Source organism: Erigeron canadensis, chromosome 3 (assembly GCF_010389155.1).
Source record: "Erigeron canadensis isolate Cc75 chromosome 3, C_canadensis_v1, whole genome shotgun sequence".
NCBI lineage: Eukaryota > Viridiplantae > Streptophyta > Magnoliopsida > Asterales > Asteraceae > Erigeron > Erigeron canadensis.
The window spans coordinates 42,321,659-42,379,280 of NC_057763.1; the positions used below are offsets into that span (position 1 = coordinate 42,321,659).

General features: G+C 33.4%; 8 protein-coding genes and 1 pseudogene across 8 annotated transcripts; 4 read left to right on the plus strand and 5 right to left on the minus strand.

Moving 5' to 3' along the window:
• Nucleotides 1–1,062: 1,062 nt before the first annotated feature.
• LOC122593298 (WRKY transcription factor 22-like) lies at nt 1,063–3,371 on the plus strand. Its single transcript, XM_043765690.1, has 3 exons — nt 1,063–1,663; nt 1,988–2,098; nt 2,549–3,371. Exons 1-3 carry the CDS (start codon nt 1,140–1,142, stop codon nt 2,949–2,951), a joined length of 1,038 nt encoding a protein of 345 aa, XP_043621625.1. The 5' UTR covers nt 1,063–1,139; the 3' UTR covers nt 2,952–3,371.
• A 5,772-nt stretch (nt 3,372–9,143) lies between these two features.
• On the minus strand, nt 9,144–11,989 carry LOC122590601 (pentatricopeptide repeat-containing protein At5g28460-like). Its single transcript, XM_043762790.1, has 2 exons — nt 9,651–11,989; nt 9,144–9,463 (listed from the first exon to the last, which is right to left on the minus strand). Exon 1 carries the CDS (start codon nt 11,945–11,947, stop codon nt 9,677–9,679), a length of 2,271 nt encoding a protein of 756 aa, XP_043618725.1. The 5' UTR covers nt 11,948–11,989; the 3' UTR covers nt 9,144–9,463; nt 9,651–9,676.
• Nucleotides 11,990–13,046: 1,057 nt separating this feature from the next.
• Nucleotides 13,047–17,146, plus strand: LOC122593251 (39S ribosomal protein L46, mitochondrial). The gene is made up of 6 exons (XM_043765637.1): nt 13,047–13,314; nt 13,921–13,986; nt 14,501–14,575; nt 15,419–15,548; nt 15,621–15,746; nt 16,740–17,146. Exons 1-6 carry the CDS (start codon nt 13,112–13,114, stop codon nt 16,878–16,880), a joined length of 741 nt encoding a protein of 246 aa, XP_043621572.1. The 5' UTR covers nt 13,047–13,111; the 3' UTR covers nt 16,881–17,146.
• A 393-nt stretch (nt 17,147–17,539) lies between these two features.
• LOC122593534 (putative GPI-anchored protein pfl2) lies at nt 17,540–26,422 on the minus strand. Its single transcript, XM_043765956.1, has 19 exons — nt 26,157–26,422; nt 25,445–25,523; nt 24,819–24,881; nt 23,905–23,970; nt 23,720–23,802; nt 23,244–23,295; nt 23,079–23,150; nt 22,472–22,539; nt 22,345–22,393; nt 22,174–22,258; nt 21,969–22,070; nt 21,789–21,840; nt 20,711–20,762; nt 20,482–20,598; nt 20,085–20,393; nt 19,694–19,936; nt 19,238–19,546; nt 18,833–19,150; nt 17,540–18,690 (listed from the first exon to the last, which is right to left on the minus strand). Exons 1-19 carry the CDS (start codon nt 26,294–26,296, stop codon nt 17,719–17,721), a joined length of 3,231 nt encoding a protein of 1,076 aa, XP_043621891.1. The 5' UTR covers nt 26,297–26,422; the 3' UTR covers nt 17,540–17,718.
• A 2,502-nt stretch (nt 26,423–28,924) lies between these two features.
• On the minus strand, nt 28,925–36,217 carry LOC122592164 (annotated as a pseudogene).
• An 8,488-nt stretch (nt 36,218–44,705) lies between these two features.
• Nucleotides 44,706–48,565, plus strand: LOC122592898 (desiccation protectant protein Lea14 homolog). The gene is made up of 2 exons (XM_043765223.1): nt 44,706–45,028; nt 48,161–48,565. The coding sequence occupies exons 1-2, from the start codon at nt 44,823–44,825 to the stop codon at nt 48,414–48,416; spliced, it is 462 nt and encodes a 153-aa protein (XP_043621158.1). The 5' UTR covers nt 44,706–44,822; the 3' UTR covers nt 48,417–48,565.
• Nucleotides 48,566–49,465: 900 nt separating this feature from the next.
• Nucleotides 49,466–50,886, minus strand: LOC122590622 (desiccation protectant protein Lea14 homolog). Its single transcript, XM_043762805.1, has 2 exons — nt 50,681–50,886; nt 49,466–49,718 (listed from the first exon to the last, which is right to left on the minus strand). The coding sequence occupies exons 1-2, from the start codon at nt 50,884–50,886 to the stop codon at nt 49,466–49,468; spliced, it is 459 nt and encodes a 152-aa protein (XP_043618740.1).
• Nucleotides 50,887–52,145: 1,259 nt separating this feature from the next.
• LOC122593649 (desiccation protectant protein Lea14 homolog) lies at nt 52,146–53,017 on the minus strand. Its single transcript, XM_043766079.1, has 2 exons — nt 52,693–53,017; nt 52,146–52,548 (listed from the first exon to the last, which is right to left on the minus strand). Exons 1-2 carry the CDS (start codon nt 52,896–52,898, stop codon nt 52,296–52,298), a joined length of 459 nt encoding a protein of 152 aa, XP_043622014.1. The 5' UTR covers nt 52,899–53,017; the 3' UTR covers nt 52,146–52,295.
• A 2,686-nt stretch (nt 53,018–55,703) lies between these two features.
• On the plus strand, nt 55,704–56,662 carry LOC122592663 (RING-H2 finger protein ATL67-like). The gene has a single exon (XM_043764946.1). The coding sequence runs from the start codon at nt 55,891–55,893 to the stop codon at nt 56,455–56,457; it is 567 nt and encodes a 188-aa protein (XP_043620881.1). The 5' UTR covers nt 55,704–55,890; the 3' UTR covers nt 56,458–56,662.
• Nucleotides 56,663–57,622: the final 960 nt, after the last annotated feature.

Consider the following 57,622-nt stretch of genomic DNA (forward strand, 5'->3'; position numbering starts at 1 on the left):
ATTGCAATAAAGTCAATGCAAAAAACACACTAGCCTTTCGGAGAGAGAAATGTCCCAAATTTTATAAAAGGTCTTCATGTTTCCCAACTTTCACATTATAACCCACTAGCTTTTACTAATTTTTACATTTTCCCTAAAATCTTTTCATTCTATTATTGCTAGGTATTTGTTTCATCATGCTTTTTTTTTCATACATTATTTTGAATTTTTATAATTAAAAAAACCAACACTTATATTTATGGATGTGTATCTTTCAACAATTTGAACATTAGGATATTGATGCAATGAGATACAAAAGTAAAAGGAATACTTCAATTAACGAAACATAACACAATTTTTATTTATGTTAGTAGTAAATTTATTTAGTTTTTATGAGCGACGATACATAATAAAACAACCTACATTTATTGAAAAGATAACCAAATGGAAAAATATCAATAACATGAGAAATATTTATCATTACTAATATGTTAATTCTATTAATATCCAATGTTCAAGAATTAAGAGTTTACATTACGTAATTTATTTCACTTTGTCTAGTTGAGTAATGATACATATATTTAATTTAATTAACATGCCTGCAAATATATTTAAAATATGATATCGATACATAAAAACTTATTCGCGCATCAAACTATGTGTCAGTATAAAATGTTTAGCCGTAAAATAAATCTACTAAATTAGTTAAATGTATTGACTTTATAAGTCTTTTATTGGAACTTAACCATACTGGATTTATAGGTCTAACATGTTGTGTTGATTTTGAATTAAGAATGAAACTTTGAGTACTAAAATTTGAAAGAAAAAAAAGCAAAAGATAAGGCCATGGGTAATGCTAATTTTCTCCTTCTAAAATCTTTTTTCCTCTCTCTCTCTAGGATTCTTGTGAAAGCCAGCTGCCCTTTCTCTCTCCTACCCGTAATACCTCTCTCTTTCCTGACCGTATCCTTCTTTCTTACTCCTGCCCGTTCTTTTTCTCTTTCTCTCTCTCTCTTAAAAAAAAATCATTTATAAATTGAACTCCTTTTCCATTTCACCCCCCAATATCTCATTCCAACATTTTCTCTCTCTCAAAAAAAGTCAGCGCTTTGGTTTCTCTCACTAAAATCCCGGAAACTAAAAAAAAGAAAAGTCAAACAATGGAAGTTGATTGGGACTTGCATGCGGTGGTCAGAGCTTGTTGCTCCACCGCGTCTTCTTCCTCCGCCACCGTCACCACCACATCCATCAGCACCACCGCAGCTCCACCTTCATGGCAACAACCTATAGATACATATACATACAACCAACAACAAAAAACATCTCCTTTTCAGTTAGATGGGAATTTCATGGGTTTTTTCCCAGATCCATTCCAAACAAGAAATGACAATAGCATTGAACATCTTTTAAATGATTTAAACACCCCCCGTGACTTTCCAAAGTTGCAAAAAACACCTCATTCTCCACAAAGCTTACCAATCTCACCCTTGTCTGTTCTTAGTGGTTTACAAGATGCATCCTTTCATCTTCATCATCAAGATAACCAACATCAAAATCAAAATCAAAATCGTCAGCCTCAATATCAACAGCAACAGCAAAAACAGCTTCAAGGAAAACAGCAGCAACCTTTTGGTATAACTAGATGTACAACTCCTAATGCACAAAGTACAAAGTCCAAGAAAAGGTACAATGAAAACATGTTTCTGACATTTGTTATGTTTTTGTCTTATGGGCTCTTGTTAAAATATGGAAATTTTGAGGAAAATTCAAATACATTTTTGTATATTAATTAATTAATTGTTGTATATTTACATTTTTTTTTTTTTGTTAATGAAAGCATTTTTATATATATATATGTATGGTATATAAGACAGAAAATAAAACCACTTGCTATAAAATTGTACATCTATAAATTTTGTTAAATAAAAGAAAATCTTGTGTAACATTATTTTTGGAATTTTACAAATTCCCCGTAATTGATTGTTAATTATATTTGATTAATAAACAGAAAAAATCAGATGAAAAGGATCTGTCAAGTGCCTGCTGAGGGATTATCATCTGATGTGTGGTCTTGGAGAAAATATGGTCAAAAGCCCATCAAAGGTTCTCCATATCCAAGGTAATTAATTTCTCCTATTATTTTCATTTTACCTCCCAATTGTAAATTTAAAGCAAACATGTTTGTAAATACTTAATTCATATGTAAAATATTTATTTCATTTTTTAACTTGATAACACAATGAATCTAATGTTGAGAGAGAAACTGTATAAGAATTTTCTTTTCTCAATGCATTTTGAAATAACATCAATTGACTTTTACTTCATATATATTTATGCAAAAAGTGATGGAAAAAAGTATGAACATCATTAATTATTTTTTGTAAAAAATCACTTTCATTTAATTCGAGAGCAAATTAAAATAATTTCTCTGTACAATTTTTTAAGTTATATACTGAATTATGATACAGACACAAAAACTAAATTATAATTTTGACTTTAGTTTTGAGCTTAATATAAAATAAAAAACTACGAGTAATTAATTTATATAAATAATTGTGATGATGAACAGGGGATATTACAGATGTAGTACATCAAAAGGCTGTTTGGCCCGAAAACAAGTGGAGCGAAATAGATCCGACCCGGATATGTTCATCGTCACCTACACCGGCGAACACAGCCACCCAGTTCCGACTCACCGGAATTCTTTAGCCGGTAGTACAAGAAACAAACCCACCACCTCCGGCGAAGAAGACCCATCATCCAAAAACAAGCCCATTTCATCTCCGCCGGTGTCTCCGCCGACCAGCCAGTCGCCGGCGACGGAAAAAGCCGACGACACCGACGACGACAACTTTGATATGGTAATCGATGAAGATTTCTTTGATGGGTTAGATGAACTTGTCAGCCCGGAAACTGGAGTTATATTTCCGGTGACATCAACGGTGAATACGATTGCCGCCGGTGGAAGTTGACTTTTGATTAAAATGACGTCAGCGTGATGGGATCATGACATGAGTTTATTCTTGTTGACTTTGTTTTTTCTTTATAATATTTATTATTTTTATATGTATATTTTTTCTTTTTGTTCTTTTTAGAGAGTAAAAATAGGCTTTTGTCAAGATAATCTTGAAAGCATAAAAAAGGATTGTAAATTATGCATTTAGGGTTGTACATTTGTGTCAGGCAAATGTCTATTTTTTTCTTTAGGACCAAAAATGGGGAGGGGGGGTATCAAAGCCTTTGTTGTGGGCTGAAGAATCTTGTCCAATTACAATGAACTTTTGTACATGTTAGAGAAAAGAGTATAATTCTCCATTATAATGAGAAAAAGATCGAATTGAAGAGTCTAGAACAGAAAAGATTTTGATTGAGATTCCTTTGTTTTACAAGTATATATTGCTATTTATTTTATTTTAGGCTCTTTTTAACTTTTTATTAGTTTTTATGTTATATTACTAGTTTGGTGTCCGCGCAATGTGCTGACGATGTAAGTATGTAACAATGCGGTGGTGACGGGTGACAACGATGAATGGTGATGGTACAACGTGTAGTGTAGTTGTTGATGTAAATATAATTGATATAATGATTAGTGTAGTTATTTTAATAATTGAGAGTTTGTGATGTAATTTATTTTATTAAGAATATTTTAGGTATGTTAGTAGAGATAATTAAACTAATGAATAAAGAAAAAGGTAATTAAAAAAAAAAGATATTTTTGTCACATCGCATATAGTATTTTAATATTTTTAAAAATAAGAAGGACTTTTTTTTTTATAAGTAGGCATAAACAAGATTTGTATATAGTAATATTTTAAGGTTTATGAAGTGTGTACAAATCATTTTAACATAGGACATATATATTGCCAAAAAAAATTTAAAATATACAAGACCATTATCCTAGCTTATTACAATTTATACATAGTGATGATAAATTAGATTGGTGTAAAAGAAAATTAATCATTTATATTACGCTATCTAAAATTCATTTTTAAGAAAGGTCATCATCCTTTACGTAGTCATTTATTTAACGGACCCATAATTTATGTAAAATATCTTATTGTGTCGCGTAAAGTTCTTTTATCTATAACTTTGATATAAAACTTTAAACACGTTAAAGTAGCTATGAAAATTAATAAATGATAAAAGTTCAAGAAAAAAAAAATCAATAGCAAGTTAAAGCAGGACTAAAATGATGATGCTAAATATCATTATTATTTCTTGGAACGATTAAATTTGTCTGTAATTTGATTGACATGCAGCTAAAATGAATCTATAATCACCAATAGGTTACACAAAATGATGGCGGCGTCGAAATGTAGATATGGTTTGTTTTTCTAATTAAAATGTTACTGAAATAGTATTGCACATATTTCAAAGGATCGGTCATAAATGATCTAATATGTTAGAGGGTTATTTCAAACTTTTTTAGACTTAAAAACTTAAAAGTAAAGTGAGGATTATTGATAATATATATAAGTTTAATATTGAAACAATAACAATAAATTTATTGTATTAATATTATAAGTAGTGATAAATATTTATGAACATCAACTAAAGTAATTTTATATTCTACAATGCTATATGTAATGTAATTTGTACTACATTATAAAATGTATAAAGGATGTTCTAAGATTTTTAAATTTTAAAAAACCAAAAGATATCTACCAATATACTAAAACATGATTATAGTATTCTTGAAACGACATGTGGCGGAATTCTTGATCGACATGTGTACTTTTGATTTAATTTTTTAAATACTTATATTTAAATAAAGAATCCTAATCCAATTATGTTTCTAACTATTATTAAATAAATTAATAATGCTATCATATTTTTGTTTATAAATAATTTTATAGAGTTTTGATTCCTTCATTTATCATCCACGAGATCGACTTGCCATTATTTGGGGATAGTTCCCAACTTCCCATTTAGTTCTTCAACCATCTTTTATCATCTGGTATTGTTATTTAATTTGTTTTTATATATGTATTGTGATGTGATATTATATTATATATTTTATTTATCAACTAATAAGTTGTGTATATGATGATGGTGATATATTATTTTCCTTGGAGACGATATACAAATATTGTTTTACATAGTTATGTATAGTTAGTTTTGTATGTTTTCATGAGGTATTGTGTTTCAATCTTATTATGCGTATATGTATTTGGTATTTGATTTAAACCTACTTATCATTTAAATATGAGTGATACCGTTTGAGAAATTCATAAAAATAAAATAAAAATCTATCGATATGATAAAGTCTAATAACACCCACTAATCTCCAACTTATCTTTTAATTATTATATATTTTTTGTTTTCAATGTGGTTTAATTATAAACTCATTATATACAATGTGTATAAAATCATTCCATATACATATAAATGTATATAGTCAATCCGTACATTATACGGGTATTAAGACTAGTATATACTTATATTAAACTTTGTTCTATATACAAGCATTAATATATATGGAAATGGTTTCTCTATTCAATGAATAACGTAAAATTGTTTATATTTCACATTTTTTATACTGTTCAGACAAGATTGAATACCATTCACATTTAAATTTACATATCTGTGTTCCCACTTTAATTTGTTGTAGCATAAGAATATCATCCACAACTGTCTGCTGAGCTTATTAGGTAAGTTTTGCAAAATAGTTACTACATTTACTAAAAGTAAAGAAAAGATCAAAAGAGCATAAGATCTCATATATAGCGACTAATGATAATCATTAAAATTTGCTTCAATTGATTTTGTGATACTTTATCACGTTTTTTACACCTTTACAAACTACACTTGTTAGCACGTCAATTCATATGGCTTTATACATGTAGAACGTTCATTCTTCAAATGAGTAGATTTCCTTTTCATGTTTGTTGGCTTTACATTTATAACTAATATAATCTATTTCCTTCCATTATTATATTGCCTATTTTTTTATTGTAATTTTTAATTTTTGTATAGGTAGCTTTTCAATTTGTAGTCGGTCTCTTTTTCATGGACAAGAAGGCTATTACCATACTATCTTATTTGTAAATCTACATTTGTTGTTTAAAACAAACAAAATGATTTTTACTTGGCGTTTTAATAATCATTTTCTTTTGTAAATTATTGAGCTTTTTGCTAATAAAAGGTGTTGTGTATTTAAATATTGTAAAATAGTTGTACGCTTACCATAAAATTCAGGGTAGACTTTTGATATGAAAAGGTTGCACGTTAAGTAGTGAAAAAATTAAGCAATCTTAAATCATATTCGCATAGTTTCAAACCGGGCAAGTAAAATCTGGATTGCCTTCTTTTGTCACATAATTTACGATCCTTTTGTTAGTTTACGAACAATTGATCATTTATAAACTTAGTAATCAATATAATCGTCATGTAGATATTTTAAACACTTGACGGTCGTGAAATTTCATTCAGTCAAACCAATTTGTTGAAAATAAATGACAAAATCAAGCCATTTTCATGTGAGTATGTCAAAGTTATAGCTTTAATTAATAAAATTGGCTTGAAGTAATGGAACAAAACCAAACATGATTTCCAATTAAAAACAATCGGTAGATGAATATGATCATAATTGCCTCTCAAGTGTTTGCATGTGTTTTAGTTGATGTGGGCGTTTGTTGATAAAAAGTTTAATTATGACTCTTCCAAATTTAAAATTGTTTGGGATCACCATAAAAAGTATTGATTAATGGTAACTTTATATTAACTTATTATTAAGTTTAATAGTGGTTGAACATGAACTTAAAAGAAATTTTGTATATAAACCATGTGATAAACATTACCATGTCATTTACAAGAGCTTTTAGAACAAAAATGTTTGTTTTCTTAGTCAAATTTTAGTTAATTCTGCATATATCAACATCAGTTACTTTGATCTGAGGTATTTTAACTGAAACTTATCTAGCCATACTAATTCATCACTACAGTAGTATTACTATATATTGATACAAGTTTTTTGTATGATTGTTAAAACTTGTCACAATGTGTAATGTAATGTGTCTAAGACGGAGCATCGATGTGAAGGAAGGTTTCGTTGTACTTGAAAGATGCATCGAGGTAAACAAACTAATATATTGCTCGATTTTTGTATCAAGTCGTACGTACACCAAATATTCTCATGTTTGATCAATTTGAGATTTTGCAATAGATACGCGTTTGATTAAAGTTGATAATGAAAGACTTCTAAACTACCTTCGTGGTGGGGCAAAAGCAAGCCATCATTTACAAACTTTCCATTGAAGATGAAGTTGATTATTCGATCTTTATTAATAGTATGTTCGCTTTAACTCAAACCTTCATTAGGAGAATAACTTTGGTCATTAAGAACCAGGATATATCTTGGGTAAGTTATTACGTGAATTTTATATCGACAAAAAGTGGTGTTTCGATATATGGTTGTTTGTTAGTACACCAAACACCAACTTATTCTTCTTAAAACTTACTATTTTAGAAGTACACACGAGTAGTATAAGATAGAAGTTTTTGAATGCTAAATAAGTAGTTTAACATATCAAAATGGTCTTATAAGCTACTTGAAATAGTTTCCTTATAAGAAGCTCATATTTTTTCAATAAACTTGTAAAACTTATGTCAACCAGACAGTGTTTGTAAGCTGTAACAACTTCATGTTTCAGATGACTCTGCCAAACACACCCATAAGATAGCTGCATGCTCAGGCATCAAAAGGTGAAACCACATTTGCGACCTGGATGAGGCACATTGTTTAGTAGGTGTAAACCGGTACACAAGTTGCCAAACCCATTTGTGAAAATCCAATTTAGAGAGAGTTCTAATATGTATTTGTTTGTGATAAGAGGATCCACTGTCGTTTCCCGGACAAACGGATGAATTTGTATTTGCTTTAGGGTGTCAAGGTTCTCATGGGTAACAACTTGTCCTCCATCAACTGTAACCCGATTAGATCCTTTTAGAATCTCTACTAAAACCATTAACTTTAAATACTTTTAGCAAAAGTAAGAAAAAGGCAATATGACTCTATATAGCTATGGTGGTATATAGAATTACATCCCATCCTTTATGGGGAACATAGAGGTACAACTGAACCTTCTTGCTAGTGCTACAAGTCCAAGGTATCCATATGTTTTTATTATAAAATCATATATAACTTGAAAAAAGTATATATATATATATATATATATACTTTAGATATGTTCTCAATGGTTGGAGGGATGGGAATATTGGTCCTTTCTTTTCCTATTCTTGAAACCAATCATTATAGTTGTCAAAAGCAAGAAATTGGCACACTAGATGGTGGTATCAAAAAAAGCAATGAAATTATTATGATACAAACATTACTTATAATATAACCGAATCATACTAGTAAAAAGTCAGTTTCCCTAGCTTGTCAGATTGAGCCAATTTCGATTTTGGGGACTCAAGTCTCTCACAAAAAAACTCTAAATGTCTGTTTGCATGAATGCGAACTACTGGAATAAATTTAAAAAGGAACTACTTTCATAACAGGTACTCGGGATTAAGATGACTCGATGTACGCTATACAATGTGCTAATAGCTATTCAATTGTTCAATTAATGACCAAATAGGCTTTTACGGTTGCAAAATCACTGACACGTGTCATGAAAACACCCTATATACCATCGTGGCGAAAACACGTATCAACTTATCTCTTCTGCCTTCTAAATTAATGACCAACTTGTTTTAAGAAATCTTGATGCTCATGGCCAATTTTTGTATTAAATTAGTTCAGATATTCACATAAAGTGCAAAGACAAGTGAACAGAAAGAATACATTTGTTTGTAGCACTAACAACAAATGGAGAACTTTGTACCACAAATAAACAATGATGTAAGTTTTATAGGTCAACCAGCATATGAAGGGATCAATTTAAACCTCAAAAGGTTCAAGGGCATTTTAGTGACCACTATTTCTGTTAAAGTTTTACGGCCAACATCTCACAATAAAGGTTTTTCATACATCCAAAATAACAAACAACTTACACAAAACAAAGAGAGTATTTATGCCACAATCTTATAAAATGCTAGTATAAAAACGCAAGCATACCTTTTTACAATCCAACAATAAAATTCAACATATGCGAGTTATATAAAGTCTAATCTCGAGTGAAAACAAGTGTCTAATACCTTTTAAAAAAAATAATAAAAAATAAGATAAAAAAATACCTGTTCTAAAGAGTGTTAAAATCTAATACATGCTTTCAAAACGACACTACAGTTACACAAATCCCTTCAAGATAACATTAACCCGGAAAACATGAACCTTGTTACCCAACTTCTGACTCGAGTTCAAGGACATTTAGTCATTTCCTATGTTCTTTGATTTCTCAAATATACAAGTTGGGTTAAATATATTTTACATTATGCAAATAGTGAGCATAGAAAGAACACAGTGAGGTGGAAGCTAACTTGCCAGATATTATAGAAGCTGGAAGATGGAAATGGCCCAATGAACGATTTAATAGACTGCCTGCAATAAGGGGAGATCCGTGTTACTCTACTTTAAGAAAACATGAACGCTTATGTTGTTTGGGTAAGTAACAAGGGCAATAAGGTGAAACTTTCTGTATGTGTGGTTTAAAAGGATCTGGGAGAAGATGCTCCACTATTAACAAGGGCTAAACATGTAAACAATGAGCAAAGGCTAGATTACATACCCATAGTTCTATGCAGATGAAGCAGCCTATGACACTTGATATCCTTGCACAAACTCCCTCAACTTTTCAAACTCACCAACTGCAGAGAGCCAATCATTTAAAATCTCAATGGTGACGAAATCAGGATTACATGCTTGATGTGTCATCTGATCCATAAGTCTAAATGCGTCTCTCAACCTATTTTTACTCGAAAGCCCTTTAAGCATTGCATTATATGTAGTAATATTAGGTCTAACACTCTTTTGCAACATTTCATCCATTAAAGAAAGAGCATGTTCTACTCTCCCACGCTTACAAAGAGAATCGATCAACACATTATATATAACAGTGTTGGGAGGAACCTTTGATTTATTAAGCATTTCTTCATATATATTCAAAGCATTATCAAGATTGCCAGCTAAGCAATATGCATGAATCAGAGTACCATATGTGACTGCTGTAGGGGAATTTCCGTCAGCTATCATCTGTTTTAAGAACTTATGAGCAGAATCGAAATCCCCATTTTGGCTGAAATATGAAATTAAAGTATTGTAAGTGACATTATCAGCTTTCACCCCAACTTCTTCCATGTCTTTAAGGACTTCGACGGCTTTATCAAGTTTCTTTTTCCTACAATACCCGCCAATTAAAGTGTTGTAACATAAAAGATCCATCTGGAATCCTGCTTTTTTCATTTTTGTAGCGATAGAATTAGCATCGTCTGGTCTCCCAGCTAGTGTTAAACCAGAAATCAAGCCATAATAGGCACGTGCATCGGGGGATCCTACAAATTCCATTTCTTCAAATAATCTCATCGCTCTTTCAATATTATTGGCATTGCAAAAGGCGTAAATCAAAGTAGAGTAAGTAACTACATTCCCTTTAATACCCTTTTCTTCTTGAATCTTCCTAAAAAACTCCATTGCATTACCTGTTCTTCCATGCCTACACATTCCATCAACCAAAGTGTTCATTGTAATTACATTTGGATCCACACCCTCATCGCTCATCTGATCAAAAAGTTGCTGAGCGCGTTCTATCTCACCAGATTTACAAAATCCGTCAATCAAACAGTTGAAAGTTATAACATTAGGAACACAATCATCTTCCGACTTCATCTGTTTCATCAACACCAAACCATCTTCTTGCCTTCCCACCTTACACAAACCGTCAATCAGCGTATTATAAAGAATCACATCAGGTTTGATTGGTACCCCATCAGTCCCTTCACCTTCCTTCATCTTTTTAAACATATCCAACGCATCATCTACTCTATACGACTTACACAAATGATTTACTAACATCCCAAACGTCACGACATTCAGCTTAACACCATTCTCCTGCATTTCCTTCAACAACAGCTTAATCCTCTTGTAGTTCCGCTCTCTCCCTAACCCCGACAAAAGTGCATTATACGACGCAGTTTCAACTTTCCCAAACTTCATCAAACCATGTAACAAGTCCCAAGCTTTATCATTCCTACAACACCTACACAGCTTAGTAATCAACTGGGTCAACATAATAGTACTAGGAAATACACCAAAATCCCCAAATTTCGGAATCAACCCAACAAGTTTCTCGCTCTTCTGATCCATATCCCGTCTAACCAACACAGCAAAAACAATATTCAATGTAGCTTCATTAACTGGAAATTTCTCACCTGGTTGAAGCATTTCGTCGAGCAGTTGGTGTGCATTATCAAACCTATCACATTTCAATAACACATTCAAAAAAGCATTCTTCACTTCAATGGTTTTCACATCCGGGTCTAATCCATTATACACTAATACAGAATCTTGGACCTTATTAACAGCAAAAAAGTACTTAATAAGCATAACAGCTGATCTGGGTGTGAGCAAAATATTCTTTTTTTTGGAAAGATTATATAAATCAGAAATGGGCATGTGTTTTTGAGATTCTTCATGTGTTGCAAGATAAATAACAGTTTGAAATAAAGAAGATAAAAAAGATTGGGATATGGATATAGATACAGATTGAGATGTATGTATTGATGATGGTGTGTTGTTGTCATGAATGAATTGAAGAAATTGAAGGGCTTTTGAAGAAGTGTTGAATTGTTTGGAGATATTGATGAGGGATTCATGGGGTAACGTGAGGATTTGGTGGTGGAGATTGGTGGGCCAGTCGTCTGTGGTGTTGAGTTGGGTGATGATTGATTGTGTTGATTGGTGTTCCGGTGATGGAGGCGGTGGTTCGGGTGTGGTGGTGAGACGGCGGAGATGGGCGGTGGTGATTGACGGAGGTTTATGGGGTTTAAGAAGGAAATGGTGAAGGTATTGTTTTGATGCAGATTTCATTGTTGTTGATTGTTTGATCAAACTGCAAAACTGGCAGTGGTGTTTAATGATTGGGCAGAGGGCTTATAATTTGTGTTGTTGGATCATCGGGCTTTTTGTACATGGGCTTTTTGGAAACGCTTGTGATTGTGCTATTTAATTCTTAAATCTTTTTACGGTTGGGTTTTAAGCTTTTTAGGATTTTAAGTTTTAATAATAGTTGTGCCCAAAAGTTAAAACCGACCTGATCCTAATCAGGTTTGGTCAACGGAATGAAAAATCGGGTTTGATTAAACTCGAACCAGTTTGAAAGCTGTTTTGAATAAAGATTGACATTTTCCGGACTTGATCCTGGGAACCAAAACCGATTCTAACCGTCGTTTTTTCCAAAACTGAAATCGATTTTGGTAAAACTCGGTTTTGACCGGGTTCAATTTTGGTTATTTTAGCGACCTCTACTTAATAGAGTAATAACCTGCAAATCTTTTCTAAAACACTTTTTAAGTTGGGATTTTGAAACACTTGTACTAACCAGGAAGGTCACATAAACGCGGCTTAATTATCATGTTTTTGTTTTTTGTTTTTAATAAAAGCAATATCACAAGTAAAATATCATAAATGTATTTATTTCTATATTCTTAAAACATAATGGTCACTTCCATTTACTTTTCTAAATAAATATCATAATTATACCATTATGTTTATGTTTACTTCATCAATTAGGAAGGTAAAAATTGTTAAAAAAAATTCATAAATCAAAGAGGAAAAAGAGTGTATGAAAAGAAAAAAAAATCAAAAATACAAATTTTTTTTTTTAACAGCTAGTCGGTATTCAACATCAGGGGACACCTCGTCATATAATGGTAAAGTCTTGCATGACTATAAGATGTAGATCATAAGTCGTTACAAGTGATTCAAAGAAAAAACCCCATAGCATGTTATTCTAAAGAGTCGAATTCATAACCCGAGATATGACTCAAGCTAGTTGATATAGTCTTCTTTGTAAAAAAAAAAAAATATAAAGTGATGATGAAGATATACATTTACAAGAATGGGTTGAAAGTTTTTACCCAAAACAAGGCCCAAATTGTAAAACCCTTGAGCTAAATCCCCAAAAACTAGTAACACACCCCCAGACCAGTCACACACAACACAGGGCAGGGCAGCTAACTGAGCGAGTAAGAAATGCAGAGATCCTGCAAAAAAAACTTATTTTCTCTTATAAGATATTCGGCTTCATCATCATCAAATCGAGGGTTTTGCACATCAACAACAACAAAAAGTGTTGATAATAACAATGAAAAGATCGTAGCTTCAGTCCTTTTCGAGCGACTTCCTGTTATTATCCCCCAAATTGACCCCGTCGTTTATGCTTTTCAAGAATTCTCGTTAGTCCCCCCTCTTTCTCTCATTGATACACACACACACACACACATAGACGCTCATTTTCTTTTTATATGCACACCTTATGTTTCGAGGTTTTCTTCTGTATTATAGGTTTACTGTAAATTTTGTTAAAAAATGTTTAGAGGTTTTCTTGACGTGCTGGTACTTTGTAAATACTTTGGATTCCAAGATACTGGATTATGTCTTTAAAGATTAGAAATTTACGGTTTCTTTTTTAACGGCGTGCTTCTTGTTTCATCGTGTGTGTTTTATGAGGACATCTCTGTTATTCGTAATGAGTTTAGCCAGACATTAAAATTTAAATAACGTCATTATTTGAAAATTGAAAAATGTATGTTTTCAACTTTTAAAGTTTCAGTTCTATGCCTTTGGAAACCAAATCTGCATCAGTTTCTTGTTCGTACTCTACAAATCTGTGTTAGTTTTATATATATCATTTTGAAATAGGGGTGAGACTTGGTTATTCTGTTGTTTCTCATTAATGGGCCTGTTTACAACTTCTATGTATGTTGGAATGTTGGATAGTGTCGTTTACTATTTGATTGTGTTTTCTCACTTAATGTGTATATTACCTTGAAATTGTGTAGCTTTCGATGGAGACAGCAGTTTCGTCGGGCATATCCTGAAGAATTCCTCAAAAAATCTGATGCCAGGTATTCCTTTTGAAGTAGATGAGATTACTTCAAGTATTTAAACCCCCTGAACAATTTTGAGTTATATTGTAATTGTTGTTCATTCACCTTTCGTTTTCACAAGCTTAAAGTCGATTTTTTTTTCCTCATCTTATGTAGTTGTTGTTAAGTTTAAATAGCCCCACAAAATGCAGAAAAGAAAATGGCCAAATGATGTAAATAAGATTTTAGTTTCTTAGAATGTAATTCTTTGTCTTCCTGTTGCTGGTGTTTATAAACGACTCTCAGTTTGAGGTTCAAACCGTTGAAGGGTATGTGTCCTTGACTCAACCATGGCATGCTGTAAATTCATCAAGTTATTTTATGTCTCTCCTTCTGTAGATGTTGAAGCAACAGAAAAGTTTATCTTTTTGTAACTTATAAGTGACATCCGATATTGATAGCACATGGATATATCTGATTCATCTTGTGTCTAGTTTTGCGTTTTGCTCAGAACCTTCCAAATTTTAAATTTTCTAACTGTATTTATCTCTAGGGGTCAGGGTGAATACCAAATTGATTTCGTACCAGCTCCCAGGATAACTGAAGCTGACAAAACCAATGATAAAAGGTACCAATGTGCTTTCCCTTTTGTAGCCTAAAATGCAATCTTCTTTTTAGTATGAAAACGTAGATGTTATCATTTTGTATATGTAGCTTTTTGCCACCATATTCCAAAGTGATTCATAAATCCTTTTTAATGCTGTCACAGTGTTGGCTGTTTCTTACAAATTGAATCATGGATTTGATGCAATCATTAAGCTGATGCTTTCTAACAAATCTGCTTGACAATCTATATGTTCATGTTTTGTTGGCAGTATACTCGATTCTCAGATTCTAAAGTATGTGGGTTCGGACAGAGGGTTGGATTTTAAGCCTTTACTAGACAATACTATCAAGTGATGGTAACGGGGTTGAGTTAAATCTGGGAGAATTTTGTATAGGATATAAAGGCTTGACGTCCCTTTGTTAGTTTGTTATATAGTCAATCAAATGAAAAAATTTTAGGTTATGGGGAGCGGGTCAACACTTATGAATTACTAATTACTTTGTTTGTCAAGAGTAGATGTGGCTAAATAAGCGAGCTGTAGCGGGTAACACGCAGTTTTTGTGCAGTCTGAATTAGTCCGGGTTGACCTGGAACTTCCTTTGTCCAATTTTTCATATATAATTTGAGTGTTGTTTATGGCTACAAACTTTAGTGTTTTGTCTATAACAATTTGATTTTTAAATGCAACGCCATAGGAGGATGTAAGTTTTATGCATTTGCGTTGTGTCTGTTAGAGATGAAACATATTCCGACTTGATCCATTAATGAGTAATCGGGTAAAAAATGACACCTTTAGACAAGAATCAAATGAAGATGCTAACTTTAGTTGACTAAGATTTGGATGCTTGCACATTTTTCTTGAAGGTCGTTGCAGAGAGCTCTTGACAGAAGACTTTATCTTCTTCTTTATGGTGATACATATGGAAGTCCAAAAGGGCAGCCTGTATGGCACTTTCCTGAAAAAGTTTACAGTTCTGAAGAGACGCTACGCAAGGTAAATTTGTAATCTATCTTGCGTATATCCATTGATGTCGTGTCCCTTTCTTATAAAAAACTCTTTGTTCAGTGTGCAGAGTCTGCACTAGAATCTGTTCTCGGAGATCTATCTCATACATACTTTGTTGGAAATGCCCCCATGGGACATATTGAAATGCCGCCTACTGAGAAAAATGATGATAATCAATCTTTTACGGTATGCTTTCAATGATCCATTCAGTCTATTTATTTTGTGTATTTATAGTCGAGTCATTGGAATACGTTTGGCAATCACCAAATGTATTACAAAAGGTCACTAAGTTCTTTTTTATAGAAATCATGCCAGTTAATGCATATTCTCTTTTGTTGTCATCACATTCTCTCTTCATAAAAGGACAAAATTTACATCCGGTTGTGATATCAGTGGATGCTGTATAGTTATATCTGGACAAAATTTACACCTGGTTTGAAAACTGTAAAATCCATCTAGTGATTCGATTAGTGAATACTAGGGGTTATAGGGATAATGGCAATGGGGATGTATAAGGAAAAAAGATCGATACATAAAAGTTCACACATCAACCAAGAGGTTGTGGGTTCTAGTCCCAATGTGGACAAATTGTAAATAAATTATCTGTAGATGTGTGGGGACATTTGCCTTCCAAAATAAAAAAGGTCCAAGTTACAAGTGAAACTTACATTTCATTTCTATCACGTGAGAAAGAGGGGAGGTAAAATAAGTAAATTACTTATTTGATATTTCATGATTATAGTAAGCATGCTAAGTAATCATAGAAGAATTAAAAGCTTAAGATTAAATAGAGTTTATTATTTAGGAGCCTTGGATGTCTGTCAACTTAAATTGTAAGATTCAGCTGTGTATTGGCTATTTTTAAAAAGTAAGGCTTGGAAGAGAAGGTAAGGAGTGACCGTAAGAAAACTGATTTTAAGGTGTAGAAAATAACCATACTTAAATGTAATCAACTGATGTTGGCTTCAAAGACAGAAGAAATCACGTTGAAAATAGACATTTATACCAGCAAACTTCCTCTCTTAGTTCAGCTTACAATAATCATAAATTTTTTACATAGCGGTGGTTGGTTCCTCTGTACTCTTGTAGGAGTTACCTGGGATCGAGATGCCCATATGGGTAATCCTCCTTTGCCCTCAACACTCATCCTTCTTTTTGTACTATATGATATTCTTGCAGAGGTTTTTCTTTAAATCTCAAGTGATTGCGACAAATAAGCTTAACATCAAATGCAAGGATTTCCTGTGGGTAACGAAGGACGAGTTGTTGGACTACTTCCCTGAGCACAGCAAATACTTGACGAAAATGATCATCAGCTGAACCAAGGGATCCAATCTATTTTTGGTTCAAGTTTTATAAACAGTTAAATAAGATAATCGATGTCCATGTGTGGACTTAAATGCATGTGTTTCTAGTTTGAGCTCCGTTATTGATTTGCAAGGAAACTGCATGTATTTTGTGGGTTCGGTTCGTCCAATTATGGCATTAGAAAAGCGAAAACTTGGATTTTAGTTCTGCAAGAAATGTAGCTATTGTACCCTGTTTTTAGACTGCCTAAACTTATTAATTCACTAAAAATATTCGTATTGGTGGTGTTGCTTACTTGTTTCATTTTAATATATATGATAACAGGATTGGACCTATCTGTTCTGTTTGATATGTTTTGCAAGACATAAATTTTCTAAATATATTATTCCATTTTAATATATATGATAGCAGTCTTTTAGCGTATGTGTTAAACATATTTTAGCAACCACCATCAACAAATCCAAGCGGCTCACATACCCAAAAATTGTAAGTTGAAATGACATACACATGACCAGGAGTCTAGGACTTCGTTTGCGTTATTTGAATGGTGTGATGTATTTGGTACCAAAAAAAATGAAAAGAATGGACTGCCCATGTACCCAGGGATTATTTTGTTGAATATGTGACCTATTTGCCCATCCGAATAACCTGACCCAAAAACACTCCTACTATACACAGCCATAATGGTTCTAACATTAAGTAATAAATATATACATACACACCAAGATTAGACCAACTTTAATACTTGTTCTCTTACTAGTATTTTGTGTTGGGAGCTTAGTGGCGTCAAAAAGTGTGATTTTCTTATCATCATTATCTAACTGCAAAAATCCCAGAAAAAGTACTAGGATCACCGATGCAAATGACCTGAATTTGAGACATTTGGAGAATCGGTGTGAGATTGTTGCATTGGTAATGCTGTGCAAGTTGCTAGTGTTGGTCGTGTCCATGTTGGCCAACGTGGTTGACTTGGTGGTGAAAGATACGTCATTTCAGCAGCCTCTCGGTCTTTGCCTGTTAAGCTCCCCTTCATTATCCCAGATGGCATTGTGTCTCCACTTGGTTTAGGATGCCGAATTGGTGACAATGGTCTTATGTTTGCGGCATGAGCCAGAGCTGGAGCAGAATGTGGAGCTGGAACAACTGGTGTAAACATGGTTGTATCTTGAGTTTGCTTAGTTGTACCAACATTGACTTGAGTTTCCCCAGGAGAGGTGTTGTGTTGTGGCCCATCTCCTTTCATGAGCTTCTCTGAAGTTAGTGTCATAGGCTGCTGGGAGCGGGAGCTAGTTGCAGATGGCGTGACCAAGGGTGAACTTTGAGGTTGCTCGGTTGTAGCGATTCCCATTCGAGGTCGACCGCGAGGTCTGTATTGTCTTTCTGTTATTCCTCTCATGAACTGCTCAGAAGTTAGAGTAATAGGCTGCTGGGAGCTAGTTGCAGACGGTGTGATCGACGTTGTACATTGGGCATTGTTGGCTGTACTAATGCCCTTTCTAGGTTGACCACGAGCTGTGTATTGTCGTTTTTCGCCTGCTCTTATGAGATGCTCACTAGCCAGGGCAGTAGAATGCAGGGAGGCAGATGTAGATGGTGGGAGCTCAACCGGCGTGTACATTGAACTTCGAATTTTCTTAGTCATACTTGGGCCAGGATGCGCTTGAGTAGCTCGGTCTGTTTGATGCTGCAGCGGTTGGCTTTGTGAAGACAAATGACTAATGTTGGTCAAACCGTAAGAGGGTCCAGCTGTAGGTAAGTTTACAGTGTTCGGATGGTGACTGAGTTGTTGGACTGAGGGAGGCTTCTGGATGTCATATGATCCCTGTACCACACACACATAACAAAGAGGATGACTTCTTAATGGTTGTAATAAGATGTGCATGTCCTTATGAATACATATTTGATTCAAGTGATTTGATGTCATGATACTGATTAAGGGCTAAAGTTTGCAAGAAAGGAGTTACCTGTGATTGCAAACAAGAATCCTTTAAAACTTGAGGAGAAACTGCAGGCATTGTTACAGTGGATTGCCTTAAAGTGGATGGAAGTTCTGCATACGATCTATTTGCTGAACCATCTGAATCATGCAAAACTGAAGAAGAATGGGGAAGTGCTTCAATGGCTTCCATAGATATAGCATTTTTAGAGGTATCAGGAGCATGCTCATTTTGAATTCTGTTACTCACACCATACGAGGGTTGAGTTGTTTGCAAGTTCACAAGGTCCGCATGGTTCCTAATTTTCTGAACAGAGGGAGGCGTAATGATCATGTCATCTGAGCCCTGCACAACACACATATAAAAGAAGATGACTTCTAAATGGTATGAGAATGATTTAAAGCTAGGTTTTTTGAGAAAAAAAGGCATCACCTGGGATTGCAAACAAGAATCCTTTAAAACCCGAGGAAGAGGAACTGCCGGCGTTATTATAGTGGATTGATGCAATGTGGATAGCTTTTCTGCAATTAAGCTATTTGCTGAACCACCTGAATTATCCAATGCTGAAGAAGAGTTTGGAAGTGCTGCATTAGCTTCAATATTCCCCGTGGTATTGGCTTTGTGAACATTTTGACTCTGGTTCTTCGAAGCACAAGAGACTTGCAAGGTAGGCAAGTTTTCAGGGTCCAACTGGTGCCTGCTCTGCTCAGCAGCAGCAGCAATATGAACATCATGTGAGCCCTGTACCACACACACATAACACAAAAGATGACCTCTAAACGGCTGCAATAAGACGTTCACATTCTTATAAATTCATATTTCATTTACAGGATTTGGATGTATATGATAACGACTAACAGCTAAGATTTCTTAGAAAGAAGGAATTACCTGTGATTGTTCTGCAGTCAAGCTGTTCGCTGAACCACTTGAATTATGCAAAGCTGGTGAAGAAATAGGAAGTACTTCATTGGCTTGTATAGAGGAAGTATTTTCCGCAGTATCAGGATTGTGATCACTTTGACTCGCATTGTTCAAACCGTTAATGGGTTCATTTGTATGCAAGTTATCAGGGTTCAGATGGTTACTGATTCGCTGAATGGGGGCAGGCATATGGAGCATGTCATGTGAGCCCTGTACCAAACACATAACAAAGAGGATCACTTCTAAATGGTTGTAATTGAGCATTCATATCCTTATGACCTTATGTACCACCTTTGACTCCACTGAGTTCGATGTTATGAAACTTAAATGTCAAGTTTCGTGAGAAAGAAGGCGTCACCTTCAATTGCAAACAACAATCCTGTAAAATCGGAGGAGACATTGCAGGCATCGTCATAGTGGACGGCTGTTCTGCAGTTGAGCTACTTTCTGAACCACTTGACCTATGCAAAGCTGGAGAAGAGCTAGGAAGTGCTTCATTGCTGTCTATAGATGTAGTCTTGCCAGCGGTATCAGGAGTTTGATTATTTTGGCTCAGCCCATCCTTGTTTGTTTTAGTGGTCTGGCTGTTCTCGGTCGTGGCAAATATCCAGGAACCATCTTCTGATAAAATTACATCAGTGACAGTGTTTGCTACCTCATTCAAGATCTAAAAGAAATCAGATTAAAAATCAGTTAAGATGACACGAGGCTATTGGTACGAGTGTCTATGTAATGTGTGTGTGTGTGTTTCTTGCCTTTAGAAAAGTCTGATCAATGCGTATATCTAGATTGCAGACTGACTTTTTACAGACAGGGCACTTCCATGTAGGCCACACTGAGTTGTTTTCCATAAAGCCGTCATAATCAAAGCACTACAGTAAGGCAGTAAGCACATCTTTTTAGAAACTAATTTTTAGAGGAGAAGTGTGCCATTTCAAGGGGTACCTAAGGCATAAGTGAATAGTGGAAACATCAATAAATCACCTGAGGATGCTTGCAGAGATGCCCCTTCACAGGAGTTGTTATACGAATTTGACTGTCAATTATGGAAAAATAAAATCACAAGATCTAATTAAGCTGTGGAATTCAACCAATAATAGCTGGAAGCAGTCTTTCTACCCCGGTTAGAGGTATGACTATCTACATCTCACCTCCCCCATACCCGCCTTTGATGGAATTGGGTATTGTTAATGTGACGCAATCAATAATAGATGATGTATACCTTCTCCCTACTCAGTTGTATATTACATGTCTAAATAATCAAGAACCTTGAAGAATAGCAACTATATTGACAGAAAAGAGTTTCATATTAACAAATTGAGATGGCAAAATGGATGGGGCACGCAGTTAGGTAGCAAGTCAAAAATAGACAACCCTGATGTATGGGTCAAAACAGATTGGTTGTGTTCACCTAAAACACCATTTTCTCAAAATGTTAACCAGTTAAAATAGTTATCATTGCCATTGGGGTGATAGCCCAGTGGTTAGAGAGTTTTCCAACTTTGTGGTTTCTTCCTAGGGGGTCAAGGGTTCAAATCCAGCATTCCTGCCACATGCAAATGTGTTGAGGGGGCCTTAGCAATGCTATACCCATCTACACATGGGAGGGCGAACCCTTTAGGGCGTTGCCAAAATTCTAACCCGGCGTGGGCGCACCAAAGTTGGGGGTGTTAGCCATTTATCCGCTCTGCCTTTCAAACAAATAAATAATTAGCGTTGTATATTAAAACAAAAATTATATTATTGCAGTACTTTATTCACATATCTTAATGTTAAATGAGCTTAGGTTGTGGTTCAAGTCACATGGTGGACATTTTGTAAATATGTGAGGAATTTGTGTAGAATTATTACGTTTTCCTTCAGAAAAGAAAAGAGAAAGCACAATCTGAGTGATTTTCACCCATTTGACATGGATTCCTCTAAATAATTATATACTCCTTTGACCTTTTAGAGATAAACACACCCGGAATTGACCATTCATAAATAAAATGAGGGCCACAATTGTCACTTCTACCAGTAAGCGAAAAGAAAGTGGAGTAACCATACAGATATTATGGCTTACCTAATAGGACACTTGAGTGAAATCAGTGACGCAACATTAACAATCTCACAATCTGAAAAAGGGGATCGGAAAAGGCAAAATAAGTATGCCAGATTTTCAGAAAAACAGTCATGCAGACTTCTAAACAGCATAAGAAACCATTTTTTGTGTTTGAAAGATCTTGCAATTCCCTTGACTTACCGGAATCAACTTCATCGGACATGGGACGGACATAATCTTGCAATAGAGGAGGATCAGGAGGGGATGTAGGATTTAAAACAGCTAGGGCGATAATATATTGTCCTGAACTTGATTAAGAAGAAATAGAAACCGGAAAGTCTTAAATAAAGCCGACAATGTACGTGTTTCAGAATTCAGAGTTGAAGCAATAATAATGTAAGCATACCATCGAAGTCCCCAAATACTTCTAGAAGATTTACTCCATATTTGATCATTTTGGTCACGTCTGATGGAAGTTGTGGTCCCTCACCCTGATACACATATTACACGGACCTGGAAGATCACTATAAATAGAGTTATTGGTAATCAAAAAAGTTTCTGTGAGAATCAGACAAACCATGTCACTTTTGGTCCTCTTTGGTACTTCCATGCGATTTATATAAAAGCTATGAAGAGAAGGTTCAAGGTTAGATAATAAGATAAACAGAAAATTGTCTAAAGAACATATTAAAATAAAATCTTACTTCACATTCGACGGGGTGGCAATACAGGCAGCTGTGTCCATATTGTCTATTCGAGCTACCAAGAGCCACTGTACATAGTAATCATATCATCAATATTTAGGTTGCTTAAAATGTATTACAGGATTCATCATTATAATCGCATCTAACTTAGCAAAATATAAGGGGAAATCTATATGATGTAAGTGACAATTTTGCATCTCTTTATGAATGTAATCGGTCATCTATTGGCAGTCCCCATAAGCATTTTAACTAAAAAACAAAAGTGACATATATTGCAACAGGAGCATGATAAAATAAAATAAATTAACTGTGTCACATAATGACCGATAAAAATCAACTATCTTAGATAATTATATCAAATTAGCGAACTCTAAAAAGTGTATTCCAAGGACAAAACTGGAAGAAAAGGAAAAAAGGAGAGAAGAAACCAAGAACAAGAAAAATCAACATGCAGATATTTTTCTTATAGAATGTGAAAAAGAAATAAGCATGTAGCTCTTCAAACTATATAATTAGGCATTTAGGCCCAAATGGGCAAATGATAATAGTTTAACCATAAATATTGCCTTTAAGCCTCATATATCAGTGGTGCATATCAATCACTTACCAAATCTTGATATTGATGAGAAAACAAACCCCGGGAGATGAGAAAATCAACTACAAAAGTCCCATATCCAGCCTGTAAGTTGATTAAACTTAACACTGTAAATACATGAGAAATAACTACAGAGAATCCAAATCTGCAAATGGATTACCATACATTTATTTTTACCTTGACATCAAATGAAGTAAGTATGTGTTCAATTTTCATTCTTGGATAGAATCTGGAAGCAAAAGACACAATCTCAGGCAAAGGAGTTTCATATATAACCTCAATTGTCTTAACTCTCAAGAACAACATAGTGAAAGCAATCAAGCATAACTAAAAAACGATCCTCCATGGGAGAGAATACAGCTATCCATATTCTTGTATTAAGGAAGACTCCGGAAAGGGATTAGATATCACGTATTCAAGACATAAAGGAGGAATATGAATATTCACTAGTATAAAAAAACATTCAAAAATCAAAAAGGACCACGTTTTTTAAACCATTCCAAAATAGTAAGGAGCCATGTATCAAACGAAAAATGCTAACATTCTCCATTAAAGAATCTGAAGGTTACTAAGACATGATATATACATAGAACCAAGGCAAAAGGGGGGTTGATCACGCGGATGCATTGAGGAGGCAACTTGACAACCCTTACCTTGAGATTATATATGAGACATGTGAATATGCATTGGCTGGATCAATACTCATTCTGTCTAAGTTGGAGAACCCATAGCTTACCTAGAAATTGTTAAATAGCAGGGTCATTGCTTGGGTAACATCAAACCATAGGTATTACTAAAGTAAGCAATCTAGACACGATAAGGAAGAACTTCAACCAACCTTCTTTGCCATCAAAATCAGGTGGTTTTTGTCCTCATCTGGAAACCAGCCAGTTTGACAAGCAGCCTGTTATTATATGAATATAGGTTGTGTAGTCAGATACAAAAAAGACAACAATTACTTAAGTACAAAACTTAATGAAGAATGTGCTTGGAAGAATAAAACATGACAAATCCAAGGAAGGCAAAAGAAGATCAGTTCAAAGGTATTAAAATGACATTACTAAATGTAAAATTTTCAAATAGGTCATGAAACACCACATTTCAATAGGTGAATATATAAAAAACATTACAGCTTCAGCTTAAAAATAAACAAATCAAACAGAACTTATTAAAATGTGGTCATGTTGGCTTCAAAACCAATTATAGACCACCTAAGTTTATGAGGTAGATCTGAACACCATGACCGTTTTCCAACCAAGCTATAAGGATGTATAGATGCTAATCAAGCTCGCACAAGATCAACCCTCAAAGAATTAGGACTACCGTCATCACAAAAACCAAACTGATGAAGAATTCAATCAACTTCAAGTATTCAAATGTCGATGCACCTTATCTAAAATAATAATAATAATGTCGATGCAGAAACTGATGCAAGCATCTTGTTAAAGGGTTCTAAACTCTTCAAATAGAATTTATTTAATTCTATATCACAACACAACCATTATGGACAGAACTCTAAGCATGGTTAATAATAAACCCAAATGCAGAGCTCTCTGTGAAGGATGGGCAGTTTAAACAAAGGCAATGTAATATCAACAAAGCAAGAATTCACATCAAAAATTAAGGGTAACTATAAAACAGAGATTTGGGATTATCAGGAAGCTATAAATTGGCTCAATATGTGTGTTACGGCAACCACAGTGTCTAAATACAGAAAATTTAATTTGTCTCTGAACTGAAGAAAACATTTACCTTAATAGGCAACATGAGCGAGAGCAATGATGGTTGTGGCAACTTGGCTTTACTCCTATAAACCTAAGAAAACAGAGGTAAACAATTTACAAATTAAGATATAAATGCTAATTTCAGGAGCAATTTCAAGTAAATGACTACAAATTATTAAAAAAATTATAAAAATAAAAACTAAATGAAACGACTCGAGTTATTATTTTTCATATTTGGACGTTTTAGCGTATATTAACTTATGAATTAAGTGATCTGGGAATCAGATTGTAATTATATTTACACATACAAACCCTCATTTCCCCGACAATTTTATTATATCCAAGTCATGGTATCTGTGCATCAAAAACCCATATCTTTGCATCATAATAGTATTACAAAACCAGTTCCTACATTGTGTGTGACTACATAATTATTTAATTACATGAGCATTCACAGGCGCCTACCTGACTGCCTCAACTAAAGTTTCAATTTACTGAAAATGTATGCTGAGGATGGGATGCATAATTGTCAATAGATGTATCTGGCCTATCTCTTGAAAATCTTATCGAAATTAGTTGATTTTTTTAGTAGATGATCTCGAACAAAAAATGCAACTAATAATTTAGTAACATAAAATGGCATCTGCAACTAACCGCGTCAACAATCCTAAGTAGCTGCGAAAGATGAGCTGGCGATGGAAGTGCATTCATCGCGATAGCTAAATCCACAGTCCTATATTAACCAATAGCAGAATGTAAGTATATTAATCCAATACATTGAATGCCTTCGAACCACAAAAACCAAATAAAAAGGCTGAGAGCCTTTATGTTTCATACATCCACACAATGATATCCACATTTTACAACGGTGAAACTTAATCTCAGCACAAATACAATGTGATCAATTTGCTCGAGAAGGGTCCATACTGGATCCCAAGAAAGTGGAAATACATAGTCAGCTGTTATGTTTTATCTAGCTACATATCTGTATTGTATGGTGTTTGCCCGCTTTCGACTTTTTAAAAAAAAATAGCTTTTCAAATAAGGCCAGCATCCATTTTAACATAATCTTTGATCTTACAGGTGGTTGCTGATTTGCAGTATCGTTATAACAGAATGGGTTAACTACTGTTAAGCAAAGAATTATATAAAGATCCAAAATTATATACAGCCTCTTCAGGTACATAAATGTCCAACATTATATAAATTTCCAAAATCTTGAATACTAAGATGCATGTAACAGTAAATAATATTAGTATTATATTTTACTGTGAGCAAGCAAGGCTATGATTAGCAAACAAGCTCCATTTTGAAAATTAAAAAAAAAAAAAAAAAAAAATCAGTTAGAAAGATAAAAACAACAAACCTTCCAAGTTTGAAGGAAATGTCATCATAAACATGCGGATTATGAATATGATCTCCGGTCTGGATAAAAACTGAAGCCCAGTTAATCGTATTTTCTAAAGCCTTCACCGCCACTTCTGCCTGCTGGTGTATTTCATCCATTTAATTGATTTATATATAAAAAAAAATCACTTACAACACATTCTTTCATTCACTTATTATATTAGTATAAACATATAATAATACTAATAATCACGCTTAATATGTGTTTGTCAATTGTCACACAGAGAATGCTACAACACGAAAAAGTTGCAGTAGTAAGTTAGCTAGTGCAACAGTAATCTGCGCTCTATATTGGGAAGGGATAAGATTCCCTAATACAACTAGTTTTGATTTTTAAATGTCTGACCAAAAATTAATTGGGTGTATAAAATTTTGTACTTTACCGTTAGAAAAATCAAAGGGCCAGTATTTAATATATAATATAAAAGTTTTTAAGCATGTAATAAGTTATTATTAACAGCTCTTAGGGCTATCATTATTATTTTCCTTAATATTTATTTTAAGGATCAAGATTTACCCTAGAAAAAATAAATTGAGATTTTAAGTAAATTTTTAATATAAAATGTACAACTATAGCTTTATTTATTTTATTTTTTTGTTTTTGGTTTTAACTTTCCATTGATCTATCAATCTTTGCATATATACCATCACATATGTTTTATAGTTTTTTTTTTCCCGAATATTCACTTTGTTTTTATTACATAACATAATCAAACCCGACTCAAACCCGTGTATATTACATAACATAATCACTTTGTTTTACACTATGTTGTTCCTATAAGTTACTTTCTAACGATTGCATGTATAGCCTGTATATATATAAATTAGGTCCGGGATTACCTAAACCCGATCCATACTTGACCCGTTGTCATCTCTAAGTTCAATACAAACAATTTCTATTCTCATCTCTAATAGTTTGGAAAATATAAAACGTAATTTCTAAACACAAATTTTATCTTACATATACAGTGAAACACCCCAAATTAATGACGAGAGAAAAGGAGAAAAATCGACTATAAACACTTGAGCAAAAATTGACCTTGAATTCAAACATTAGTTATAAGTATATTTTAGAATATATTAATGGATTTCAACACCATCAAAGAAAGAAGTGTTGCATCAAACATGTATTAATACATCTATGAGAAATTTTATTATGTTAGGAAAAAAGAATTGACGATTGTTAAGATTTCTTCAATAGTAATTTTTTTATAATTACTACTTTCTTTTTATCAAAAAAAGTTTATGAAGTTTAAAAAACTAGGAAAATTGTATGTGGTTATAGATTCGTTAAGTTGGGTAATTTTTTTTGAAGGGTTAAGTGCGACGGAATGTAACTATGTCTGAAAAGTTATAGTGTGCACGAACTTAAATAAACATTTATTGTATGCATGAAACTTAGTAATAATGTTCAAATCATGTACTCGTAACTTTTTGTGAACAACCAATCATAACCTTATACGTGACATGTTAAAAAAAATACATTTGCACATGACAGCCCATATGGGCTGCCACATATACCATGTTACATAATTTGAATATTTTTACATGTGCTTACAATAAAGGTTTACTTGAATTCGTGAACACTATAACTTTTCAGTCATAGTTAGTTCACTAAACCTTTTTTTTGAAAAGTATATTTCGTCAATACATTAAGAACATAGAGTGGAATCTACTTAATTTTCGAAAAGGGCATGCTGGATTTTATCGTTCTACCACATAATATTTATGAAATAGTCAAATAGATCGAAATGAAGAAATGAGATGAGATAGATCAACCAACACATACACACATATTATAGCAAATTGTGTAGGAGGTAATATTAACTTGCAATGTTTATTTACGTTTTTATTACGCTTGTCATCCCTCTTTAATATTTTTACACTTATTGTTTATATGGTTCTTGGTTCATATATAGTCATGGGGATACATACTTGAACCACACATTTTTATTAATAGACTATATTGTACAAATGAACATACAGATACAATATGTAATGCATAATTATGGTAGTTTTATTAAGATATATAGAATTAGATACAACTATTAATTTTCATAGAGTTATAGTTGAAAGTCAATATCATAGTCCCATGCTATATATATTAGTTTTCTCATTGAGTAATGATATATCCTTCTTAAATATCCTCTTAACAAGGATCATTACACATAGCAAAATCAAGGGATGAGATGATAAAGAAAGAATTAATGAGTTACATGTATCAATAAATGGTTATATTAAGATGGTTATATTAATGAATTACATGTATCAATAAATGGTTGGGAGAACTTTTCATTTTCTTTTATCATTTACAGTACTATTTTGTCATATATGTATTTGTTAGCATGTGAAGAAATGGTCATGAGATTTGACCGAGTAGTTAGGAACGTGGAGTTCTAGGGGCAGTAGTCAAGCAGTTAATGTATTTCATTTTATGTAATCAAAAACATTTACTAAAATCACTATATGCAAGTGTGTGAGAGTATATTTTCTATTTCTCACATTTATGTCTTCTCCATCTACACGAAACAAACAAGTTTTAGCGATACCTAACAAAAATGACTGTCAGCCAAACACTTGAGGTTTATTATATGTTCTAAGTAAATAATGGATGGTTTATGTACCTTTGTAAGTTACTTTAAGGAAAATTAAAAGCCATCAAAAAGGCTAAATTGCATAACCACAAGTGTCGTCATAAAATCCAACTAATTAATGATGATACCTCGAAACAGACCAACTTAGATACTTGTGGTCTTACTAAGACTTTTGCTTATTTAAAGGGTTAATACCAGCAAAAGTGCCTAATATATATCCGTTCAACTACTATCTATATGCAGTAAATTAAAGCTAGATCAATGTAGCTAGCTAAGATCACCGAGGCAAGTTATCTGAACTTGAGACATTTTGAAATCTGGTGAGGGGTGGTGGTTGTTGATTTAGTGATGCCAGTGGCCATCGTTCATTGCCCCTAATAGGTTGTCGCGGTTGCCCAAGGAGCTCGAGTTGAGCAGCCGCACGTTGCTTACCTGTTAAACTCCCTCTCATACTTCCAGATGGCATTGCACCTCCACTTACTTCTGGAAGCTGAGCTGGTGAGATGGATCTTACGCTTGAAGTTGGAGGTGGAATGGGAGTTGTAGCTGAAGCAGGAGCTGGATGAGACCGAACAGGAGTGAAGTGTCGTTGCTCACCTTCTATACGGAGCTGGTCAATAGCTAGAGCAACAGAATGTGAAGAACGTTGACTTTGAGTTTGATTAGTTGTACCAACGTTGACTTTATCAGATTGACCAGAAGCGCCGTCTTGTTGTTTGTCTCTTCCCATTAGCTGCTCAAAAGTTAAAGCAATAGAAGGTGGGGATCTAGTTGCAGATGATGTGATCAAGGTCGTGCGATGAGCTTGATCGGCTGTACCAAGTTCGGCTTGATGTTGACTGGGAGCAGTGTAGTGTCGTTGCTTCTCTCCCCTGCTGAGATCCAGAGAAGTAGTTGCAGATGGGGCGAGTTGAACTTGCTTGGAAGTACCAATGTTGGCTTGAGATTGAGCAGGAGCAGTGTATTGTCGTTGCTCACCTTCTCTCCCGAGCTGCTGTAGAGCTAAATTACCTGCTGGTAGGGGCTGCATCGGTGTGTCCTGGGTGTTACCACCTTCCTTTTGGCTGGTGATATTCCTATTTTTTTCAGTGCTCTGGCTCTTTTCAATCATGACAACCATCCTAGAACTGTTTGCAGGTATGATAACATCACTCACATCATCTGCCTCTTTGTTTAAAATCTATACAAAATCAATCACAAGATCAAGTAAGAAGACTTGGGCCTATTGAACTCTTATGAAAGTATAAACTTTTGATGCATGTGTTTCTGCGTGTGCGTTGCTTGCCTTGAGAAAGTCTTGATCAATACGTATATCTAAATGGCAAACTGGCTTGTCACAGTGAGGGCACCTCCATGTAGGTGTCACTGAATTAATTTCCATAAAGCTCTTGTAATCAAAGGACTGCAGGAGTGTTGATAACATTTGTTATAGAGGGTGAAAGAGAACAAATCTGTTACATTGTTCACATGAAATTTGCTACTAGAATGTCCATGTCACTTGCAGTAATACTTGTTTGAAACCTTCTTAATTTTAAGACCAATATTTCACCTGACGATGCTTGCAGAGTTGCCCTTTCACTGGAACTTTTATACGGCATTGACTGTTAATCAAGGAAATGAAAATAGAATCACAAGATTATTGAAGCCACTCATTAAACAAGTAAAAAGTTTTATAAAATCATGCTCCGTCTGCATTTAAAAAGCGCAACACTTCACTTTCAGAATGCTTTTCTTTTAACAGCCAGAATGCAGCATTACATTTCATGAAAGCTTCTAAAACATAAATCAATTACTTACCTATCCTAATATCACTAATGAACTAATGGGATTGATCTGTGTCACAGACGTTTTTGTAAACATTTTAGGTTTGACTAACATTAGTGTTAAGGACTAAATTTAAGACTCTTGTAACTAAAGGTTGATCATTACTAAACACTACACTTCACATTTAATACATAATCAAGTGACTTGAAGAGCAGCAATAAAATTAGACAAAATTTGTGATTTTTAGCGAGCAATAAGAAAGTGGAGCATCTGTATTGATAATATGGCTTACCTAATGGGGCAGCAAAGTGAAATCTGTGATGACATTTCACCAACTTCGCATTCTGAAAATAAAAAAGGAAAAAGGCAACAAAAATATTACTTTTGGAAAAGAGGAATTGTATTATATAAATCTAGACTATTAACAGCACAAGAAAATCAATGTTGTGTTAAAAAGATTGAAGTTTCAATAACTTACCAGAATCACCTCTATCCGTCATGTTGTTGACATAATTTTGCAACAGAGAAGGATCAGGTGGTGATATCAAATTCATAGAAGCTACAGCAATAATATATGGACCTGAACTTGTTTCAGAAGAAATGGAAACCAGGAAGGCTAAAAGAGCAGACTATATATATATATATATATATTTTGAGAACAAATGAGAACACTTAAAAACTACATTTTGATGCGTTAAAAGTCCATAAAACTGACATAGTGCATAACTAATTATCATTATTTAAGTGTTTAACAACACATCGTTAAAATCCAAAAAATCACGTTTTTTGTTGGATGCATCAATTTGATGAATATGCATCCAAGATGGATGCACAAAAAAAAACGTGGTTTTTTCGATTTTGACGGATCAATGTGTTGTTAAACACTTAAATAATAATAATTAGTTAAGCACTATATTAGTTTTATGGACTTTTAATGCATCAAAATGATGTTTTTAAGTGTTCTCACCGTTCTTATTTTAAAAGTGTTCTCACCGGAGTGTTACCCTATATATATATTATATACATATGTTTTATAAGAAGAAAAAAGAGAATAAGCATACCATCAAAGTCCCCAGAAACTTGCAACAAATTGACGCCATATCTGATCATTTTAAACACGTTTGTTGGGAGCTGTGGTCCATTACCCTGATACACATATTTCATGGACATGGATGATCAATATATGTGAATATTGTCAACTAAGTTGTCATTTTAGTAAAAACTTTAAGTGAGAACTTGACAAACCATGTCAACTTTGGTTCTTTTGGGTACTGCGCTTCCATTTATGAGAAAGCTAATAGACATGTAAAAGGTTAGGTATACGACATTGCACAATACGATAAACAGAAAACTGTCAAGCTGCTTATAATGTGCAGAAATCTTACTCCACGTTCAATGGACTGGCAATACATGCAGCTGTGTCCATGTTGTCCTTTCGAGCTACTAAGAGCCTCTGTATAAAGTAAATATATCATTCGTTTTTAGGCTGCTTAATATGTAGTCGTGGACATTATTATTTACCATTTCAGTCACATCAAAATAGCGGAAGATTACGGAATTCAAATATCATTCAAAACACTACAACATGATTAAATTCTGCCAGCATTTTTTTTTTTCGAACAGCAATTCTGCCAGCATTTGCATGACAGAAAAGTGTCACATGGTAAAAAATGGGGAAATATTGTGTACCGTAAGTGATTAGAAGAAAAAAAAATCTGTTTTCTCTTGAAGTTTATTAGATGTACACATTGAGTCCCTGTGTTGTGAGAGCAGCAACACCCAGCTTGGGTGCTGCTCACAGTACACGTACTATCCCAATAAATAATATGGAGTATTTAGAGAATCAACTATAATGAATGAAAGTGACATGCTCTTTCTCAAGAGAGATTATGCATAGTTCCAAATCTAATGGGTGGAATGACATGTAAAATCAACATACAGATATTATGTAGGCATGTATCACTTCACCATTGTATTTGTAATAGTTTTACCTTAATAAAGTGAATTCCAACTGCATATACATGTGGTGCATATTGATCACTTACTAAATTTTGACAGTCATGAGGTAATTGACACCAAGAGATGTGAAAATCAGCTACAAAAATTCCAAGTCCAGCCTGTTATTGATTAAACTTAAGCTAGTAAAGACGTAAAAAATAAAGAGGATCCTTGTCTGCAAACAAATACCCATACATATATATTTACCTTGACATCAAATGAAGTAAGTATGTTTTCCAGCTTCATTGTTGGATAGAATCTGGAAATTAAATACCATACCACCAAATGAGTCTCAGGTGTAATTAAATCTTAAAGGAAAGATGTTATACTCCGATAATCTCAAAATTTGTTGCTTCATTGTCTCAAACATATATCAATAAATACATATTAAATTCAATTGTACATTGTCGTCTAAAAATTGTAGCCATTTATCAAAGATGCACTAAAAAAAAAATCATTTTATTTAGGAGCGAGGATGGCATTGGAAAAGGAAAATATACCACTCATCAAAGACATTCCGAAAAGAAGAAACCACTTATATGAAGAAAAAAAAAAGCCGGTTAAAAGGCATCCCAAAATAATAGAGGGCGATTTATGAAATGAAAATGCAAACATATGACATACCCATAAGAAGCCTGGTTTTATTTAAACATAGAAGAAGTATAACAGATAGGATAATGAGATACTATTACCTTGAAATTATAGTTGAAACACATTTATGTGCATCGATTGGTTCACTGTTCATTTAGTCTAAGGTGGAGAACCCGTAGGAAACCTATAAATTATTAAAATATAAAGTTACCATTTCACAGATATACAACCATGGATGGAAAAATAGCCAATAATCAGACCAAGAAAGAATTTCAGCATACCTTCTTCGCCATCATAAGGAGGGCCTTTTTATCCTCATCTGGGAACCAACCAACTCGACAGGCAGCCTATTGAGAGAACATTTACATAGAGATGTATATATTATGCACTATATAGTCAGCCACGGACACATATATACAGAATTAAACTTAATGAAGAATGTAAAATTGACAAAGCACGGAGTCATCTCTGAAATAAAGTCAACTAGTATATACATGAAACTATAAATTGGCTAGATCCCCCTACTTACATTACTCAAATTCAAAAACTTGAGAATGTAGAGAGATTGAAGAAAACAGAAACTTATACCTTAATAGGTAGCATGAGCTGTATTAATGAGGGTTGAAGCAATCCAGTCATACACCTATAAACCTACAATCACAGCGGTGAACAATTTGTTGGGTTGAATCTTGATTTAAGTGGGTTTAATTAGTAGCATGTTATATTAAGTAAGTAGATTAAAATTAGTATGTTTACTATTGTCAGCAATAGCAAGTAATTTAGTAAGTTTTAGTCATGTTTTAATAGTCAGGACTTAGGAATAGTATTGCATGACAGGAAGTTAAAAGCTATTGGGTGAAGAAGTGCCTGACAGGAAGTTAAAAGCTATTGCATGACAAGTTTGACCGAGTAATAGGAACTTCCTATTGTGGAGTGCATGGCAGTTTTAGATAGATAGTTTTCTGTTTTATGCATGTCGATCTTTTGTTTTACTAGTATACATAGGTTCTTGTATCCTATTAAGCAGAAATATAGAAACTTTCTCCATATTTTCTCTTTGACACTTTAGATATACATATATATATATAATATATTTTGTGAGTGTGTAAGAAAGGGGCCTGGTCCATCATAATTCGATATTCTTTTAATATATTACATGGGTTAACAGAAAAAAAAAAGGACCTCTACCATCCTATATCTTTATGAAATATGCATATCATAATGATCATCTAACACTTCTAGGAAAGCACAGGTGAGTCTACTCGCTCTATCCCCGTATTAAATTCTTTAAGGATGTAATTATATGGGGGTTAGGCAGGGTGCCAGTAGCCTCTCTTAATTGAGCTCGATAACATGGGGATACGAGGATATGGAAAACAATGGCAATACTTTGGTCTTTCTACTATATAGAAAAGAAAGGAACACTCACACAAACGGTATTGTCAATGTGTGAGATAATCTATGTAAACGGATAATGTAATGTGGCAGCAAAGCATTGACATCTGCAACTAACCTCTTTAACAATAAAAAGTAGCTGGTGAATATGTGATGATGATGGAACTGCATCTATAGCGATCGTTTTATCAACAGCGCTACATTTAGTCATTAACAAATAGCAAAACTTTTAAGTATGTTGAAATGGTATTAGTCACAAGCATGTGATATAGCAAAACAAGTAGAAGACAGAGAGCGCGCCCGTAACATAACTTTTAGTAGATCATCATATTGAACAAGAACACCAGCTTTTTATACCAGATTTTAGTTCATTATGCAAAAATAAAAACGGAAGTAAGCCTTTTCACTATCGTGTGAAAGATATTTATTTCTTTAAGTATTTACCTGAATTTTAACACCCTCATTTTAACATAACCTTGAAATTATGGCTGACTAGTAGTGTGTGATCTAACAAATGCAAAATTGCAATGGCCCCAATTTTATTTTTTACATTATCAACAACACCACATAATTTTCACATTTGTCTCTTCGAAGACTTAAACCCACATCCGCATATTTGTCCCTTGGGAACAAGAGCTCCAAATTGTCTAGTATCAAAAACTAAAGAGATGGTTTTCAATTGTAAAGGATATCTGGACTAATCAATTGAGAAATACCTATTAAATATGTTTTAATATCAAAAAAGAAACCAACAAACGTAATCGGCATATGCCAAGCCGATTATATGAAAAGCCTAGAGAGCAACTTTCATATGTTCGAAAAATATTAGAACACCCAATGTAGTTCTTATTTTGTTCCTTATAAGCATCTTACTATCTTGTATCTCATGAAGGCATTCAACTTCTAAAATTTGTCTCTCATGAACCATTTGCAACTGGTGCTTAGCTAGTAAACCCTAAACTCTATAAGCTGTCCCATTTTTCTAATTTTATTTGGTAATCATGGTGTCGTCTTGCTTTTGGCCAAGTAATCGACTTCTAAGTCTACTACTACACAAACTTGAAACGGGTAATATCATTTTTCCCAGCCCTCACACCAATTTTTACACATGATGAAATAAAAACCCAGCCCCTGAATGTGAGGTGAGACAGCAGATAATCATCATCTGCCTTAACAACATATTAGACAACCCCTAAAATTAATTAGGGTCTTACTGTATATGAACCCTAAGTTTGCAACATGCCTTTTTTCTATTGAAAGTTCCCTCTTTCATTTGAAGTTACTAAATGAAGTTGCTAGTAATTTGGGAAAAAGATCAACATTGACTGGACACCCTTGACCCGGATGACTTTGGTCCCACCCCATAAGGATGACTCGTAAAACTACCTTCCTTGACACAACTTTAGTTAGGTACATAAATAGTGAGTGCCAGTTTTAAATTTCAAAAATCAATAAAAACGTAAATTAAAATAAAAATAAAAATAGGGAGCATAAATAACCTTTCTAACTTTTTGCAAATATCCATATAAACATCCGATCTTTCAATGTCTCTAGTCTGAATATATGTCAAGGCTTCCTGTATCATTTTTTCAAGGTTATTCGTCGCCAATCTTTTAACTAACACCATCCGTAGTCTCGCCGCGGCTGCTGCTTCTGCCATCATATACAATTCTGCCATTCTTCTTACTAGTCACTCACCCTCACATTTAAACACAAATCAGAAACACACACACACACAACAATAATGCAAATACACAAAAGATATATATATATATGTTTGTGTATATATAGAAAGAGAGAAATAAGGGGCACGGTGGTTGTGTGATTACCGTATTTTGAAGCTAGTAGGAATCAATTAGTTTGCCGCCTTTTTTACTGATTTCGGAAATATGGTCCCCACTGTCTTTTTATTATATTCAAAATACACCAAGCAAATGCTAACTCTTGATGTAGATATATTTTGGACAAATATAAAGAGGGAAAAGTTAGGTAAACTATGAGAAGGGGAATTATGTAAAATTTAGGGGGTTTGTCTAAAATTCAGGGTTATGTATGTTTATCAAATTCAAAGGTTTAATTTGTAATTTTTTTTAATGTGACAGTACCTAAGCTTAAGTAAAATTGCGGATATTTTTCCAATATAAATCCTTACATTAAATAATGGGATTACCCTGTGACTGTTTCCAATCTTTTCAAAAAAAAAAAGTTAAGTAGTGTAGTTTGACAACTGTATAGGGCTATCTGGACATGACGTCTAGGAGAATCACATTTTCAATTTTTGGATTCTTGATATATAATTTATGGGAAATGAATTACTGTAATAATATCTTCTAAAAATAGTGTACTTTGATATAACCGTAGAAAACTAGATATACATCACGTTTGGATACAAAGAGCATTATATAGGTAACGAATTATGAACAGTAATAGTGATGTATAGTGAAACAGTCTAGCAGAGCTGCATACTAGCCTATTTATTTTTTTTTAAAAACGTATGTGTTAAATATGTCAAACGTTTTTACGGGTTTATCATTTTTTTTTATTTAAGATTCGTTTATCTCTATTTTTGATTTGGTTTATCCATATATTTTATAATGGTTTTATTTGCTTTGTTTTTTGTCTCACCCCGTATTACCGTTCAGATTTTACCACTTCGCGACCCTTTTTGGTTTTCCTTGCGCAGCTGCCTCAGTCTGCTTTTTTTATTAATTTTTTAAAAAATACGTATATATTTAATATGTTAAACGTTTTTACAGGTTTACATATTGTTTTTATTTAAGATTTTTTAAGATTTCGTCTATCTTTATTTATTTTTTCTTATCCATATTTTTTATAATGGTTTTATTTGCCTTGTTTTTTGTCTCACCCTGTATTACCATTCGAATTTTACCACGTCACAACCATTTTTGGTTTTTCTTGCGTAGCTGCTAGTCTGCTTTTTTTAATTAAATAAAAAATAGGTGTCTAATATGCTATTTAAGTGGGTTTATTATATTTATTTATGTTTGATATAAAAAACATAGACATATATTTATATTCTTTTTATGTCAATATTAAATAAAACATATGTTTCAACACCATTATGTACCACTATTTTATTTCAATCACAGTTTTCTCCTTTATGGTTTTAACTAATATATTGAAAACTTATATTCAATTATTTTTTATTGTACTTTTCTTCTTTGTGTTTTTAACTAATATATTGAAAACATATAAATTTAATATATTCATTACTATAATCTTTTACAAACGTTTGTGGTATTAACTTTAGACAAATATGTATTTCATATGTCAAAGCTTTTATTAACATATATAGTGACACATTATCAATAACAAAATCTAACCACAATAATTGATACTACATAATGCACATAAGTAACCTAACGTGGTTTTGCCCTTATCTATATTTTTGACATAAACCTATTAATGACATAATGATTTTTAATTAAACGGTTAAAGATTCAACTTAATTATACTAGAATAATAGGTGGCTCAACTGGACAATTGCAGTTGAAGCCCCGCAAACAAGGCCTAATTTTACTAGTTAAAAAGAAAGGGAAAAAAAATTGTTTGAATAGAAACATTAATTAATGTAGAAGTGGTTTTCTTTACTTTAGTGTCAATTGCAAGAACAGTTTGGATTTTTGTTGAACTGACAGCTCAAGGAAGTCCTTCTATTTGAATGCTACAAGCCTACAAGTCTACAGCGAAATAGTAATCGTATCTAGCATTCCAGCCTTGACGTCTATGACCTCTATAGTTGTTTGCAGTCTTTTTTGTGTGTTTTGCTTGGCTGCACTTTAGGGTTTTTTTTTTTATTTTTAAAAATGATAAATTCTCTTAAAGATTAACCTAAAAATCCTTTTAAAACATTAAGAAAGTGATATGTGATATCAATTAATTATCTTTTTTAATCTTGTCCCTGATTTTCACGTATCATCATCTCATAGTTAGGAGAATTATTAGGCTATTTGATTAGTATGATTAATCATTTTCCTTTTCTATATATAAATTTTTATTTGCCATGTATACAATATACGGTACTTAAATATGATTATATGCTTCTTCTTCCATTTTTTTTGTTCCTAGTGGTTATATTTTTCATGTATGTATACAGCATATTTGTTTTTTTTAATACTCGAACGGCTAGTTCAATTAAAAAAAAATTAAAATTTATTCTTTTTTTATTCAAATAACCTTAAAGAAACAAGTTATTCAAAATAAAAACAAACACATTACATAATTAAACGAACACATTACATTACTCATCGTCTTTTATTGACATACTTCCTATGCCCACGGTAAGCGCTTTCGTCGAGCCACCACTTGTTGTGTTGCGGGCATTTGTCTTCCCTGCAATTGTCGTGGTACGATTCATATCAAGTGCATTGGTAACCCACCGTGTGATAAAAACCCCTAGTGAAAGGTTTCATTTCTATGCCTAAATGAGTTAATATTCCGAAACTCTTGGTACTTAATGAAATGTATGTTTATGCAGGTTCACGGAAGATGCGAGAGAGGGTAAATGTAACACCCCAAATATTTTAAGGTAAAAGAAATTAACCTTTTTCATAGTTTTGACATTAAATTAATTTCCTAGTATTTTATTTTTGGATATGGGATTAATTTAGTTGAAACTTTAGCGGATAGCGGGTAAAATATCCACCAATTTGAGAAGTGGGTCGTGGGACCCATAGGAAGTGCCAGACACTTATTTGATTATGAATCATATTTCCACTTCTATTTTCTTCTTCCTCCCATGCATTCCTTCTCAATTTCTTTCAAAATCAAAAAATAATTCATCCAAGTAAAAGATAAAAATCATCACCAGCAATTAATCTTCATTCAAGAATTCAAAAGTTAGGGTTTGTGAGTTTTGTGTGGTGGTGGCCGATAATTTCAAGAAGGGAAAAAGAGGATTTTCAATTTAAGTCTTGAATTAGCTCATTGAATCTTGAGGTATTGAATTCTCTTAAATTAGTTTTTATCTTTCTTTTGAAATTAGGGTTCATGGAGTGAACCAATTTGGGGGTTTTTGATAGAAATTGAATTATAGTTAATTTTTCTCAATTCCTTAGTTAACCTAGTTGTCATTGAGCAATGTGATGTGTTTGATTATAAAATTTATAAGTTCATTTGAAAATCTTAGTTAATGAGAAAAGATGAATTTTACTAGTTATTGGAAATGTGGATGAAAATGGTAGGTTGAACTACCCAATGTTGTTGTTAATGGTGATAGTAGCTCAATGACAAATGGGTTGGGTTTTGGGTTTAAAAAAGGCTAGTGATTGAGAATGGCTAGATTGAACTAGTTAAGTTGTGAATGTAAGCTTATGCATTTCATGATATGATTATAGGTTGAAGCTTGCTTGTGCTTATTCGTTTTAGCTTTGTTGTCCTTTTTGCGGAGGAGGTGAGTATATTTGCATACCTTTATGTTTATGTTGGATCAATTGACCACATCATGTTGAAGCCTTTTGTCCATGGTGGTTTTGACCATTTCATGTTGAAGTTTGTAAATCCATGTATGGTAATTGATGTGGCATAAGCCCATGTGGGACATTGTGATATGAGGCCTAAGAACCTCCGGGGCCTAAGAATCCCGATAGATATGATTGTTTAGCTTATATGGATCCATACATGTGTGTTGTTAGCGTACAAGGTGAATATGTAAATGTGACATGATGATGCCATAGGTTACATGTAAAAGTCCTTGTACTTTGCCCTCCTTCGTATTCGTAAATGTATGCAAGTATATTCACTAAGCCTTTGCTTATATTTTAGTTGTTTACTCTTTTATAGGTAGTTCCGGAAGAAGGAACTAGTGTGATTGATTTGAAAGATTTGATAGAGCTTGAAGTTGAATTTTGCAATACTAGAAGGTATTAGGTCATTCATGGATGAATGGCTAGCTTTGGCTTTTAAAGGCTTAGAAGTCCCTCTCCTTTTGGCTCTTGATACATTTCGTTTTGATGGTCTTGTTTGGTTAAATTGTGTAAATGGGCAAGTGTAAGTTTCAGCAAACTGTGAAGTTGTAGTTGGACGAAAATAGCTTCACATGGGTAATCGACCCATTCATGGTGTTCATGGGTTTTGAAACTATACTAAGTTGTAAATATGTCTATAACGTGTTTGTAATGTTGTTGGTAATCTCTGAAAAGTATTTTGTAAGATTCGTTTTGAAATTTGAAGGTCACAAGTTCGATTTAGTGTCAAAATTGTTTTAGGGTTGCTAATCTGAATGTCCACTGCGGCGCAGTGTGGGTGGTTTTGCCCACTGCGGCGCAGTGGAATCCCACGTAAATGTTTGGATGTTCTTCCCACTGCGGCGCAGTGGGAGGGTGTCAAGCCCACTTCGGCGCAGTGGGGCTTTGTTCCTTTCCTTGCCAAGGTTATCCACTGCGGCGCAGTGGGGAGTGCTCGACCTACTGCGGCGGAGTGGTGTGTAAAAAAATATAAAAAAATAAAAAAATTTCAGTATTTCGGTTTATCGAGTCCAGTCCTTTCAGTAAATGGCATCAAGTAACTCAAGAAGGAAGCCTATGAAGATTATAAGACACAAGGAAGTGATTTGGAGCTGAACGAAGACGCGAGAGGTGCAGCAGGAGCCACCAGCGCCGCTGGCCCAGTAAAGCCCAGAACCAGCGCCACTGGTCAGTCCAATTCAGCAGCCGGCTTTCACCTCTATATAAGTTGAACTAACCCTTAAAACCCAAAAGATAGAGCAGATTCAGCAACCCTAGCCACCCAACAACACCCCTAGGTCGATCTTGCAGATTTCCATAAGGTTTTGGAGCCTCTAACGCCTTCCGATCTTCATCCTCGGTTTAGATCTAGCTTTTTTATTTCTCTTATTTTGTTTGAACTATGTCTTTCATATTTTCAGACATTGTTATACCATTAATAATGCTAGGCTAACGGCTGAATACTTGTTTGGAATCGATGTGATCATGTAGACGTTTACTATTTTATTGTGTTTGTTAGTTTACTGTTGGAGTGTGACTTTTACTGTTCATCGTAGATCCACGTTTATTAGTAGTTCATGTTGCTATTGGTTTTATATCTGAACATGTTGATTTAATTCTGATGATTGTCTATGGTCATACACTAGGATTAACATGCTAGGACAGAAAACAACTAGTCGGTCTTTAACTAGGAGTAAAAAGTGATTCACTTGTAACCGAGGGATCCAGAACCATAGTAACTAGGATGAATTGAACATGATGCTTAACAATACCAGACGCGATCCTTTGACTTGGAAATGAGCACTGTGGTCACCGGAGGGAATTATATCTGGTCATGGCTTAAGAGCCGGGTAACTAAACGATGAACTAGTAACACAAACTTTAGGTCACTTAATGCTTAAACAATGAATCTAACGAGAATTTGTTTATAGAGTAATGTGAGTCTAGGAACAACACTAGTAACTTAGGCAAGGTGAATCTAACGAGAATCCAAACCGTGATGAAGTTTCCAACAATCTAACAAACCAGTAGAATAAGTATTTGGTCGTACCATGAGATCTGAGATGTCCAAACAAGTATTTTAATTTAATTATTGTTATTTGCTTTTCTTTCTTATTTTTAGATTAAGCCTCTCACTACAAGCAGTGTGGCTTAGATTTACTTTCCAGTCGTTAATTAATTAAAATAGGAAATCGTGACAAACCTCCAACCATTAGAATTACACATAGGCTTAGATTAGGTAGTGCAACGCGTCCCTGCGAACGAACCTGTAGCTTATCACTAGACTATACTACATCAACCGGGGTTCGCTGCCCGTAAGTGTGGTTTGTTTAAGTTAGTTACTTGTACAACATTATAAATTTAAAGACCCGTAAAACAAACGCACATCAGTGATCGGTGTTAAAAACATCATCGACTACCCTCTTGACCTTATTGATCTCCTTGTAGAAACGGAGAATAGTGTTCTTCGTGCTTCGAGACCTTGCGCCCTGGTGCTTGTATTGCCTCAACCTCTTGCTCGCATCGTCGTCTTTTCTCCTGTAGGTAACCCATGACCCCAGAAATTTCAGTTTGAAGGAGGGTGTCATCTTTGATTTCAGTCAGGATTCGTGTTTTCATCTCATCTTCGATCAGAAGAGGTTGGTGAACATTCTTTTTTGATGATGAATACGCCATTTAGTTAGAAAAAGTGTGTGAGTTTGTAGAAGAATGAAAATTAGAATGGTAATGAAAGTAAATTGTGCTATGGGTTGCTATGGGTTGGTATTTTTGGCCGTTTGATGGAGTAAAAATGTAAATATTTTGAATTCGAACGTTTGAGGGACTGAAAGTATAAATATTTTGAGTTTTGAATGTTGAATGGACGTCTTTTAATTTATCTATAAATAATGGTTTCTTCTCAAACATTTCTTATCAAAACACAAACTTTTATAAATCTGAAATGGCTTTTTTATCAAATGTCACTAACCGAAAACCACAAAGACTGTCAATTAACTGCAGGACAGTATCATGGCTGATATCTTCGGCCACCAATTGTTTAAAGAGAAACTTGTTGCAGTTATGCAAAAATTAAATGCGAATAAGCGATGGTGTCGAGAACAAATCAATTATATACAAACATGATATTACATTGATCTTAAGTGTCATTAATAATATAAAATAAAAAACTCTTGTTAATAACAATTCTATGGACTATATAAAATAGTTACACTATTCGCATTGAATCTTGTTAAAACAAGTTACTATTTTTAAAATACATTTCATGAACCTGTTGGATATTCTATTTTTAAAATACCTTTCATGAACCCTTCAAATATTCTATTTTTAAAATACCTTTCATGAACCTATTGACTACTCAATATATTTTTAATGAAGTTATTTTATAACATATACTCCTTAATTCTTGAAATAATGATATTACTATTTTACATGAGTAATCTACACTAAACCGTCGTCATCACACCGTTGTTATCACCATTATCGCTGCATTGCTCGGATATCCATCTGTTGTAAGTTAATGATATGTCCTAATAAGCATTTATTTGTATTAATAAGCATTGCCATTAGGGTGGGTGATAATATAGTGGTTAAGGAGATTTTCACTTTGTGGTTTCTTCCTGGGGTCATGGGTTCAAATCTTGCCACGTGTAAATGTGGTTAGGAGACCTTAGCAGTGTTATACTCATCTACACATGGGATAGCTAACCCTTTAGGATATTGTCAAGATTTAAACTCGGCGTGGGCGCATCAAAAGTTGAGGGTGTTAGCTATTTATTCGCTCTGCCTTTTTTTAAAAAAAATTTTAAAAAAAATTGTTAAATGAAAGACATCACTTAACATGCATAAAAAAAATTATACTTTTTTATATTAAAAGCTCACCCTAAACTTTTATGATACATATATATAATTATTTAATAAACCCTAATGAAATTCCTTGTGGTTTTGTTTAGTAAAATCTATTTACCAATAAACTAAAACAGGATTGAGGTGTTTTTGACACGACACGTGACGTAATCCTTGATCAACATGTGTCCTTTTAATTTATTTATTAAATTAGCTTTTTTAATTGTATATAGATTCAAATTTTTTTTATTAGACTTAGGATTAAAATTAAAGTCTAACTCTTGGCTTATAGATATAAAACTAATGATAACTTTATTTGATTGATCGTTTTCTTATTAATAAAATTGTGTCTTTCACTTTCTCAATTGTTCAACTCTTATTACTTATATTACTTACAATAAGTTATTAACATGACTTCAAAAATTTGAATTTACGATCAGAATCACAAGGCTATTTGTCGTCATCAACTATGCTTACAAGTTTCGATTTTGATGTGATCGTAAAAATTTTAGGTAAATCCAAAACTTTAACTAAAGTTATATTATATTTATCATTACCGTTTATTATAATTTAGCTTCAATCATCGATTTACTTTAACCAAAATTTATTTCATACCTACGGATCGAGGCATATTTGATTTGTTTATGACACAATCTATATAGTTACCGTACATCGTTCGGGTATTAGGACTAGTATATATATATATAAAAAAAAAATTAAAATTAAAAATTAGATATAAATTATATTAATGGATCATTATGTATGAGGGTATGACCCATCGATTGAGGCCCGACTTACGGAACATTGTCCCCCGACTTACACCGACCCACCCACCTACGGAATGAATAAATATCTCTCATGGCATCATTCATTAAAGTTGTTCAAAAGCATATTCTTGTGCGTGAAAAACAATCCTAGCTAGCTTTACTTATATCTATACTTTTGTAAAACTGGTGTGCGTTGATATTGTTTGAAATGGCGGGTTTGATAGATAAGGCTAAGCAATTCGTTTCGGATGCAGTGGCGAGTATGGAGAAGCCTGAGGCGACTGTCAAAGACGTGGATCTTAAAAGTGTATGCCTTAGCAACGTCACTTACAACGCTAAAGTCAACGTTACCAATCCGTACAGTGTTTCAATTCCTATCTGTGAGATCCGTTACGTTCTCAAAAGCTTTGGCAGGTTTGTTTCTTCTACTTCTAATTATGTTTGAAATGTTTTTTTTTTTTTTTTTTTTTTTTTTTTTTTTTGTGTGTGTGGAACATATACTTATACTTATGTGTTTGATAGATCAGATGTCTTTCTCATTATAAGTCATAAGTTAGAGTTAGCAAATAAGTTTTTGATTTTCATTAAACCATTTTAATGAATGTGTAAGACATATTGTTTTCTTTAATCTTTATTTACAGAGCATCAAGTATATATATATATTATATATATATATATAAATGATAATCAACCTAACCCATATGTTTAAAAGTTAATTTAAAGCTTTAAGAATTTAATATGTGTATTTCATTAATTTTCTTTTTTAATCTTGCTCTCTAATTTTTTTACATGTCATCATCCTATAGTTAGATTATTAATAGGCATATAAATTATATTGATTTATCATTATCTAAATCGTTAGGGGATTCAAGTTTCAAGACATTGATTAATTACTGATATAAGATTACACGATGGATCGAAGGGTTGAGATATGAGATTCGGTTAAATCTTATCTAGTTTTGAAAATGATTGATGTTGACAATGATATGATATTATCATCTATTTTATTTACAATAAGATATTCTTCAAAAAGTTTGTGCAAAGTAAACCTGACATCTACATATAATTTTATAGGAAGCAAAAGCAACTGTTCAGGTTTTGAGCCCCAATACCTCGACGATATATTAGGGAGATTAAAATGTAGGCAGACCTTACTTTTACCTAAGTAGAGAGGGTGTTTTCAGTTTCTACCTAAAATGGTAGAAAAGGCCCTCCAACCTTTGCATGAGATGAGGATCGAACCCATGACCTTTGTCTCCAGAGACAAGGGTGTTTACCACTGATCGAACCATACTGCTTATCTACGTAATTTTATAGGGGTAACATACATACATGCTTCTCCTATATTAAACATTAAATTATGTGATTGAAATCAATGTTTAAATTTTTAAAAGATGGTAAAGAGTAAACATTAAATTATGTGATTGAAATCAATGTTTAAATTTTTAAAAGATGGTAAAGAGTAAGCATCTATGATACATGTGACTGGAAGCGTATTCATTTTCCCTAATTTTATTTGAGATCTCGCTAGTCATGACAAATCTTTCGCTTTTTAAAAATTCCAATTACTTTTTTTTTTTTTTATTTTATAAATAAGGTTGGAAAATCGGCCGTAGGATATTTTCCTAACGCGTGAGTGCGTGACACCACAACAATCTGATCTTTGAACTTTTCCTTTTTATCACCCAAACTACATGAATATTTTGACCATCACCTACCATTTGTACTGCTTTACAAATCATCACTTCATTTCCGCATTAAACATTTTTACCTACACCCATTCACATTGAAACTTCAGCTTCTTTTTGATTGAAACTAGTAAAATTTGACCCCGCGTTGCGGGGTCCGAAAAAGATTTTAAAACTTTCGTACAAAAGGTAAAAAAATTAAGTTATACAACAAAAAGTAAAAAGGTTAAAAGTTTCGTGACAGGAATGAAAAAAACTTGACGAAAGGTAAAAAAATAAAAGTTATTTGGTGAAAAGTAAATAACGAAACTTTCGTGGCAAAATTAGAAAAATAAAAGTATAAAAAGTAAAATAAAACAAAATTTTCGTGCGAAAAGTAAAGAAAGCGAAAGTGACGTGGCTAAAGTAAAAAGGCAGAAACTTTAGTAAATTTATGTGGTAAGAAGTAAAAAGAATGAAACTTTCTTGGCAAAAGTTAGAAAAGGTAAAGTTAAAAAACTAAATAGAACAAAATTTTCGTGGCAAAAGTAAAAAAAATAAAGGTTTGTGACAAAAAAGTAAAAAGGTTAAAAGTTTCGTGTAGTTGACAAAAGTTAAAGAAACAAAAGTTATGTGGTGAAAAGTAAGATAATGAAATTTGCGTGACAAAAGTTAGAAAAATAAAAGTATAAAGTGTAAATGAAACGAAACTTTCGCGCTAAAAGTAAACGAAACAAAAGCGATGAGGCAAAAAATAAAAGTTCTTGCGGAAACTTTAGTAAATTTATGTGGTAAAAAGTAAAGATAATGAAACTTTCGTGGCAAAAGTTAGAAATATGAAAGTTTAAAACTAAATAAAACAAAACTTTTGTACAAAAAGTTAAAAAATTAAAGTTATATGACAAAAAGTAAAAAACGAATTTAAAAAAAAAAATAAGGAAGCAGGCTGGCAGACTGCTGCGCAGCTACCTGCCAGCCTGATTCACTGTTCATCCATGTTACTGTTTATTATGCCTTCTCCAATAATAAAGGTATATAATACAATTATAAAAAAGTAGGAAAATGATAGGTACTACAACATTGGGAAAAATAATCTACTTTGCCCCTGAAATTTATAAAATATACATATTAAGTCCTCGGTATGTGAGAGTATAATACCTATGTTAGGTACTATACACATTACTTATGCTTTCCCCTTAAAAAAATTGGAGAAATTTATAAAAAAAAACTAAGAACCAGATTAAAAAAAATAAAAACCTTTTAACTGAAAAGTGAAAATTTGATGTGAACCCGTTCATTTTGAAACGTTATGCCAGCTTTTAAGGTGGAACTCTAATGGTTTCATTCCAGAAATGACACCAAAGAGGCCGTTTGGGATGGTCTTAGGGGCAATACTTTATATATTGAAGAGAAAAATAATAATACTTTTGGTGACATATAACCATTGTTATCTCATATTCTCAACTTTAATGATCTTAAAGTTAAAGAGATTGAAATTAGTCGATAGGTCATCTTTTAATCTAGTTTCAATAGAAATGAGACAATAATTATGTATCGTTGTTCTAACCATTCACGCGGTCATGAGTATTGTAAAAAGGGATTTTATAATGGTACCATGAAAGTTTATTGATATACCACATATATGCATTATGTATTTGTACTAACTTTATCAAACTAAATGATACCAACATCAAGTTATCAACTCTCATTGTAAAACCAACTATAAGATACACTTTTCGATTGAGTTTTATGTTTAGAAATGTGTTTCGAGTATCTATCAAACGAGGCCAAATTTTTACGTTTTTAGTTGTATTTCTAATACTTTAGTATATGTTGAGGCTCTATGCTTATTGACTAATGTTCTGTTAATTTGCGTTAGTGTGATTGCAACCGGCACAGTCCCTGATCCTGGGTCACTAAAAGGAGACGGTGATACCTTACTAGATGTCGAGATCAAGGTTCCACACAGCGTGTTGGTAAGCTTGGTGAAGGACATTGCTAGAGATTGGGACATCGATTACGACCTTCAGGTCAACCTTGTTGTTGATCTCCCACTCCTTGGCGAGTTTACTATTCCAGTTAATAACAAGGGTGAGGTCAAGCTCCCTTCACTTAGTGACTATTTCACTAAATAGGTGTGCGTAGTGGAATTAAAAGTAAGATCGATGATCTGATTGATCACATATATACATGATTAAAAGTACTTCACAATACTTGATTTTGATGGGATAATATGTACTAATACAATTCCTGTATTTCTTGTCACACATCTATTTTTTCCATACTTAATTTTTCCCCTCTTGCTTTGTTATAGTCTCATATGTGTACCAAACTGGCCAGGAGTTAAGTTTCCTGACCAGAGGTTCTAGATCAAATCATGTTTTAGGTAAATATCATGAGGGTGGCCAAGGATATGGCTAGAACCGGCCACTGAGAAAACAAAACCTGGTTAGACGGTTGTATCTATGTGAAAAATTAACTACTCTATCTACAGATAACCCGAACAAGATAACTCTCCTCCCCTTACCCGTTTATGTCTCGAATTTGATTAGTTTATATTATTATGCGTTGATAGTTTTTATATATGTGACGTCAACATATATAGAATCCAATTCAAAAATCTACCAATGATCTGGGGTGTCTAGATGCGTGTTTTAAAGCGACTAATGCAAGCTTGTGAACCGATAATGTTAATAATCAAATTTTGTGTTTAGTCTTTCGAACTCTCCTTAACTTTTTTACTTACTAACGGATTCTATAGCTCGTGAGCCGAGCTGCAAGTTTGGTTTACAGATAATTATTGGAATGATGAATTGTAATTTAAAAGAATGAAACTTGATGGAGTGTTTTTATATTTTTGAAGATTCAAATGACAAACTAATAAAATTCCTTACTCCATCCAATTTCATTTCATCCTCTCAAAATAAACTTTTTGAATGACACCATGACGGCCAATTTCACTTAGGTGGGTTGGGTCATGAGGTTTTGCTTTAGAGTCGTCCTTAAGTGGAAGTTTGGGATTGAACTTTCAGGTGTGCATTACGGTGAATTACCGATATGAAAACTAATTAATAGTATTTGTTTATAAAAAAAATAAAAAAAAATGATTAAACTATGGATGTAACTTACAATTTACAAACATATTTGAATATATACATGATAAATACTCTATTCAAGCTAGCTATCAGGTAAACAAATCAATGAGTGATGGGAGCTTAATCACACCTATGTGAGTTATGGGTATGCCGATGTTACCAATTAGGGGGATTTCAACAACCAAGTTTAGCTGAAGTTCGTAATCAATGTCCCAATCAACGGCAATGTCCTCCACCAAGCCTATCAATGCGCTATAAGGCACCTTGATCTCAACATCTAGTAAAGTGTCACCGTTTCCCTTAATTGATCCCGGGTCAAGGATTTTACCTGATGCAATCACACTATCTCGAAAACAATAAACCATGAATCAGTCAAAAGATAATATATATATGTTTGGATAACTTTTATATGTTTGCCTTTTTTTTCTTGAAAGGTTTTATTTGTTAGATTTTTTTTTTAAAAAAAGTGTAATATGTTTGCTAAGATGTTTGTTTTATTGTACTTCTAAATAAACATATAAAAATCAGTCACTCCACCATGTTGGTATGTTGGCAGGGTGATGGATCAATGACTCAAAGTGGTATTGGCCCTAGTGACTTTCTTTAACTGGAAATTATGTGGTATTGTAAAGTATTTGGGCCGATAAACATAACGAGTCCCTAACTCCCTCCCTCCCTGATACTGCCATTGTGGAATTAATGTGTTTACGGCCCGTCTGGCCGATTTGTTTCATGGGCCATGGCCCATGGCATGGTGCCATGGTGCATAAAATTAAATAATGATTGTCAACACGCAACAAAATATATGTATAAACCTCCTATTTGGACCAAACCAAATTTCTCGAAAGGAATATGGTACGACTTTAGAGATCCCACTTCCTAAGTAATAATCTTAGGTTAGGTAGAGAGGTCAACTACATATTACACAAATTGATAATTTTGGAAATCCAAAAATCTAGATATATAATCCATATATTGTCAAAGTTAGCATCCCCCATTCAACCTATGAAAAAATCAAATGCTGACGTTTTATCTGCAATATTAAAACAATATGTATAACGTAGATTAACGTAAACATATGAACTTCCTCAGAATTAGCAGAAAAATCAAATGTACATTGATTCAAAATCCTATTTAGCCACGTTGACGAATCATTGAATGTACGTAAAACTTTTAATTTAGTCGACTTCAATATATAGCTACATATGCATATATATGCGCATTCAGATCGAGTGAAACTAAGATAAACCAATTAATCAAAGTAAGACAGTTAAAATGATAGATAGAAAGCAGTGCGAATTAACCTGCCCGAACTTTTAAGTACATAAGTGGATTCCCCGATTGGAACAGGCGTGATGTAAGGATTTGAAACGTTGACTTTCGCGGTGTAGGAGACGGAATCAAGGTTGATACCTTTCAGATTGACATTTATCACAGTGGCCTTAGGCTTCTCCATGTTGGCCACCGTATCTGAAACAAATTGTTCCACCTTGTCGATCAAACCGGCCATATCGATATATCAATATACGATTTTAGAAAGCACAAAGGTTGATTTGTAGGTGAAAATGTATGTATCGGGTATAGTTTCACGAATATTTCATAAGATTTACTCGTAAAATTTATAGTGGGCGGAAAGTGTTGTTTTGTTTACTTTATTAATAACTATTCCATTGGTACACAAAAATATACTCTTTATTTTTTATGGGGTCTATAGTTTTATTATTAAACAAAGTTTATAAAAGGAGGTATTAGAAATAACCGGGAAACCTCACCCACTCCGAAAAGTAATTTATGAGTCTGAATTAATAATCCAAAGGTCCAAGAAGACGTTCCCTTTCTTGAAATAAGCCATCATTCGAGATTTCAGCCATATCAAGAAGCAAATGTATGGACATTCACTCATTCAGGGCTAGTTTTGGCTTCCATTGAGCAAAATAATTAACTTGTGATGTGAGTAAATAATTGAATTCAGTATTTTTAAGGTAAAAATTGACATTAATATGGGAAGAAATTATTTTACGAATTAATTAGCGATGCAGTTTATTTCCCGTTTGCTAAAAATACTCCAAAATTTGTATGTGGGATGGAAATCAATAATAGTTCAAATCCAAAAAAAAGTTATGGGTTTCTTGATGGAAATCAATAATAGTTCAAATAAAAAAAAAAGGATTTGTTTTATTTTACCAATTAACTTGTAATAGTTGCGGTTTCTTGATGGTGGTTTAGGTACATGTTTTGTTTAAAGTTATGGGTTCTATCCTCATCCCTTGCAAGGCCTACATCTTAACCTCCCCCATACACCGTTGAGGTATTGGGACCCAAAACCCGTGGAAAACGTCATTGGGCGTTACTTACTTACTTTTTTTTTTTAAAGTTACAATAGTTGCTTTAAAAAACACGTCCAAACACTCTAGACCCCTAGTAGATTTTGGAATTTGGATATTGTGTATGTTGACGTTATATATATAAATCATCAATGCATAACCAAACACCATAAGCTAATCATATACGAGACATATAAAAGCTTATGGAGGAGAATTATCTTGTTTGGGTTATCCATAGTTATATAGCAAGCCATTTTTTTTACTCGGATGTAACAGCCTAACTAGTTCTACTTTTGTTTTCCCCGTGGCTGGTTCAAGCCATTATCAAGGCTGCCCCAAAAAAAGAAATATTGTTTAAGACATGATGTAAACCTGAAAACGCTTTATCACTAGACTAGTTGGTGATGCTTGAATTCTATTCTAGACATATATATATGAAAGAGAATAAGGACAAAACAAGAGGGAAAATTAAATATAGGACAAATACATAGTACATATTATCCCTTCAAAATCAAGTATTATGAAGTACTTGAAAGGTGTATATACATACATGATACATGTGATCGATCAATCGGATCACTACTCGATCTTATTTTCATTTCCAATAGTCGCTAAGTGAAGGGAGCTTGACCTCACCCTTGTTATTAATTGGGATGGTAAACTCGCCAATGAGTGGGAGATCAACAACAAGGTCGACTTGAAGGTCGTAATCGATGTCCCAATCTCTAGTAATATCCTTCACTAAGCTTACCAAGACACTGTGTGGAACCTTCATCTCGACATCTAGCAAGGTATCATCGTTCCCTTTTAGTGAACCAGGGTCAGGGAGTGTGCCGGTTGCAATCTCGCTAATAATACAAATTAATGTTAGTCGATCATTATTAAGCATAGAGAGCCTCCACATATGACTTATGAGGCATACATGTCAAAAACATTTCAAACATAAGAAATAATATGTGATGGCAAATTAAATAGATAACAAATTAACAAACCTGCCGTTGCTTTTGAGAATGTAACGGATCTCACAGATAGGAATAGAAACACCACAAGGATTTGTAACGATGATCTTAGCGTTGTATGTGACGTGGCCAAGGCTTACACCTTTAAGATCCACGTCTTTCACACTCGCCTCAGGCTTCTCCATACCCGTCACTGCACCCGAAACCATGTGTTTAGCCTTGTCAATTAAACTCGACATGTCGATTATGACTTTTGGTATCAATATATATATATGAATGATATGATGATTGTCAACACCAGTTTTACAAAAGTTTAAGGCTAGAGATAGCTAGGATTGTTTTGCACTTGGAAGATCGAAATATGGTTTTGTACAAATCTAGTGAATGATAGCATGAGATATTTATAGGTGCGAGTGGGGGGGCAATGTTCCGTGGGTCGGGCCTCCATTGATGGGTCCTACACTTGACTCATACATAGACTGTATGCATGACACCTATAGATTGGGATCAAAAATGCTCAGAGATGATTATCGACATGTTTGTTTTCTATTTATTATTACGCGTATATCGTTATTTTGGAATGCTTACCGACATGTAAGTTCTTAATTTGTGTTTTTCCAAATCATTGTACAATTTTGGCTTTCCATATAATATGGACGCATTTGGTTCACATAATATTTTTTTGAAAGAAATGTAATTTTTAAAAAAATTAGAATCTGAAGGAATTAAAATTTGACAAAATATCTTGATTATTTGAGATTTCAAGTGACGGAAGGAATGAAATTTCTAACTCCATCCCCAAGGAATGGAGATTTCATAAAACGATGGAATGTTTACATTCCTACGGAATGAGATTCCTCCTTATTTGAATAACCAAACGTACTAAGTAATGGAATTCAATTCTAACTTCATCAGATTCCATTAAATTTTGTGAAACAAACGCTAGCTAAGTGTTTTTATAATTAGGGTAAGGGGAGTACCTCCCCCATCCTTCCCGTTTTTTTTTATTTGCATGAAATACCTTACCACCCCTCCTCACATCTTCCCACTCAAATAAAGACAAAAAACAAAAAAGATAAGAAAAAATAATAGAAGGCGGTGAGTAACCCGAGCACCGCTCTCCCCACCTATTAGGTACTGGTGGAGCGGAATGGTGTTACACTCGGTGACCGAGCATATCGGTTTGGTTACCGTTGTACTCCGCCCGCCCTTATAATTTCAAACGTTATAAAATTTTAATAATTTTAACATCGATTTTTTTTCCAATAAAGTTATAGACAAAAATGGTGCATAATCTGTAAATTAGATGGTACATAATGTGTAAATCCTATTTTGTTAGGCAAATGGAGTGGGGGGTTCACATAAAGGCATAACCTTCCAAACTTATAGTATAATGATTGTGAAGTCTAAAAAAGAGAGTGGTCTTTTCTCTTCAACATTATGTTTTTGAGTTTTATTATGGAATGAAAAGAAAAGAAAACAAATGATTACAAAATCAATTGTGTTATTGAGTTTAATTTAAGGATGAAAAGGAAATGAAATGAAAAGAAGTGTAATGATTTTTTAGTTGATTTTGGTTAAAAAAATTTCTCCCCATAAATGGGATGATTTTAGAGGAAGATAATATAACTTTCAATCATTCCCATTCTTTTATAACCCAAACTCAAGAAGACAGTAGAAATGAAGAGTTTCCCAAAACCCCAAATTAAATATATTTGAAAACTAAAATTAAAAAAAAAAAAGAAAGTAAAAGGACCATTGGTGAAGGTGAAAAAGCCGTTAGAGTGTGTATGGTCAAAGGAGTAGTGGGCATTTAAAATAGGACGGGGATAAATTTTTGTTTGGTCCATAACTACCCTGAGGAAATGTAATGGGTGTTGGGGGCATTACGCTCATTTTTTGACGTCCCTTGGAGTGCTAACGCCGCACTCCATGTAGCATAATGTCTCTAAATTGTATGCTTTTACTTTTGCATTTTTCTAATATGAGTTGTTTGTTGAGAAATCTATGGTGAAGTGGAGGATAGTTTTAAGTATCTTGAAATGTAACAAACTTTGAACGAATCTCTATAGTAAGAAATAACTAAGGTTGTGTGTATTGTATGTAAACAACTTTAAAAAACGTTTATTGTATGTAAGAAAACATACGTGACAACCATATAGAGGTGCCACTTGTCTGATTTTAATTGGTTGAATACATTTTCTTACATACAATAAACATTATTTTCGAGTTGTTTACATCAAATACACACAACTTTAGTTATTCTTTACTATAGACATTCATTCAAAGTTTGTTATATTCCAAGATACCTATCTTTTTAAAAAAGTGTTATTGTGGATGATGACATGAAAAGTGTCCATTTATGGAGAGATTCTTTAATATTGGTAAATTATCACTAGTAGGATACCTACCAATTACGGTTTTAATTTTCAACCATATTAAATGTTCTATGGTGGTTACCAAGGATATCAAAAGATAGAAAGGAGAAAACATTATCGAATTAATTTGACAAATTGGTTGTGAACATACAACTAACTTTTGAGAATAAATAGTTAAAGAAAACTGATTTCTTGAATTTTCTCATAACACAAATTAAAAATAACAAACAAATCGAGAACAAGTTAAAAATTAACTATAAGCCAATAGAATTTGTGATCCATAGATAAGGTGTTTGACTTTTAAGGTATTTTATCAGGGTTCGAATATCACATTGTACATCTTAAAAATTCGTGTGATTTAACTGTTAGAGTTTGCCGTTAAAAAAAACCAAAAAATAAGTTATCAAAAAAGCAACAATTTATATACAAAAAATATTAAAAATATCAACAAAATTTATTTATTTTTATTTTATAATTTATCTTAGTAAATCATCTAATTCACATATGTATCAAACGTAATGACAAAACAAAGTAAACATAAAGTCATAAACAAAAGGAACAAGAAAAAATAAATAAAATAATATACTCAATGGGTTGGAGCGTTGAAGATTTTCAAAAGATTGTTCTTAAAAAAATGGATCGATCCATCTAACCCATATCATTACACTTTGAATTTCTCTTCTATTTCTATCTCTATCTGTGTCTATATCATCAAAATTAAATGTACGCATATATATACCGCCATTAATGCAAACACCTCATCAATTCACCCACCTACTTCTTCTAAAACCCTAATCTCTCCACCTCCATCAACCCATTTTCCAAATGGACATCCATCTCACCAACCACCTCAATGTCCACCCCACCCTTACCCCCATCCCCCACTCATTACTACCTAACTAACATCGGTCTCGGCTACGCCATCGCCATCGCTTTCGGCTTTTTAGTTCTCTTATCCTCTCTCCTTCTCGCTTCCTATATCTGTTTCCGTCACCGTCAACGTTTCAATAACCGTCATCATCATCATCATCATCATCATAACGATAACGGCGGCGTTATTCTGCCTAGTATAATATTTGTTGATGAAACTAATGAAAATGATGATCAACAAAACGTCGTCGTCGGGCTTGATCAAGCGGTTATTAATTCTTACCCAAAGTTTCCGTACCATAAAAATGATATGGTGATGGTTATTGATTCAGTTTGTGCTATCTGTTTGTGTGAGTATAAAGAAGCTGAAATGATGAGGATGTTACCTGATTGTAAACATTGCTTTCATTTGCCCTGTGTTGATGCTTGGTTGAAATTAAACGCCACGTGTCCTGTTTGCCGGAGCTCTCCACTTCCAACGCCGTTGTCTACTCCGTTGGCGGAGGTTGTTCCTCTTTCTCAGTACTCTGATGGCCGTCGTCGTCGGTGATTGGAGAATTATGGAAGTGACCGGAGGTGATTTGATGATCGGAGTTTTTTTTTCAGATCTAGGGTTTTGTGATTGTTTAGTGAATTGATGATGGTAGTGATATTAGATAATTATGTGATTTTTTTGATTTTGATTAGTGAATTTTATGATTGTTATTGTTACATTTTCGAGCTATCGATTTGATTTATATATCTTTGTTTTATAATGGATTAGTTTGTGGTTGAAATGTGTTGGTTGACGATATTGGATGTGAATTTGTTCATGACATACCTCTTGTGATTTTAATGAAGGAATTGTATCTACAAAACGGATTTTGCGTATTCCAAATTGCATATTTTTGGCTAAGATTAAAGAACAGATGATCACTTTTTACTACATGCTAAATACTACTATTACTTATCTGTATTTTGTAAAGGTGGTAATCAAATAATCTCTGCATTTTTAAACATCCTTGTAAGTTTGAAAAGGTCAAGCTTGTGATTTTTTGGATCATGCTGGTTGACCAACCTTTTGGATTTGTTGGTCAAAAGGAGGTCATCTACTCATCTGGTACTACTTTGCTCAAAAGTGTGCTCCTTTTGGATAACTAGGGGAATTGTGTGATTAACGTTTTAACTTTGTTACTTTATTGGGCATCTTTGTGGTGGTTTTCATCTGGATCTTGCAGGTTGTGAAAAGGAGAAGTGAAGATCGGGAATTCGATGAGTGATCTTCAGCAGGTAACATCTACATGGCAGTAATTATCTTCCATTAGCATCTTATATGTTCATTGTGAGTCTAGAAACTGAATATGAAATTAACTTTTGGCAAATTTTTTTAATATCTGTGATGAACTACATAAGTTGACTGTTCCTGTTAGCGACTTTGATGCTCGGTTGGACAATTATGAGACACTGTATATGTATACCCCGTTAGTATTTTTTAATACCAGTGTCCCCTAATCAAGTGTAATAAGATGGGATGTTTGGATGTACATTTTTTAAGCAATTATTGAAAGGTTGAAAATCCAATAATAAAATACCATAACTTGTTATGACAGGGTGATTAATTTGTTTTGTTGTATCATCTTCTTGTCTGTACTCTGTAGCATGTTAAGAGTAGAAGTTGAAAATCAGAACTGGATTAGCTGAGCATCTTAAAATATTCTGCAGATCCTAACACTCCC

Excerpts from the sequence above, each read along its gene's own strand:
- LOC122593298 (XM_043765690.1), top strand. The coding sequence starts at position 1,140 with ATGGAAGTTGATTGGGACTTGCATGCGGTGGTCAGAGCTTGTTGCTCC. Across the intron at positions 1,664-1,987 it reads AGTACAAAGTCCAAGAAAAG|AAAAAATCAGATGAAAAGGA; the intron begins GTACAATGAAAA and ends ATTAATAAACAG. Across the intron at positions 2,099-2,548 it reads AAAGGTTCTCCATATCCAAG|GGGATATTACAGATGTAGTA; the intron begins GTAATTAATTTC and ends GATGATGAACAG.
- LOC122590601 (XM_043762790.1), bottom strand. The coding sequence starts at position 11,947 with ATGAAATCTGCATCAAAACAATACCTTCACCATTTCCTTCTTAAACCC.
- LOC122593251 (XM_043765637.1), top strand. The coding sequence starts at position 13,112 with ATGCAGAGATCCTGCAAAAAAAACTTATTTTCTCTTATAAGATATTCG. Across the intron at positions 13,315-13,920 it reads TATGCTTTTCAAGAATTCTC|CTTTCGATGGAGACAGCAGT; the intron begins GTTAGTCCCCCC and ends GAAATTGTGTAG. Across the intron at positions 15,549-15,620 it reads CTGAAGAGACGCTACGCAAG|TGTGCAGAGTCTGCACTAGA; the intron begins GTAAATTTGTAA and ends CTCTTTGTTCAG.
- LOC122593534 (XM_043765956.1), bottom strand. The coding sequence starts at position 26,296 with ATGGATGAAATACACCAGCAGGCAGAAGTGGCGGTGAAGGCTTTAGAA. Across the intron at positions 23,151-23,243 it reads TTACTTCATTTGATGTCAAG|GCTGGATATGGGACTTTTGT; the intron begins GTAAAAATAAAT and ends ATCAACTTACAG. Across the intron at positions 19,547-19,693 it reads TGACTGCAGAACAATCACAG|GGCTCACATGATGTTCATAT; the intron begins GTAATTCCTTCT and ends TGTGTGGTACAG.
- LOC122592898 (XM_043765223.1), top strand. The coding sequence starts at position 44,823 with ATGGCGGGTTTGATAGATAAGGCTAAGCAATTCGTTTCGGATGCAGTG. Across the intron at positions 45,029-48,160 it reads GTTCTCAAAAGCTTTGGCAG|TGTGATTGCAACCGGCACAG; the intron begins GTTTGTTTCTTC and ends AATTTGCGTTAG.
- LOC122590622 (XM_043762805.1), bottom strand. The coding sequence starts at position 50,886 with ATGGCCGGTTTGATCGACAAGGTGGAACAATTTGTTTCAGATACGGTG. Across the intron at positions 49,719-50,680 it reads GTACTTAAAAGTTCGGGCAG|TGTGATTGCATCAGGTAAAA; the intron begins GTTAATTCGCAC and ends TTTTCGAGATAG.
- LOC122593649 (XM_043766079.1), bottom strand. The coding sequence starts at position 52,898 with ATGTCGAGTTTAATTGACAAGGCTAAACACATGGTTTCGGGTGCAGTG. Across the intron at positions 52,549-52,692 it reads ATTCTCAAAAGCAACGGCAG|CGAGATTGCAACCGGCACAC; the intron begins GTTTGTTAATTT and ends TTGTATTATTAG.
- LOC122592663 (XM_043764946.1), top strand. The coding sequence starts at position 55,891 with ATGTCCACCCCACCCTTACCCCCATCCCCCACTCATTACTACCTAACT.